The 71,876-nt window shown below is 42.7% G+C and overlaps 1 protein-coding gene and 1 long non-coding RNA gene across 2 annotated transcripts; both read left to right on the forward strand.

The window, feature by feature from the left end:
- The first annotated feature begins 19,200 nt into the window (after positions 1-19,200).
- On the forward strand, positions 19,201-37,238 carry LOC103878625. Its single transcript, XR_004179328.1, has 4 exons — positions 19,201-19,278; positions 22,895-23,048; positions 23,816-23,890; positions 36,999-37,238. It is a non-coding gene; the product is annotated as an uncharacterized LOC103878625 (long non-coding RNA).
- A 1,571-nt stretch (positions 37,239-38,809) lies between these two features.
- Positions 38,810-45,232, forward strand: LOC101012580 (arachidonate 12-lipoxygenase, epidermal-type-like). Its single transcript, XM_031657222.1, has 13 exons — positions 38,810-38,944; positions 39,407-39,525; positions 39,909-40,031; positions 40,121-40,224; positions 40,371-40,531; positions 41,273-41,416; positions 41,511-41,720; positions 43,086-43,172; positions 43,411-43,580; positions 43,690-43,812; positions 44,262-44,361; positions 44,462-44,629; positions 44,737-45,232. The coding sequence occupies exons 1-13, from the start codon at positions 38,810-38,812 to the stop codon at positions 44,914-44,916; spliced, it is 1,824 nt and encodes a 607-aa protein (XP_031513082.1). The 3' UTR covers positions 44,917-45,232.
- The last annotated feature ends 26,644 nt before the right edge of the window (positions 45,233-71,876 follow it).

Consider the following 71,876-nt stretch of genomic DNA (forward strand, 5'->3'; position numbering starts at 1 on the left):
CTGGTGATTATTGGGGCATCCCCAGATGTTGATATTTGGAGATATTTTCTCTAGGACCATTCAGAATTTTTTTTTAATAGATGCTTCTTCCAATTGCCTGAATTCAGAACAACACCTGGCTCCTGATGTTCTAGGGGCAGGCAGTGGGAAAAAGGATGGAGCTTCACTGTTCATTTTGCAGACTTTGACGTTATGCCCATTTTACCTTATCCCCTAATCCAACGGATCTCTGTACCTAACGCTCTAAGTTCAGATCCTCTTCATTTCGTTTCTCCAGAGAATAAAACTCTAGGGTTTTGACAAAGGTGAATCTTCTGTGCAAGGTGGGGTATATGGGTTGGGCATTGTTCCATATAGAGACTTTTAGCCAGTCCTGCCATTTCTCACTTTCATGTATTCTAGGAAACGGGTAACTACAAGGCTTGGATCTTTGAGGGGTTCTCTGAGAGCTCTTTGGCTTGGTACTTACTGGTATTCCCCCTCAATGCATTTTAGGGTATAGCTTCTACTATGTAAAGCTGGAATCCATTTCTCCATCTGTGCTAGTCTGTTTTGCATTACTATTAATATAAAGGAACACCTGAGGCTGGGTAATTTATAAAGAAAAGAGGGGCCGGGCACAGCGGTTCACACCTGTAATTCCAGCACTTTGGGAGGCCGAGGCAGGCAGATCACGAGGTCAAGAGATCAAGACCATCCTGGCCAACATGGTGAAACACATCTCTACTAAAAATACAAAAATTAGCTGGGCGTAGAGGCACGCACCTGTAGCCCCAGCTACTCGGTAGGCTGAGGCAGGAGAATCACCTGAACCCGGGAGGTGGAGATTGCAGTAAGCCAAGATTACACTACCGCACTCCAGCCTGGCTACCGAGCGAGACTCCGTCTCAAAAAAAAGAAAAAAAGAAGAGAGTTTTGAGGTTTGTTTGGCTCATGATTCTGCAGACTGTACAAGAAGCATGTCACTAGCATCTATGTCTGGTAGGGGACTCAGGGAGGTTCCACTCATGTTGAAGGGTGAAGAGGGAGCAGGCGTGTCACACGGTGAGAAAGTGAGCAAGAGAGATGCCAGGCCCTTTTAAGCAACCAGCCCAGCTCTCACGTGAAGTAATAGAACAAGAACTCACTACTTACCAACAGGAAGGCACCAAACCATGGATGAGGGATTTGTCCTCATTACCCAAACACTTCCCACCAGGCCTCACCTTGAACATTGGGGATCAAATTTTAACACGGTATTTGGTGGGGACAAACCATATCACCGGCTGCTTTTAATACTTAAAAAAAATTTTTGACAGAAAGGTAGTGGAGTGAGAAGTTAAAGGCCCCTGTCTTTAGTCTTCACAAAATTTTTCATCATGAGAAAAATACTGACTCAACTCTGGCTAGTCAAATGCAAGTTTACAAAAAAAAAAAAAAAAAAAAATATATATATATATATATATATATATAATATATATATATATATTTTTTTTTTTCAGACCCTCTGAAAGACGCAGACTGCTCCTGCAGGATCCGGGAGACACGCCAATACTGTGAGTGCCCCAACTGCGGAAGTGGGAAAGGGAGACCCTCCTTTCCGGAACACACCCTCCCCTCTGGAGAAGCTGAAGGTCTGTTTCCGGGAGATGCTCCCGACTTCACCTGGAGCTGAGTCAAGTTAGAGAGCTGGACCAAGCGAAATACAGGGGCGGAGGAGGCAGCAGGGAGGCCCTGGGAGCTCGCTGAATCCCCAAGTAGCCTGTTCCTGCCTGGAACCACTGGGATCCATCAGGAGGGAGGCCAGAGGAGCAAGGGGTAAAACCCTACCCAGAAGAAGGACTTCCCTAGCTGAACTTTGTAACAATTTGAGTGGGGCGAGAAGCCTCCTGGCCAGAACCTGGGGAAGGACGCCCATCTGGCTTGCAGACTTCACAGGTGGGGAAAGAACTAAAGCCCTTTTGTTTCACAGGTGGGAGGCAGAAAGCCTCGGACAAGTTTTCAAGCCCGCCCTTTGCCTGGAAACAGACTCGGAGGTGTTGCGGGGACACGGTGGGAGTGAGACCAGCCCTTCGGTTTGTGTGGGATCTGGGTGGGGCCTGTGACTGCTGGCTTTCGCCTGCTTCTCTGACAACCTGCATGACTCAGCAGAGGCAGCCATAGTCCTCCTAGAGGGCCCTGGTTTAAGATCTCCAGGTGAAGTAGATTTTTATTATAAGTAACTCCTGTACTTTTTAAGTTGTGAGACATGCATCCAAGGTCGAATTCTGAAATAATGTCTGAATTAACTTCACTGGAGTCTTCTGTTGCCCATGTAGAGTAGGGAATTCTCCTAGTTCTGCTAGTGATTATTTTTTGCTGGTGTAGTCTAGCAAGGAAAGGCTAGAGAGCAATTAAGACCAAGGGAAAGACCTTGGGCCACGGAAGGTTGAGTTCTCTGAAGGTTTTTAAAATATAAATATGTATTTTTACTGTAGAGATGCGGTCTCACTGTGTTGCCCAGGCTGCTCTCCAGTGATCCTCCTGCCTTAGCCTCCCAAAGTTCTGGGATTACAGGAAAGAGCCACCACACCTGGCCTCGCCTCTGAACGTTTTGAAAATTTTAGTTTCAATTGTCTATTTGCTTGTTCAGTCATTCTGCATGACTGGATATGGTGAGGATCATGTAATTTGGCAGACAGAGGAAGAACTCTTGGATTTTTTTGGATGACTTTACTGGTGCGAAGAGTTCCCTGGTCACTTGACAGGGCAAGTAGAATTCTTCAGGAAGGGAAAATTTGTTCTAACAGAACCAACAGTGGTAGCTGTGGGCTTCTTACATGGGAAAGCTTCTAGTCAATAAGTGAACATAAAAACAATGGCCAGGGCATATTAATAACACAGACTTAGGAAGCTGAATAAAATATCATTGCCAACGGAGAAAGAGTCCTGCTGGAGGTGGCTCTTCTCCTTGCTCTACCTTTATAACTTGTCCAGGATTCTATTTTTGGCAGATATCCCAAGTAAAGAGTGAAGTTTCCCCCACAAATGATGATGAAGGAGTTGAGTCAATATTTTTCTCATGATGAAAAATTTTGTGAAGACTGAACGTCAGGTCAGGGACCAAGGAGAGACCAAGTAGCCTTCTTAGTGTCTTCAAAGCCTATCTTTGGACTTTTTGGTGGGTAAAACATCCACCTTGTTTTCAATTAGCCTTTTCATCTTCAGGGGCCTTTAACTGATATATTTTAATGTCCTCAAATAGAGGATAAATTGGCAAACTGAGTAAGTTTAATATCTGGTCTGATTACAGTGGGACTGGAAAGGTTTATAAACTGCTACTTAGCATATTTATCAGCTGAGCTTCCGCTTGTCTTAGGGGTCTTATTGCCCATATAAGCTTCTGGGTTTTTTTTGTTTTTTTTTTGTTTGAGACGGAGTCTCGCTCTGTCACCCAGGCTGGAGTGCAGTGGCGTGATCTCGCTCACTGCAAGCTCCGCCTCCCAGGTTCACGCCATTCTCCTGCCTCAGCCAGGCGCCCGCCACCTCGCCCGGCTAGTTTTTTGTATTTTTTTAGTAGAGACGGAGTTTCATCATGTTAGCCAGGATGGTCTCGATCTCCTGACCTCGTGATCCGCCCGTCTCTGCCTCCCAAAGTGCTGGGATTACAGGCTTGAGCCACCGCACCCGACCATAAGCTTCTATCTTGAGTATGGCCAGCTCTTGTAATAATAAGGTCTCTAGAAGGTTATCCACATTTCCCATTTTTAACTAGTGTTCCAGCTGTAGTCACAAATTCCCTGACTTTCCACAACATGTCAAAGTCATGTGATACCCTAAAAACATATCTATTATCTGTGTTGATGTTAACTCTTTGATTCTCAGCTAGAGTGTAGGTTCTTGTGAGCGCCACAAATTATTCTGATCTAATTCGCACTGGGTAAAGCCTCATATGTTATGGGACTGTGGATATATGCAATGGCATATCCAGCCTGGAAACCTCTTTCTGAGGTCGGAGGCATGAACTATCAACAAAGAAAATGAGATCTGGATCTATAAGAGGTACTTCAGCAAGATCAGGACAGGGAAAGGTTAGAGCTTAGGTGGCTAAAATACAGTCATGGTGGTTGTACTTCAGTTGGGAGAGAAATGGTAACAAGGTTAAGATTTTGGTAATGGTGAATAGTAATGTGAGAAGGAACAAACAAAAGGATCTCGTAAGAGGTAAGGTTAGAGGTTGAAAAATGTTGGGGATTTGCAGTCAGGACAAAGATGTGAACCACTTGGGCACAGAAGTGTGCGAAGTATGACCTAGCACAAAATCAACTGTGGCTTGAATCAAATTTGCTGTTGCCATGACAACTCAGAAGCAAGGAAGGAAGGCTTGAGCCATAGGGCCTAGCATGAAGGTAGGATATCCAGTGGGCCTCAGGCTCCTTTTGCATTTCTGAGACAGGACATCCAAAGTATGTTCTTCTCTCTCATGAATGAATAGGGAGAAGGGCAAGGAGTAGTTTGGAAGTCCCAAGCTGGTGGAAGAGGAAAGGGGGGTTTTTAAAAGGATCCAATACTGTGATAGTGGCTAATTCTCCTTGTAGGGGTTCAGACAAGGAATCCACATTCTACAACAGCCAACCAGTCTCAGAAAGTCCAGGAGTTGTCTCATTGTTTTAGATAAAGTATAATTAGGGATGCTCTTGATACATCTGGAGACAAAGATTTTCCCTTACAGGCGATGTCATGTTTTAGGAAGTGAAACTAAAAATAGCAAAACTAAGGATAGTGAAATTATATTTTGTCTTTTGAAAATGATGTCCCTTTTAAGTCAGATCTTCCAAAAGGTACTGAGTATCTGCCAATAAATTATCAAATGTCCTGGAGCAAAGAAGGAGGACATCTACATATTGCATGATGATGCAATTACAAGGGAAAACCAAATCCTTTAAATTTGCATTTTTAAAAACCTTAAACATTTATTTTAGGTTCGGGGTACATATGCAGGTTTGTTACATAGGTAAATTTTGTGTCATAGAGGTTCGGTGTACGGATTATTTTGTCACTCAGGTGATAAGCATGTTTCTTCATAGGTGGTTTGTTTTGATCCCCACTCTCCCCCCACCCTCCACCCTCAAGTAGGCCCCAGTGTCTATCATTCCCTTCTTTGTGTCCAGTTATAAGTGAGAACATGTCTTTAGTTTTCTGTTCCTGCATTAATTCGCTTAAGATAATGGCCTCCAGTCCCATCCGTGTTGCTGCAAAGGACATCATCTTTTTTTAATGGCTATGTAGTATTCCATGATGTATATGGACCACATTTTCTTTATCCAGTCTACCATGGATGGGCATTTAGGTTGATTCCATGTCTTTGCTATTGCGAATAGTTCTATGATGAACTTAAGTGTCCACGTGTCTTTAGGGCAGAACAATTTATGTTCCTTTGGGTATATACCCAATAATGGGATTGCTGGACCAAATGGTAGTTCTGTTTTAAGTACTTTGAGAAAATGCCAAACTGTTTTCCATAGTGGCTGAACTAATTTACACTTGCACCAGCAGTATATAAGCATTTCCTTTTCTGTACGACTTCTCCAGTGTCTATTATTTTTGACGTTTTATTAATAGCCATTCTAACTGGTATGAGATGGTATCTCAGTGTGGTTTTGATTTGCATTTGTCTGATGATTAGTGATGTTGCACATTTTTTTCATATGCTTTTTGGCCCTATGTATGTCTTCTTTTGAAAAGTGTCTGCTCATGTCCTTTGTCCAGTTTTTAATGGGGTTGTTTGTTTTTTGCTTGTTAATTTGTTTAAGTTCCTTATAGATTCTGGATATTAGACTTTTGCCAGATGCATAGTTTGCAAATATTTTCTCACATTGTGTCGGCTGTATGTTTACTCTGTTAATAGGTTTTTTTGTTTTGGTTTTTTTGTTTTGTTTTGTTTTGTTTTTTGCCTTATAGAAGCTCTTTGTTTTAATTAGGTCACTTTCTCAATTTTTGTTTTTGTTGCAGCTGCTTTTGTTTTCTTCATCATGGAATCTCTCCCAGGTCGTATGCCCAGAATGGTATTTTTTAGGTTATTTTCCAGGATTTTTATGGTTTTAGGTTTTACATTAAGTCTTTAATCTATCTTGAGTTGATTTTTGTATATGATGAAATGAAGGAGCCCAGTTTCAATCTTTGGCATATGGCTAGCCAGTTATATCAACATCATTTATTGAATACGGGCTCCTTTCCTTATTGCTTGTTTTTGTTGACTTTCTGAAAGATCAGATGGTGCCAGTGTGTGACTTTATTTCTGGGCTCTCTATTCTGTTCCATTGGTCTGTGTATCTGTTTTTTTGCCAGTATCATGTTGTGTTGATTATTGTAGACCCATTGTATAGTTTGAAATTAAGTAGTATGATGTCTTCAGCTTTGTACTTTATTTTTTAAATTATACTTTAAGTTCTAGGGTACATGTGCACAACATGCAGGTTTGTTACATATGTATACATGTTCCATGTTGGTGTGCTGCACCCGTTAACTCATCATTTACATTAGGTATATCTCCTAATGCTATCCCTCCCCCCTCCCCCTACCCCATAACAGGCCCCAGTGTGCGATGTTCCCACCCTGTGTCCAGGTGTTCTCATTGTTCAGTTCCCACCTATGAGTGAGAACATGTGGTGTTTGGTTTTCTGTCCTTGCGATAGTTTCCTCAGAATGATGGTTTCCAGCTTCATCCATGTCCCTACAAAGGACATGAACTTTTTTATGGCTGCATAGTATTCCATAGTGTATATGTGCCACATTTTCTTAATCCAGTATATCATTGATGGACATTTGGGTTGGTTCCAAGTCTTTGCTATTGTGAATAGTGCCACAGTAAACATACGTGCGCGTGTGTCTTTATGGCAGTATGATTTATAATCCTTTGGGTATATGCCCAGTAATGGGATGGCTGGGTCAGATGGTATTTCTAGTTCTAGATCCTTGAGGAATTGCCACACTGTCTTCCACAATGGTTGAACTAGTTTACAGTCCCACCAACAGTGTAAAAACATTCCTATTTCTCCACATCCTCTCCATCACCTGTTGTTTCCCGGCTTTTTAATGATCGCCATTCTAACTGATGTGAGATGGTATTTCATTGTGGTTTTGATTTACATTTCTCTGATGACCAGTGATGATGAGCATTTTTTCATGTGTCTGCATAAATGTCTTCTTTTGAGAAGTGTCTGTTCATATCCTTTGCCCACTTTTTGATGGGGTTGTTTGATTTTTTCTTGTAAATTTCTTTAAGTTCTTTGTAGATTCTGGATATTAGCCCTTTGGCAGATGGGTAGATTGTAAAAATTTTCTCCCATTCTGTAGGTTGCCTCTTCACTCTGATGGTAGTTTCTTTTGCTGGGCGGAAGCTCTTTAGTTTAATTAGATCCCATTTGTCAATGTTGGCTTTTGTTGCCATTGCTTTTGGTATTTTAGTCATGAAGTCCTTGCCCATGCCTATGGCCTGAATGGTATTGCCTAGGTTTTCTTCTAGGGTTTTAATGGTTTTAGGTCTAATGGTTAAGTCTTTAATCCATCTTGAATTAATTTTTGTATAAGGTGTAAGGAAGGGATCCAGTTTCAGCTTTCTACATACGACTAGCCAGTTTTCCTAGCACCATTTATTAAACAGGGAATCCTTTCCCCATTTCTTGTTTCTGTCAGATTTGTCAAAGATCAGATGGTTGTAAATGCATGCTATTATTTCCGAGAGCTCTATTCTGTTCCATTGGTCTATATCTGTTTTGGTACCAGTACTATGCTGTTTTGGTTACTGTAGCCTTGTAGTATAGTTTGAAGTCAGGTAGCATGATGCCTCCAGCTTTGTTCTTTTGACTTAGGATTGTCTTGGCAATGCAGGCTCTTTTTGGTTCCATATGAACCTTAAAGTAGTTTTTTCCAATTATGTGAAAAAAGTCATTGGTGGCTTGATGGGGATGGCATTGAATCTATAAATTACCTTGGGCAGTATGGCCATTTTCACAATATTTATTCTTCTTATCCATGAGCATAGAACGTTCTTCCATTTGTTTGTGTCCTCTTTTATTTCGTTGAGCATGATTTGTAGTTCTCCTTGAAGAGGTCCTTTACATCCCTTGTAAGTTGGATTCCTAGGTATTTTATTCTCTTTGAAGCAATTGTGAATGGGAATTCACTTATGATTTGGCTCTCTGTCTGTTATTGGTGTATAGGAATGCTTGTGATTTTTGCACATTGATTTTGTATCCTGAGATTTTGCTGAAGTTGCTTATCAGCTTAAGCAGATTTTGGACTGAGACGATGGGGTTTTCTAAAGACACAATCATGTCATCTGCAAACAGGGACAATTTGACTTCCTCTTTTCCTAATTGAATACCCTTTATTTCTTTCTCTTGCCTGATTACCCTGGCCAGAACTTCCAACACTATGTTAAATAGGAGTGGTGAGAGAGAGCATCCCTGTCTTGTGCCAGTTTTCAAAGGGTGTGCTTCCAGTTTTTGCCCATTCAGTATGATATTGGCTGTGGGTTTGTCATAAATAGTTCTTATTGAGATGCATCCCATCAATACCTAGTTTATTGGGAGTTTTTTTTTTAGCATGAAAGGCTGTTGAATTTTGTTGAAGGCCTTTTCTGCATCTATTGAGATAATCAGGTGGTTTTTGTCTTTGGTTCTGTTTATATGATGGATTACATTTATTGATTTGCATATGTTGAACCAGCCTTGCATCCCAGGGACGAAGTCAACTTGATTGTGGTGGATAAGCTTTTTGATGTGCTGCTGAATTTGGTTTGCCAGTATTTTACTGAGGATTTTTTGCATCAATGTTCATCAGGGATGTTGGTCTAAAATTCTCTTTTTTTGTTGTGTCTCTGCCAGGCTTTGGTATCAGGATGATGTTGGCCTCATAAAATGAATTAGGGAGGGTTCCCTCTTTTTCTATTGATTGGAATAGTTTCAGAAGGAATGGTACCAGCTCCTCTTTGCACCTCTGGTAGAATTTGGCTGTGAATCTGTCTGGTCCTGGACTTTTTTTGGTTGGTAGGCTATTAATTATTGCCTCAATTTCAGAACGTGTTATTGGTCTATTCAGGGATTCAACTTCTTCCTGGTTTAGTCTTGGGAGGGTATATGTGTCCAGGAATTTATCCATTTCTTCTAGATTTTCTAGTTTATTTGCATAGAGGTGTTTAAAGTATTCGCTGATGGTAGTTTGTATTTCTGTGGGATCGGCAGTGATATCCCCTTTATTATTTTTTATTGCATCTATTTGATTCTTCTCTCTTTTATTCTTTATTACTATGGCTAGCGGTCTATCAATTTTGTTGATGTTTTCAAAAAACCAGCTCCTGGATTCACTGATTTTTTTGAAGGGCTTTTTGTGTCTCTATCTCCTTCAGTTCTGCTCTGATCTTAGTTATTTCTTTCCTTCTGCTAGCTTTTGAATGTGTTTGCTCTTGCTTCTCTAGTTCTTTTACTTGTGATGTTAGGGTGTCAATTTTAGATATTTCCTGCTTTCTCCTGTGGCCATTTAGTGCTATAAATTTCCCTCTACACACTGCTTTAAATGTGTCCCAGAGATTCTGGTATGTTGTGTCTTTGTTCTCATTGGTTTCAAAGAACATCTTTATTTCTGCCTTCATTTTGTTATGTACCCAGCAATCATTCAGGAGCAAGTTGTTCAGTTTCCATGTAGTTGAGTGGTTTTGAGTGAGTGTCTTAATCCTGAGTTCTAGTTTGATTGCACTGTGGTCTGAGAGACAGTTTGTTATAATATCTGTTCTTTTACATTTGCTGAGGAGTGCTTTACTTCCAACTATGTGGTCAGTTTTGGAATAAGGGCGATGTGGTCTTGAGAAGAATGTATATTCTGTTGATTTGGGGTGGAGAGTTCTGTAGATGTCTATTAGGTCTGCTTAGTGCAGAGCTGAGTTCAATTCCTGGATATCCTTGTTAACTTCTGTCTCATTGATCTGTCTAATGTTGACAGTGGGATGTTGTTAAAGTCTCCCAGTATTCTTGTGTGGGAGTCTAAGTCTCTTTGTAGGTCTCTAAGGACTTGCTTTATGAATCTAGGTGCTCCTGTATTGGGTGCATATATATTTAGGATAGTTAGCTCTTCTTGTTGAATTGATCCCTTTACCATTATGTAATGGCCTTCTTTGTCTCTTTGGATCCTAGTTGGTTTAAAGTCTGTTTTATAAGAGACTAGGATTGCAACTCCTGCTTTTTTTTTTGTTTTCCATTAGCTTGGTAGATCTTCCTCCATCCCTTTATTTTGAGTCTATGTGTATCTCTGCTCGTGAAATGGGTCTCCTGAATACAGCACACTGTTGGGTCTTGACTTTTTATCCCAGTCTGTGTCTGTTAATTGGAGCATTTAGCCCATTTACATTTAAGGTTAATATTGTTATATGTGACTTTGATCCTGTCATTATGATGTTAGCTGGTTATTTTGCTCGTTAGTTGATGCAGTTTCTTCCTAGCATTGATGATCTTTACAATTTGGCATGTTTTTGCAGTGGCTGGTATTAGTTGTTCCTTTCCATGTTTAGTATGTTTAGTACTTCCTTCAGGAGCTCTTGTAAGGCAGGCCTGGTGGTGACAAAATTCCTCAGCATTTGTTTGTCTGTAAAGGATTTTATTTCTCCTTCACTTAGGAAGCTTAGTTTGGCTGGACATGAAATTCTGGGTTGAAAATTCTTTTCTTTAAGAATGTTGAATATTGGCCTCCACTCTCTTCTGGCTTGTAGAGTTTCTGCTGAGAGATCCGCTGTTAGTCTGATGGGCTTCCCTTTTTGGGTAACCCGACCTTTCTCTCTGGCTGCCCTTAACACTTTTTCCTTCATTTCACCTTTGGTGAATCTGACAATTATATGCCTTGGAGTTGCTCTTCTTGAAGAGTATCTTTGTGGTGTTCTCTGTATTTCCTGAATTTGAATGTTGGCCTGCCTTGCTAGGTTGGGGAAGTTCTCCTGGATAATATCCTGAAGAGTGTTTTCCAACTTGGTTCCATTCTCCCCATCACTTTCAGGTATACCAATCAGATGTAGATTTGGTCTTTTCACATAGTCCCATATTTCTTGGAGGCTTTGTTCATTTCTTTTTACTCTTTTTTCTCTAAACTTCTTGCTTCATTTCATTCATTTGATCTTCAATCACTGATACCCTTTCTTCCACTTGATCAAATCGGCTACTAAAGCTTGTGCATGCATCACGTAGTTCTTGTACCATGGTTTTCAGCTCCATCAGGTCATTTAAGGACTTCTCTACGCTGTTTATTCTCGTTAGCCATTCGTCTAATCTTTTCTCAAGGTTTTTAGCTTCTTTGGAATGGGTTTGAACATCCTCCTTTAGCTCAGAGAAGTTTGTTATTACCGATCGTCTGAAACCTTCTTCTCTCAACTCGTCAAAGTCATTCTCCATCCAGCTTTGTTCCATTGCTGGTGAGAAGCTGCGTTCCTTTGCAGGAAAAGAGGCACTCTGATTTTTAGAATTTTCAGCTTTTCTGCTCTGGTTTCTCCCCATCTTTTTGACTTTATCTACCTTTGGTCTTTGATGATAGTGACATACAGATGGGGTTTTGGTGTGGATGTCCTTTCTGTTTGTTAGTTTTCCTTCTAACAGTCAGGACCCTCAGCTGCTGGTCTGCTGGCATTTGCTGGAGGTCCACTCCAAACCCTGATTGCCTGGGTATCACCAGTGGAGGCTGCAGAACAGCAAATATTGCAGAATGGCAGATGCTGCTGACTGATCCTTCCTCTGGAAGCTTCATCTCAGAGGGGCACCCAGCTGTATCAGGTGTCAGTCAGCCCCTACTGGGAGGTGTCTCCCAGTTAGGCTACTCAGGGATCAGGCACCCACTTGAGGAGGCAGTCTGTCCGTTCTCAGATCTCAAACTCCATGCTGGGAGAACCACTACTCTCTTCAAAGCTGTCAGACAGGGATGTTATAAGTCTGCAGAAGTTTCTGCTGCCTTTTGTTCAGCTATGCCCTGCCCCCAGAGGTGGAGTCTACAGAGGCAGGCAGGCCTCCTTGAGCTGTGGTGGGCTCCACCCAGTTTGAGCTTCCCAGCCGCTTTACCTACTCAAGCGTCAGCAATGGCAGACGCCCCTCCCCTAGCCTCACTGCCACCTTGCAGTTCGATCTCAGACTGCTGTGCTAGCAGTGAGCGAGACTTCGTGGGCGTGGGACCCTCCGAGCCAGGCGCAGGATATAATCTCCTGGTGTGCCATTTGCTAAGGCCATTGGAAAAACGTAGTATTAGGGTGGGAGTGTCCCAATTTTCCAGGTACCATCTGTCACAGCTTCCCTTTGCTAGGAAAGGGAATTCTCTGACCCCTTGCGCTTTCCAGGTGAGGCGATGCCCCACCCTGCTCCATGGGCTGCTCCCACTGTCTTACAAGCCCCAGTGAGATGAACCCAGTACCTCAGTTGGAAATGCAGAAATCACCCATCTTCTATGTTGCTCATGCTGGGAGCTGCAGACTGGAGCTGTTCCTATTTGGCCATCTTGGAGCCTCCTCCACTTTGTACTTTTTGATTAGGATTACTCTGGCTATTCAGGCTATTTTTTTGTTTCCTATGAATTTTAGAATAGTTTTTTGTAATTCTATGAAAAATGTCATTGGTTGTTTGATAGGAATAGCATTAAACCTGTAAATTGCTTTGGGGAATATGGTCATTTTAGCAATATTGATTTTTCCTATCCATGAGCATGGAATGTTTTTCCATTTGTTTGTGTCATCTTGGATTTCTTTCAGTAGTGTTTGTAATTCTCATTGTAGAGATCTTTCACTGCCCTGGTTAAGTATATTCCTATGAATTTATTTTTGTGTGAGGCTATTGTGAATGGGATTGCATTCTTGATTTGACTCTCAGCTTGGATGTTGTTGATGTATAAAAATGCTTCTGATTTTCATACATTGATTTTTGTATTCTGAAACTTTGCTAAAGTTGTTTATCCGATCTAGGAGCCCTGGGCAGAGACTATGGGGTTTTCTAAGTATAAAATCATATTATCTGCAAACAGGGATAGTTTGATTTCCTGCCTTCTTATTTGAATGTGTTTTATTTTTTTCTATGGCCTGATTGCCCTGACTAGGACTTCCGGAAGCATGTTGAATAGGAGTGATGACAGAGGGCATCCTTGTCTTTTTCTGGTTCTCAAAAGGCATGCTTCCAACTTTTGCCCATTCAGTATGATGTTGGCTGTAGGTTTGCATAGGTGGCTCTTATTATTTTGTGTTATGTTCCTTCAGTGCCTAGTTGGTTGAGGTTTTTTTTTTTTTTTTTTGAGACGGAGTCTCGCTCTGTCACCCAGGCTGGAGTGCAGTGGCCGGATCTCAGCTCACTGCAAGCTCCACCTCCCAGGTTCACGCCATTCTCCTGCCTCAGCCTCCCGAGTAGCTGGGACTACAGGCGCCCTCCACCTCGCCCGGCTAGTTTTTTGTATTTTTTAGTAGAGACGGGGTTTCACCGGGTTAGCCAGGATGGTCTCGATCTCCTGACCTTGTGATCCGCCCGTCTCGGCCTCCCAAAGTGCTGGGATTACAGGCTTGAGCCACCGCGCCCGGCCTGGTTGAGGTTTTTAACATGAAGTGATGTTGAATTTTATTGAAAGCCTTAGATAATCATGTGGTTTTTGTCTTTAGTTCTGTTTATGTGATGAATCACATTTATTGATTTGCATATGTTGTGAATCAACCTTGCATCTCATGAATAAAGCCTACTTGATTGTGATGGGTTAGCTTTTTGATGTGGTGATGAATTCGGATTGCCAGTAATCTGTTGAAAATTTTTGGATCTATGTTCATCAAGGATGTTGGTCTGAAGTTTTCTTTCTTTGTGTGTCTCTGCCAGGTTTTTGTTTGTTTTTGTTTTTGTTTTTCAAAACAGAATCTCGCTCTGTCACTCAGGCTGGACTACAGTGGCGCAATCTCAGCTCTCTGCAAACTCCGCCTCCCAGGTTCACACCATTCTCCTGCCTCAGCCTCCCGAGTAGCTGGGACTACAGGCACCTGCCACCATGCCCGACTAATTTTTTGTATTTTTTTTTTTTTAGTACAGACAGGGTTTCACCATGTTCTTGATCTCCTGACCTCATGATCCACCTGCCTTGGCCTCCCAAAGTGCTGGGATTACAGGCATGAGCCACCACGCCCTGCTGTCTCTGCCAGGTTTTGGTATCAGAATTAGTCTGCCTTCAAACAATAAGTGAGGGAGGAGTCCCTCCCTCTCAGCTTTTTGGAATTGTTTCAGTAGGTACTAGATCTTTACTTTAGACATCTGGTAGAATTTAGTTGTGAATCCATCTGGTCCTGGGCTTTTACTGGTAGGTAGGGAATTTTTTTTTTTTTTTTTTTTTTACTGATTCAATTTTGGGACCAGGATTTCAATTTCTTACTGGTTCAATATTGGGAGGTTGTATGTTTCTAGGAACTTTATCCATTTCTTGTAGGTTTCTTAGTTTGTATGCACTGGTGCTCATAATAGTTTCTGAGGGGTTTTTTTCCCCCTTTTTATTTATTTGGAGTCAGTGGTAAAGTGATTTCTGACATTTCTGATTGTGTGTACTTAGATCTCTCTTCTTTATTACTCTAGCTAGTGGTCTACCAATCTTATTTATTTTTTCAAGGAAACAATTTACGATTTTTTTGATCTTTTGTATGGTTTCCCAAGTCTCAATTCAGTCCATCTCTGATTTTGGTTATTTCTTATCTTCTGCTAGCTTTGGGGTTGGTTTCCTCTTGCTTTTCTAATTCCTCTAGGTGTGATATTAGGTTGTCAATTTGAGATCTTTCTAACTTTCTGATGTGAGGATTCAACTTTCTGCTTAATACTGCTTTGGGTATGTTTCAGAGATTCTGATATGTTCTTTGTTTTTATTAGTTTCAAAGAATTTCTTGATACCTGCCTTAATTTCCTTGTTTACCCAGAAGTCATTCAGGAGCAGGTTGTTTAATTTCCATATAATTGTATGATTTTTGTGCAATCTTCTAGTATTGATTCTATTTTTATTGCCCTGTGGTCTGGGAGTGTGATTGGTCTATTCAGTTTTTCTGAATTTGCTGAAAATCATTTTTATGGCCGATTATGTAGCCAATTTTAGAGTGTGTGCCATGTACAGATAAGAAGCATGAATATTCTGTTGTTTCGGGGTGGAGAGTTCTGGAGATGTTGTTAGGTCCATTTGGTTAAGTGTTGAGTTCAGGTCCCGAATATCATTCTTAGTTTTCCGCCTCAATAATCTGTCTAACACTATCAGCAGAGGGATCAAAGTCTTCCCCTATTATTGTATGGTTTTATAAGTCTCTTTGTAGCTCTCTAAGACTTGTTTTATGAATCTAGGTATTCCTATGTTGGGTGCATACATATTTAGGATAGTTAATTCTTCTCATTAAATTAAATCTTTTATCTTCTTTGTCATTTTTGACTGTTGTTGGTTTAAAGTCTATTTTGTCTGAAATTAGAATAGCAACCTCTGCCTTTTTTGTTTTACATTTGCTTGGTAGATTTTTCTCCATCCCTTGACTTTGAACCTATGGGTGTCATTGCATGTGAGATGGGTCTCTTGAAGACAGCATATAGTTGGGTTTGGTTTTTTAACTCGCTACTCTGTGTCTTTTAAGTGGGGCATTTTGCACTTTTATATTCAAGGTTAATATTGATATGTGCAGGTTTGATACTGTTATTGTGATATTAGCCGGTTATCATGCAGACTTGATTGTGTAGTTGTTTTATGGTGTCAGTGGTCTATGTACTTAATGTGTTTTTTTATGGTGGCTGGCAACAGTTTTTGCTTCCATAGTTAGCACTCCCTTAAGGACCTCTTGTAAGGCAGGTCTGGCGGTAATGAATTCCCTTGGCATTTGCTTGTCTGAAAAGGATCTTATTTCTCCTTTGCTTACAAAGCTTAGTTTGGCTGGATATGAAATTTATTGGTTGGAAGGTCTTTTCCTTAAGCATGCTGTGAATATAGGCCCCCAGTGCCTTCTGGCTTGTAGGGTTTCTGCTGGAAGGACTGCTGTTAAGCTGATGTGGTTCCCTTTGTAGGTGACTTGCTCCTTCTCTCTAGCTGCCTTTAATATTTTTTATTTCATGTCGACCTTGAAAAATTTGATGACTATGTGTCTTGGGGATGGTTGTCCTATACAGTTTCTCACAGGGGTTCTCTGTATTTCCTGAATTTGAATGTCAGTCTCTCTACCATGGTTGGGGAAACTTTCATGGACAATACCCTCAAATAGGTTTACCAAGTCTCTCTCTTTCAGGGACACCAATAAGTCATATATTTTGTCTCTTTACATAACCCTATATTGCTCAGAGGTTTTAAAATTTTTTTTATTTAATAAAATAGAGATGGGGGGGGTTCTCGCTATGTTGCCTAGGCTGGCCTTGAACTCCTGGGCTCAGGTGATCCTCCTGCCTTGGACTCCCAATGTGCTGGGATTACAGGCATGCACCACCATGCCCAGCCTTCTTGGAGATTGTGTTTATCTTTTTTATTTTTATTTTTATTTTTGTCTGACTGAGTTGATTCAGACAACTTGTCTTCAAGCTCTGAGATTCTTTTCTCCACTTGGTTTATTCTGCCGTAAATACTTGAAATTGAATCATGCAATTCTTATACAGAGTTTTCAGCTTTCTCAGCTCATTTTGATTCTTTTTTTAAATGGTTATTTCATCTTTCATCTCTTGTATCATTTTACTGGATTCCTTAAATTCAATTGATTGGGTTTTTTGTTTGGTGGTGGTAGTAGTGGTAGTGGTGGTTGTTTTTGGAGATAGAGTCTTGCTGTGTCACCCAGGCTGGAGTGCAGTGGTACAATCTCGGCTCACTGCAAACTCCGCCTCCCAAGTTCAGGTAATTCTCTGCCTCAGCCTCCCAAGTAGCTAGGATTACAGGCACCTGCCACCATGCCTGGCGCGCGCGCGCGCGCGTGTGTGTGTGTGTGTGTGTTTTAGTAGAGACAGGGTTTCATCATCTTGGCCAGGCTGGTCCTGTGACCTTGTGATCCACCCACCTCGGCCTCCCAAAGTGCTGGGATTACAGGCATGAGCCACCGTGCCAGGCTTGATTGGGTTTTGACTTTCTCATGAATCTCAATGATCTTCATTCCTATCCAGATTCTGAATTCTGTGTCTTTGATTTCAGTCATTTCAGCTGAGTTAAGAACCACTGCCAAAGAACTAGTATGGTCATTTGAAGGTGAGAAGACATTGTGGCTTTTTGAGTTGCCAAAGTTCTTGAGCTAGTTCTTTCTCATTTGTGTGGGCTGATGTTCCTTTGATCTTTGAAGTTGCTTTCCTTTGCATGGGGTTTTTTGATTTTTTATTCTTTGATGCCTTGAGGGTTTGACTGTGGTACACCATGGGTCCAGTCAACTGTCTTTGTTTAAAATATTTCAGGGAGCCAAGGTTCAGTTCATCACTCCTGGTCTGCATGTGCTAACTCTGGGGGGCTAGTACTGGGTCCTAGCTTTGTTCTGTGGCCTCTCGAGGTTAGAAACTTGCTGCAATAAGGGGGGCTGAGGTGTTCCTGGCTCAGTGGCCACAACACTCTGCCAGTAGGGTGCTGGCCAAAGTGCTTTGTTGTGGCAGTGGCAGTGGGATCCGTGCTCGCATGTGTTTGCCAGCAGCCACAGTAGCACAGTAGGGTGCCTGCACATCAGCAGTGGTGGGGCACCAGTGGGGGTGGGATGGCAGCATCCGTGCATGCACTAGCGCTGGTGGTGATGACATGGTGGGATATGCATGCATCAGTGTGAACCGGGCACTAGTGGGGGTGGGGTGGTGGTGTCTGTATGCATGCTTGTGCCGATGGTGATGGGGCAGCAGCATGTCCACACGTGTGCTAGCGGGGGAGGGGAGGGGAGATCTGCCCACACTCATACTGACAAGGCTGTGAGCGTGGGCTGTGGGTGACTGTGTGCTGGCAAAGTGGTGGGAGGAGGCTGCAGTGGGGAGAGGCTGTAAAGTGGTTGATTGCACAACAGTGGAGACTGGCCTGCTGGAGCCAGAGTTAGGCATAGTGAGCTGATGAAGGAGTTATTATGATGGCTCTTGGAAGCACCCTGGTTTGGCATCTGAGGCTGTGCTGCAAGCAGATGCGGCAAGGCTGGAGCCCCAGGAGAGGCTGGTAAACAGGCACACACTCAGATCAAACTGGTCCCATGTCATGGGCAAGACCTCTCTTCTCTGTCCAGGTCTGGCAGCCACCAAAGGCCAAAGCCACCTAGAGGAGCTTTTTTCCAGCTTCAGTTCAGGGTCTGCATCTTTCCTCTGTCCACTCTCAATGCCTTCCCTCTGAAGGTCTGCTTGGAGTAGGGCAGTCTTCCCTGTGGTCTGGTGTCTCAGTGGGAGGTGCTCTTCCTGGCTGCATCTAGTCAGCCATCATGGCTTCTCTCTAAATTTGCAGTTAATGTCTGGGGAAAAAAAGGCTGCTAATCCATGAGGCATAATAGTCCAAGTGTACTGCTAATTTCACCAGGTGTGAAAATAAATTTAAAAGCTGTTGGACCCCCAAAGAATACTTTTAAGCCTTGATAGAGATGTGACTGTGATCTGAGTTATGCATGGTCACAACTTCTGTTCTCATATTATAATAATAGGTTAACTCATTTTCTTATCTTTCTTGATCTGTTCAATGACTAGAGAGAATTAAATGATGGCGGGGACAAAAGTTTCCTGCCTTCTTAATTAATGACGGTTGTTGTAGATTAATTCCCCCTTTATTGTCCTGATTTGCTCAGACAAGATGACAGAAAACCCATGATTATTGCAGCCTTTGCAAAAAAAGTGTTAAATGTATCCTTACTCATAAGAAACAGTGCATGTAAATAATCAAATTGCTGTAACTACGTGCCAACCCTATATGAATAATGCAATCCTGCTAAAAACTCCTCTGTCTCTGCCTATGTAAACGAAATCTTAACTTCCGTACTTCGGATGGCTAACTCTATTCCTTTGGAGTTGGGGTTTCTGGGTGAACCATCCTCACATTCTGTGTGTGAATGAACTCTCTTTAAACTAGGCTCTGACTCTTTTAATTATTTTAGGTTGGCATTTGATAACCTGCAGATGGGACCTGAAGCAAGCCTTCTGCAATCTTCACTGCTTTGCTGACACTTGGCGCTTTGGTATAGCACAAGTGGCTTTCGCTTCTTTGACTTCATTGGAGCCGGCGAGGGCCTCTGGCCTGGCTTCTCTCAGATTTTGAATCTCTCTGGTTTTGGCTGAGATGCAGACTCTGTTGAAGCGTCCTGATTCCACACTCAACAAAAGTGAAACTGAAGCGCTACTTTTAAAAGTAGGAGTTTCATTTATTATTTCCCTAGAGATTCTGTGGCTTTCAGATTTGTAATTTCACATTCCTTTCAGGATAAGATTTTGTTTCATTTGCAAAAATTTTCAGCCTTTTATCTTGTTCAAATTTGGTGAAGGAGAAAGTGTTTCTCTTTGAAAAGAGGAAGCAAATCTTTGTGGCTTAAAATAAATTTGTGGTTTTATATTGTCTAGGTTCTGAAGCATGGTTCAGTTAACATAGCTAAACTCTTCTTGAGTGACCACAATTTCCATTTCCACGGTCTTTGGTCACTTAACAAGAGAACTCAAATTATGGACAATCGTCCCTCCAAAATCAAGTCTTTCTCCTTAAGGAGAGATCCACCTTTAGAAACTCCAGCTGAACTCATGTATAAAACTTAGGGTACCGCTTCTTGTCATTATTTAGAAAATGGTTGCACATAACTTGTGAAAAACTAAAATTGCAATGGCCAAAGTGGGATGCTTCAGCTAATTTACTTGTGTGCTCAGTTAGTAAAAGCTGGTTCTAGGATAAAACAGAATATTTAGGAGAGTTATTTTCAATGGTATTTAAAGCATTCAAAAGAGATTTTAATGGAGTTATTTCTTTACAAAAGGAGAATAAAAAGTTATCTAGAACAACTTCCAAACTTAAAAAGACAGCTGAAATTTCTCCTCCTCCTCCCTCAGCTCCTCCTTCTCTTTATCCTTTATTACCTGGTCTACTTTACCTAGAACTACCTCCTCTTTCTCCTCCCACTGCTTCTACTGCTCTAGCTCCATCTCTGGAACAGCCAGTGTCTGGTAGGGATTAACCTGCCCTAGTTTATCAGTCATAGTCAAAGGCAGAACTTAAAGGTATAATTAAGGAATTTCCTGATCCTCACTAGGACCCTTGGAGTCCTAGTTTTCTGGTTTTGCCAGAAAATCGCAATTAAATATTTGAGCTTATGACCCTGGCCCTATTTTAAGATGAATAAAAGTTATTTTAAATGGAGAACACAAGATCTTATTAACAGACTGGAATCAACTTATCTGTAAATCCCACCTTACTACAAGGTCCCATTCCTTGAAGTAAACAAACAATTCAATCTGTAGGTGGAACAAATACTCCAAGAGACTTAGAATTATTTAATACCTACATTTCTTTCTCCTCACAAGAGGAAATGTATTTAGAATTAGATGATAAAACTGAGTTACTAGACATACTTTTGTCAAAATCTAATCCAATTGCAATCCGTATTGACATAGAAGACACTAAATTATTGAGTAGTAAAAAATTATACAATCTGCTAAAGGTAGTGCCTAATCAATCATGGTTAAAGTCTTCCAGTGATTTTGGAAAATTTATCTCACCTACCCCAATCAAAGTTCAATAGATTCATCAAAACCCCTTCCAAAACTTAAACAATACCCTCTAAGAACTGAAGCCCCAAAGGGTATAAAGCCTATAGTTTCAGATTATTTATTTATTTATTTTATTTTTTTGAAGCGGAGTCTCACTCTGTTGCCCAGGCTGGAGTGCAGTAGCACAATCTCAGCTCACTGCAAGCTCCGCCTCCTGGGTTCACGCCATTCTCCTGCCTCAGCCTCCCGAGTAGCTGGGACTACAGGCTCCCGCCACCACGCCTGGCTAATTTTTTGTACTTTTAGTAGAGACGGGTTTTCACCGTGTTAGCCAGGATGATCTCTATTGATCTCCATCTCCTGACCTCGTGATCCGCCCGCCTGGGCCTCCCAAAGTACTGGGATTACAGGCGTGAGCCACCGCGCCCGGCCTCAGATTATTTAAAAATAGGACTTGATTATTCCCTATAACAGCCAATGTAACACTCCAGTCCTTCCTGAAGGAAAGCAAATGGTAGAGGGTGGAGGTTTGTACGGAATCTGAGAGCAATTAAAAACATAGTCACTCTTTGACACCCAGTAGGTGTCAAACTTCCATCTGTTGTTGACTGACATCCCAACTGAAGCAGAGTTCTTTTCTTTTTACTTTGAGACAGGGTCTTACTCTGTTGCCCAGGCTGGAGTGCAATGTGATTACAGCTCACTGCAGCCTCAATCTCCTGGGATCAAGCAATTCTCCCACCTCAGCCTCCTGTATAGGTGGAACTACAGGTGCACACAACAACACTTGGCTACCTTTTGTATATTTTGTAGAGATGGGGTTTTCCCCCTTGTTACCCAGGCTGGTCTGGAACTCCTGGGCTCAAGCCATCCACCTGCCTCGGCTTCCCAAATTGCTGGGACTATAGGCATGAGCCACTGCACCCGGCTGAAGCTGAGTTCTTTACCGTAATAAACTTATGTAGTACATTCTTTAGGATTCCCACAGATAAAAAAGAATCCATTTCTCTCCACCTTCACTTGGGAAGGCAGACAATACATGTGAACAGTCATGCCTCAGGGATGAACTGAGAGCCCAGCTTACTTTTCACAAATATTAAAAGCAGATCTCCCAGATACTGACTTCTTGAAAATTCCTTTTAATAAAATACACAGGCAATTTACTCCTCTGCTCAGAGGATAAGCAAGTATTTCTTAAAAATGGGATTCACTTGTTACAACAATTAGCCTTAAAGGGACACAAAGCTTCTAAGGAAAAACACCAATCCTGTCAAAAACAAGTGAAGTGCTTAGGCCACCTAATATTTAAGGAAGAACTTTCTATTAGTCCATACAGACTGAAAGGAATTTTAGCTCTTCTGCCACGAAGAACCAAGAAACAGCTGCGAGAGTTTTGGGGGCTGGCAAGACATTTAAAAACTTGGATCCCAAACTTTTCTTTAAAAGCCTGCCCCTTGGCCGGGCGCAGTGGCTCAGGCATGAGGCCTGTAATCCCAGCCCTTTGGGAGGCCAAGGCAGGCGGATCACCTGAGGTCAGGAGTTCAAAACCAGCCTGGCCAACATGGTGAAACCCCGTCTCTACTAAAAATACAAAAAAAATCAGCTGGGTGTGGTGGCAGGCACCTGTAATCCCAGCTACTTGGGAGGCTGGAGCAGGAGAATCGCTTGAACCCGGGAGGCAGAGGTTGCCGTGAGCCAAGGTCGTGCCAGTGTGCTCAAGCCTGGACAAAAAGAGTAAGACTCCATCTAAATAAATAAATAGAGAAAAGCCTGGCCTTTACATGCTTCTTTTAAACAGGACATTCCAGACCCTCTTGATTGGACAGAAGAAAATCAAGTAATGTCAAATTAATGATCAAAAATGACTTTGCTAATGCCCAAGCTTTGGTACATCCAGATTTTAATCTTCTGTTTTCAGTATTTGTACATGAAAGTGATAGAAACCTTTTAAGGATCCTAACTAAAAAACATGGAGCCCAAAAGAGACCTGTGGGGTATTATAGCCAACAGTTAGACTCTGTAATAAGAGGATTTCCATCTTGCATGAGAGCCCCTGCTTTGTTAGTTGAAGCAACTGACGAAATTCTCATGGTGACAGCCCTTAGTGGTTTTGTTCCTCATTCTGTGAAAGCATTTGCTAAATTCGCGTCATACTCAACATTATTCAGTTAGTAGACTAGTTTCATATGAAGTTTTACTTCTTTCAGCTTCTCATATCAACATCTCTAGATGTAATAACCTAAATCCTACAACTCTTCTGTCTCCATTTCCAGAGAAAACACTGCACTATTGCATAACCCTAAGTGATGACTGATCAACTTCTTTCTCCCACGACGGACCTCTAAGAGACCCCCCTTACTACTGCTGATGGTGTTTGGTTTACAGATAGATCTTGCCTAAAGGATAAATCTGGGACTTACTGATCAGGTTATACAATAGTATCGTTAACTGGGAAAGAAAGAAAGAAAGAAAGGGAAGGGAAGAAGGGAAGAAACAAAAGGAAGGAAGGGAGGGAGGGGGAAGGGGGAGGGGAGGGAGGGGGAAGGGGAGGGAGGGGAAGGGGAGGGAGGGGGAAGGGGAGGGGAGGCAGGAGGAGAAGTGGGAGGGACAGACGAGAGGGAGGGAGGGAAGGAGGGAGGAGGAGAGGGGGAGGAGGGGAGGGAGGAGAGGAAGAGGGGAAGAGGAGGAGGAGGAGGAAGAGGGGAGGGAGTTTTAACCTTCTAGGCACCACCTGAGCTCAACAAGCAGAATTAATTACATTAGTCAGGACTTGTCAATTGGCAAGAGGAATAACTGCTAATATTCATATGGAGAGTAGATATGCTTTTAGAGTAGCTCATGATTTTGAAACACTATGGAAACACAGGATTTTTAACTTCTTCTGGTCAGTCCTTAAAAAGTGGACACCTCATTTCATAATTGTTGAAAGCTATATGATTACCATAGTCACTGGCTATGACTAAAATTCCAGGCCATTTCAAATCAGATATCCCAGAAAGCAAAGAAAATTAGCTAGCTGATAAGGTAGCAAAAAGTGTGGCACTAAACAAAAGCATTCTATATTAACTCTTAAAGAAACACCTGAATTTGATATAAAATGAGCTCAAAATCAGAATACAAAGTCACACTTTGTGCTTGAATAAACTCCCTTTAAATTAGATTCTGATTCTTTTGATTATTTTGGGTTGATGCAGGTGAAGGCAAATAGATGTTGCGATTCAGGGCAGAGGAATTTACTGGAGAAGGTGGAAACGTGAGTCAACCATGAGGTAATTGGTGTCAGGGAGTATCGAAATGAGGATGGTTTTAGGGTTAGAAACTAAAGGGAATCCAGGTTTCATTAGTTTATTTATGGCTTGCAGGTATTGGACTAATTAATATTCTTCCCATTAAGCTTTTGAATAGGCTTTATTTATTTATTTATTTATCTATTTGAGATGGAGTTTCGCTCTGTCACCCAGGCTGGAATGCAGTAGCGTGATCTTGGCTCACGCAACCTCCACCTCCTGGGTTCAAGTGATTCTCCTGCCTCAGCCTCCCGAGTAGCTGGGAGTACAGACGTGCACCACCACGCCCAGCTCATTTTTGTATTTTTAGTAAAGATGGGGTTTCACCATGTTGGACAGGCTGGTCTCGATCTCTTGACCTCATGATCTGCCCACCTTGGCCTCCCAAAGTGCTGGAATTACAGGTGTGAGCCACCACGCCCGGCCAATAGGCTTTATTTTTTAGAACAGCATTTGATTTACAGAAAAATTGAGTATATAGTACAGAGAATTCCCACATGTCCCTGTTCCTCTTTACACATAGTTTACCCTATTATTAGCATCTTGCTTTAGTGTTATTACAGCTCACATACTTTACATTGTTAAATATAGTCTATTTAAAGACTATAGTTTATATTAGTTCACTCTCAGTATTGTATGGTTCTAAGGGTTTTGACAAACTTATAATGATTTCTCCATTACACGTTCATGCAAAATAGTTTTACTTCCTAAACACCCTCTGTGTTCTACCTATTCATTCCTCTCCAGCTCTCTCCAACCCTCTGCCAACTGCTGCTCTTTTTACTGTCTCTATAGTTTTGTCTTGTCTAGAATGCCATCTAGTGTGAAGTTCCTCCATGTCTTATTTTCTTAAACTCAGTGGCAGGAAGCTCCATGGCTTTTAATTGTGTGATAGCTCATTTTAAAAATTGCTGATCCATCAAATGGCTGTACCACAGTTTATTCACTCACCTATTGAAGGACATCTTGGTCGCTTCCAGTTGTTGACAATTTTGAATAAAACCGCTATAAACATTTATGTGCAGGTTTTTGTGCTGAAATAAGTAGTTAAATATCTAGGAGTACAACTGCTGGATCAGATGGTAAAGCTGTATATTTAGTGTGTAGGAAACTTCCCAAGTTTTCCAAAGCAGCTCTGCCATTGTACATTCCTACCAGCAATAAATGAAAGTTCCTGTTGCTCTTCATCCTTGTCAGCATTTGGCATTGTCAGTGATATCTCGTTGTAGTTTATTTATTTAATCTTTGGTGTTTGAGACAGGGTCTTGCTCTGTTGCTCAGGCTGGAGTGTAGTGGCACAATCATGGCTCACTGCAGCTTCCACCTCGTGAGCTCAAGCAATCCTCCTGCCTCAACCTCCAGAGTAGCTGGGCCTACAGGCACATGCCAACATACATGGATAATTTTTAAATTTGTTTTGTAGAGATTGGGTCTTGTTGCCCAGGCTTGTCTTGAACTCCTGGTCTCAAGTAATCCTCCCACCTCAGCCTCCCACAGTGTTGTGATTACAGGCATGAGCCACTGCACTTGGCCTCACTGTAGTTTTCGTTTGCAATTTCCTGGTGGCATATGACTTGAGCATCTTTTCCCATACTCATTTGCCATATGTCTACCTTCTTTCATGAGATATCTGTTCAGATCTTTTGCGCATTTTTAAGTTTTTATTCTTAATTGTGACAAAATATACATAAAATGTACCATCCTAATCATTTTTAAGTGTACAGCTCAGTAGTGTTAAGTACATTCACATCGTTGGCAGTCATTCTCCAGAACTCTTCATCTTGCAAAACCAAAACTATACCCATTAAACAGCTCCCTATTCTGCACCTTGCCCTCCTCCCCCTAGTTCCCAGCAACCACTATTTGTTATGGGAAAGAGCCAGAACAGTATAGAAGCAAGTTCCCCCATACTGGGAAGGAGCCAAGACACCAAAGAATGATTTAGAGAAGTTCAGTTTGAGGAGTAGATGAGTTTACTGGGACTTACCTACAGGTACTCCTGGGCAGCAGCAGGGAGCAGGACAACTCTGGAGGTCTGCTCTGCCACCTGTCTGCTTTTCATTTATCTATTTATTTTTACTTTCAAATAATTTTGTATTTTTGTGGGTGCATAGTAGATGTATACCTACTCATATACCTCATAGCAGGTGTACGGAGTATATGAGATGTTTTGATACCAGCATGCAATGCATCATGGAAAATGAGGTATTCATCCCCTCAAGCATTTATTCTTTGTGTTATAAACCATCCAATTATGCTCTTCGTTATTTTAAATTTATTTAAATATACATTAATGTGTAATTATTATTGACTATAGTCACCTTTCTAAGCTGCTTTTAGGCTAATTTTCTGGCTCTTCGCCTACTGTGTGTGTGCGATGGGACTGTTTTCCTTGGTGTGCTCTCAGATACACTCTGGGATGTTTCGATTCTCAGGAACACCTGCTCCTTGAGTGGGCCATTGACTCATTGCCTAGCTTTCAGCGTTCAGGCAGCAGACATAGCCTTAAGTAATCTGGTGGGTGACTCATCACACTACACTCAGCCATTTCATTTTCTTTAGCAGTGTCTAACCTTAGGTGTTGTACAAGGAAAACAAAGGCATTACAGGAACTGCAAATAGGGATGAGGAACCTTTTGTCAAGGAATCCTTGAATAGTAAACAGATCTGAGACTTTCACTTGCTTCAGATTCTGAAGGAAATTGGGGTAGTTCATGGAGGGGGAATGCTGGGGTCTATTTCTACTTTAAGGGCCCTATTTCCCCAATATATCTGTTGATCCTATAACCAAAGAAACTGATGGATGTGAGTGAGCATGTTCTGAGTGAGGGATGCCAAGGGCTTGGTGAATTATGAGGGGAGCAAGGAAACTGGGGTGATCTGTCAGAGCTTTTGGAGGATAAAGGCCAGTGGGAAGGAGTTCCAGGACTTCAGGAATTAGTACTTTGGATAAACAAAAATATTAACATTCCAAATAGAAAGTAAATCCTGCTAATAGGTTAACAGGGATTGTGAAATTTAACAAAAAACTGTGTTGGGCATGATGGAATCCAAGAGACACCAAAAGGGGCTTAGAAAGAGGCAAATCATCCACTCCCACTACTGAGGCATTATGGCAAGGAATTGTGAGGGTTAAAGATAGAGTAGGTGGTTCTAGTATCTATTAGAAAGGTCATAGGGTGCCCATTGACTGGGATTATTATTTCATCCCATGTGTTCAAGGGTATGTGGGGGCACAAAAGAGCAGATTACTCAAAGGGGAGTCATTGGGATGCTGACATTTTTCTTTTTGGACCTTGAGATATAAATCTGCAGGTGCTCCAGGCTACTCTAAGTTGTAGGGACGTCAACGTGACTTCAAGGCCTTGGGGTGATTTCCCATGAGTTGTTTCAGTTGAAGATCCATGAGTTTGCATGGATCAGTTGTTCAGATTACTTAGATGCCTGTACATCTTTTTGGTTTGTGCTAAAACATGGATCTTAGAGGGGCATTTTGGCAGCGGTACCTTTGATCAGTTACTTAAGTGGAATTTCATTCTCTCTTGACTTCTTTCACAAGGATGTATGAAAGCATGAAACTCAAAGAGAGAAAGGGAAAGTGTGTCAAAAGCAGATCACCCCTCTGCTTTACTCTTATCTTCTAGGTCCACAAATAGGTGTAACTTGAATTAGAACAGGTGGAGAGGAGCATATAATTAATACGACGTAATTAGTATGAATAAACTCTCTCAGTTTAGTATAGAGCTCATTAACAAAACTGGTAAAGCAGATGCCATCTAGAGTTAAACCTGGGTAATCCTTCCAGTTATTTTCTAAGTGGTATTTATAGACAGAGACTAATTCATCTCTTTGTTGGTACTCTTAAGTCTTTGATGAGTCGATTTTAGTTGTGAAGGCTGTGGAAATACAATCTGAAAGCTTTTCTCTGATTTCTCCATCTGTGATAGGCCCCAGGTGTTTTGAGATTTAACTGTAGGTCTTCATTAATTTTGGTCTTCTCACACCCTAAGGAGGCATCTCTGGGTCCTATAAAGAAGTTAGAATAATTAGTAAAGATCTTGAAGCTCTAGAGAAGATGCCCCTAAGACTAACTTGTGTAGAAAATTTCTCCCTTCATGGCTGGGCGTGGTGGCTCACGCTTGTAATCCCAGCACTTTGGGAGGCCAAGGTGGGTGGATCACTTGAGGTCAGGAGTTTGAGACTAGCCTGGCCAACCTGGTGAAACCCTGTCTCTATTAAAAATACAAAAATTAGCCTGGCGTGGTGGTGTGCGCCTGAAATCCCAGCTACTTGGGAGTTTGAGGCACGAGAATTGCTTGAACCCGGGAGGCAGAGGTTGCAGTGAGCCAAGATCATGCCACTGCACTCCAGCCTGGGCAACAGAGCAAGACTCCGTCTCCCAAAAAAAAAAAAAAAAAAAAAAGAGTATCCCTTCATTATATGTAGTTTCATTTTCAAAACTACAGTTTCAAGAGGCCACAACATGACAACCATTATAATTGATGATCTCGAGGTGGTCCATTTTGTGCACTGGTCTTCTTCAGCTTTAGTTACAAGCTCAGCTTCCTCTCTAAGTCTTGAGGTATCCTTGTATGTCATGATGATATCTATCATTTGTTGAATGCTTATTAAATTTTATAGACTGTGTTAAGAGCAAGTTTTCACAGTAACCTTTTTAATCGTTGAGTATCTCTATGATGTAGGTATCAGTATTTTGATTTTATCGATGAGAACATAGAGGCTGAGGCTGTATCCTCAGTAATGTGTCATGGGTCACACAGCAAGTTAGGGGCATGGCTAGAATGTGACTGAAGTGTGTTCCCCTCAAAACCCTATGGCCTTAAGTACTACACCAGTCTTCCTCTATTATCCCACGCTCTGAAGTGCTTCCCATGAGGTAGTCTCAAACTCTTAAGTCCAACTCAAAGAAAATGACCTTATCTGAAGATAGTTTAATACTGTTTTGATTTAGAGGATTTTCCTACTGCCTAAAAGGCTTTGCAGTGGTGAGAATGGGATGGGAATTCCCAAAGTCACCTGGACAAGTTTAATATTAATTTTTGTGGGTACATAGTGGATATATATACTTATGAGTTACATGAGCTATTTCAATAAAGCATGCAATGCATAATAATCACATCAGAATGGAGTATCCATCTTTGCTAAAGGATAAAGCATTTATCCTTCGTGTTACAAAAATTCATAGTGGCGGGCGCCTGTAGTCCCAGCTACTCGGGAGGCTGAGGCAGGAGAACGGCATGAACCCAGGAGGCAGAGCTTGCAGTGAGCCGAGATTGTGCCACTGCACTCCAGCCTGGGTGACAGAACGAGACTCTGTCTCAAAAAAATAAAAATAAAAATAAAAAAATCCAGTTATACTCTTGTAGTTATTTTAAAATGTGTAATTAAATTATTTTTTACTATAGTCACCCTGTTGTGCTAGCAAATAAGTCTTACTCATTCTTTCTAATTTTTTGTAACCATTGACCATCTCCATTCCCCACGCCCTACCCACTCCCCCACCGCATTACGCTTCCCAGCCTCTGGTAAGTATCCTTCTACTCTCTGTGTTTATGACTTCAATTGTTTTCATTGTTAGCTCCCACAAATAAGTGAGAGCATTTAAAATTTGTCTTTCTGTGCCTGGCTCATTTCACTTAACATAATGACCTCCAGTTCCATCCATTGCAAATGACAGAATCTTATTTTTTTGTGGCTGAATAGTACTCCATTGTGTATATGTACTATATTTTCTTTATTGATTCAGCTGTTGATGGACATTTAGATTGCTTCGAAGTCTTGACTATTGTGAACAGCGCTGCAAGAAACATGAGAGTGCAGCTATATCTTTGATATTCTGATTTCCTTTCTTTTGGGTATATACGTAGCAGTGGGATTGCTGAATCATATGGCAGCTCTATTGTTAGTGTTCTGATGAACCTCCATGGTGGTTGTATTAATTTACAGTCCCACCAACAGTGTACAAGCGTTCCCTTTTCTCCACATCCTCACCAGCATTTGTTATTGCCTGTCTTTTGGATATAAGCCATTTTTAACTGGGGTAAGATGGTATCTCATTGTAGTTTTGATTTGCATTTCTCTGATGATCAGTGATGTCAAACAGGATGTCTTCTTTTGAGAAATGTCTATTCAGATCTTTTGTCTGTTTTAATCAGATTATTATTTTCCTATAGAGTTGTTTATATATTCCGGTTATGAAACCCTTGTCAAATGGGTAGTTTGCAAATATTTTCACCCATTATGTGGATTGTCTCTTCACTTTGTTGATGGTATCCTTTGCTGTGCAAAAGTTTTTTTGTTTTGGTTTTTTTTTTTTTTGAGATGGAGTCTCGCTCTGTCGCCCAGGCTGGAGTGCAGTGGCCGGATCTCAGCTCACTGCAAGCTCCGCCTCCCGGGTTTACACCATTCTCCTGCCTCAGCCTCCCGAGTAGCTGAAAAGTTTCTTTTTTAACTTGATGTGATCTCATTTGTTGATATTTGCTTTGGTTGCCTGTGCTTGTGGGGTATTAATCAAGAAATTTTTGCCCAGACCAATATCCTGGAGATTTTCCCCAATATCTTCTTATAGTAGTATCATAGTTTGAGAACATAGATTTAAACCTTTAGACTTAAGTCTTTAATCCATTTGATTTGATTTTTGTATGTGGCAAGAGATAGGGGTGTAGTTTCATTCTTTGGCATATGGATATCCAGTTTTCCCCGCACCATTTATTGAAGAGACTGTCCTTTCCCTGATGTATGTTCTCGACATCTTTCTCAAAAATGAGTTCACTGTAGATGTATGGATTTATTTATTTAGTTCTCTATTCTGTTCCACTGTTCTACATGTCTGTTTTTATAACTGTACCATGCTGTTTTGGTTACTATAACTCTGTGGTATAATTTGACGTACAATAATGTGATTCCTCCAGTTTTGTTCTTTTTGCTCAGGATAGCTTTGGCTATTCTGGGTAGGGTGTGTGCGTGTGTGTGTGTGGTCCCATATAAACTTTAGGATTTTTTTTCTATTTCTGTGAAGAATGTCATTGATTTTTTTATAGGGATTGCATTGTATCTGTAGATTGCTTTGGGCAGTATGGATATTTAACAATATTGATTCTTCCAATCTATAAACATGGAATATCTTTCCATTTTTGTGTGTCCTCTTCAATTACTTGCATCAATGTTTTATAGTTTCTATTGTAGAGATATTTCACTTCTTTAGTTAATTCCTAGGTATTTTATTTGTAGCTGTTATAAATAGGATTACTTTCTTGATTTCTTTTTCAGATTGTTCACTGTTGGCATATAGAAATCCTACTGATTTTTGTGTGTTGATTCTGTATCCTACAATTTTACTAAATTTGTTTAGCAGTTTTAATAGTTCTTTGGTGGAGTCTTTAGGTTTTTCCAAATATAAGATTATACCATCTGCAAATAAGGATAGTTTGACTTCTTCCTTTCCAATTTGGATGCCCTTTATTTCTTTTCCTTGTCTGATTGCTCTAGCTAGGACTTCCAGTACTATGCTGAATAACAGTGATGAAAGTGGACATATTTGATCCTTGAGCATTCTTATTGAAAAAGAAAGAAAAAAATAAAAAAGAAAGTGGGCTTCCTTGTCTTGTTCCATATCTTAGAGGAAAGGCTTTCAGATTTTCCCCATTCAGTGTGATACTAGCCATGAGTCTGTTGTATATAGATTTTATTATATTGAGGTTTGTTCCTTCTGTATCTTGTTTATTGAGGGTTTATATCATGAAGAGGTGTTAAATTTTATCAATTGCTTTTTTAGCATCAATTGAAATAATCATATGTCTTTGGTCCTTCATTCTGTTATGATATATCACATTGATTGATTTGCATATGTTAAACCATCCTTGCATCCAGGGATAAATCTCACTTGGTCATGATGAATGATCTTTTTAATGTGTTGTTGAATTTGGTTTGCTAATACTTGTTGAGAATTTTTGCATCAATATTCATCAGTGATATTGGCCTGTAGTTTTCTTTTTTGGTGCGTCTTTTTCTGCTTTTGGTATCAGGGTAAATCTGGCCTCATAGAATGAGTTTGCAAGTATTCCCTCCTCCTATTTTTTTTTTTTTTTTGTAATAGTTTGGGTAGGATTGGTATTAGTTCTCTCTAAATGTTTGGTAGAATTCAGCAGTGAAGCCATTGGGTCCTGGGTTTTTCTTTGCTGGGAAAATTTTTATGTTTTTATTAATAGCTTTTATCTCGTAACTTGTTATTAGTCTGTTCAGGTTTTAGATTTCTTCCTGGTTCAATCTTGGTAGGTTGTACATATGTAGGAATTTATCCATTTCTTCTAGATTTTCCAATTTATTGGCATATAGTTGCTCATAATAGCCACTAATGATCCTTTGAATTTCTGTGGCATTGGTTCTAATGTCTCATTTTTCATATCTTATCTTACTTATTTGGCTCCTCTTTTTTTTCTTAGTCTGTCTAAAGGTTTGTCAATTTTGTTTATCTTTTCAAAGACCAACTTTTTGTTTCATTGATCTTTTGTGCTGTTTTCTTTATTTCAAAATCTTTAATTCTGGTCTGATTTTTATTATTTCTTTTCTTCTAATTTTGGGTTTGGTTTGCGCTTGCTTTTCTAGTTCTTTAAGATGCATTGTTAGGTTATTTGAGGGTTTTTTTTTTTCTTTTTTGATGTAGATGCCTATAGTTATAAACTTCCCTCTTAGTACTTCTTTTGTTATATCCCATAGGTTTTGGCATGTTGTGTTTCCATTATCATTTGTTTCAGAAAACTTTTCAATTTCCCCCTTAACCTCTTTATTGACCCACTGGTCATTCAGGAGCATATTGTTTAATTTCCATGTATTTGTATAGTTTCTAAAATTTCTCCTTTTATTGATTTCTACTTTTATTTCATTGTAGTCAGAGAAGATGCTTGATATTATTTCAGTTTTTTGAATGTTTTCAGACTTGCTTTGTGACCTAACGTATGATCTATCCTTGAGAACAATTCGTGTGCTGAGAAAAATAATGTGTATTCTGCAACTGTTGGATGAAATGCTCTGTAAATATTTATGAGGTCCATTTGGTCTATAGTGCAGATTAAGTGTGATATTTCTTTATTGATTCTCTGTCTGGAAGATCTCTCCAGTGCCAAAAGTGGGGTGTTGGAGTCTCCAACTATTATTGGTCTGTCTCTTTAGCTCTGGTAATATTTCCTTTATATATCTGGGTATTCCAGTGTTGGATGCATATACATTTGTAATTGTTATCCTCTTGCTGAGTTGATCCCCTTATTATATAATGACCTTTGTCTCTTCTTATAGTTTTTGTCTTGAAATATATTTGATATAAGTATAGCTACTTCTGCTCCTTTTTAGTTTCCATTGGTATGGAATATCTTTTTGCATCCTTTTATTTTTAGTCTGTGTGTGTCTTCATAAATGAAGTGTGTTTCTTCTAAGTGATAGATGACTGGATCTTGTTTTATGTCTTTTGATTGGAGAGTTTAGTACATTTACATCCAATGTTATTACTGATAAACAAGTAATATTCCAGCCATTTTATTATTTGATTGTTTTGTGGTCTTCTCTTCATTTTTTCTTCTTCCTTTTAGTAAAGGTGATTTTATCTGGTGGTATGATTTAATTTATTGCCTTTTACTTTTGTGTCTGTTTGTTGTATGTTTGTGATTTGGGGTACAATGAGATTTTCAAACACTATTTTATAAGCCATTATCTTAAGCTGATAACAACTTAACAGTGCTTGCATAAACTAAGAAGCAAAAAGAAAACTAACAATAACTCTATGCCTTAACTTCGTCCCCCACATTTTAACTTTTTGTTGGTTCTATTTATATCTTAATGTACTGTGTATGCCTTGAAAATTTGTTTTAGTTATTATTTTCAATTGGTTCATCTTTTGGTCTATTTAGTATAAGAGTAGTTTACAAGGCTGGGCATGGTGGCTCACGCCTGTAATCCCAGCACTTTGGGAAGCCGAGGTGGGTGGATGATGAGGTCAAGAGATCGAGACTATCCTGGCCAACATGGTGAAACCCTGTCTCTACTAAAAATACAAAAATTAGCTGGGCGTGGTGGTGCACACCTGTAGTCCCAGCTACTCAGGAGGCTGAGGCAGGAGAATCGCTTGAACCCAGGGGGGGAAAAAAAAAGACTAGTTTACAAATCACGGTTACAGTGTTTTAATATTCTGTGTTTTTCTGTGTACTTACTATTACCAATGAGTTTTGGACCTTCAGATAATTTCTTATTGCTCATTAATGTCCTTTTCTTTCAAATTGAAGAACTAGATCTCATTAACATTTCTTGTAGAACAGGTCTTGTGTTGATGAAATCATTCAGCTTTTTAAAATTATTATTATACTTTAAGTTCTAGGGTACATGTGCATAACGTGCAGGTTTGTTACATATGTATACTTGTGCCATGTTGGCATGCTGCACCCATCAACTCGTCATTTACATCAGTTATAACTCCCAATGCAATCCCTTCCCCCTCCCCCCTTCCCATGATAGGCCCTGGTGTGTGACGTTCCCCTTCCCGAGTCCAAGTGATCTCATTGTTCAGTTCCCACCTATGAGTGAGAACATGCGGTGTTTGGTTTTACTATGCAGCCATTAAAAAGGATGAGTTTGTGTCCTTTGTTGGGACATGGATGCAGCTGGAAACCATCATTCTCAGCAAACTATCGCAAGAACAGAAAATCATTCAGCTTTTGTCTGTCTAGGGAAGTCTTTATTTCTTCATCACATTTGAAGGGTATTTTCACGGTATATATTATTCTAGAGTAAATGTTTTCTTTTCCTTCAGCACTTTAAATATGTCACGCCACTCTCTCCTGGCCTGTAAGGTTTCCACTGAAAAGTCTGCTGTGAGACCTATTGGAGCTCCATTGTATGTTGTTTGTTTCTTTTCTCCTGCTGCTGTTGGAATCCTTTCTTTATGCTTGACTCTTGGTAGTTTGATTATTAAAAGCCTTGAGGCAGTTTTCTTTGGGTTAAATCTGCTTAGTGTTCTATAACCTTCTTGTATTAGGATTTTGATATCTTTCTCTAGGTTTGGGAAGTTTACTGTTATTATCCCTTTAAACTTTTTACTCCTATCTCTTTCTCTACCTCCTCTTTAAGGCCAAAAACTCTTAGATTTGCCCCTTTGGGGCTATTTTCTAGATCTCATAGATGTGCTTCATTCTTTTTATTATTTTTTCTTTTGTCTCTTCTGATTGTGTATTTTCATTTTTTATTTATTTAATTTTATTTTTTATTCGACTATTTTCAAATAGTCTGTCTTCAAGCTAATTCTTCTGCTTAGTCTATTCTTCTGTTAAGAGACTCTGATGCATTCTTCAGTATATCAGAGACATTTTTCACCTTCAGAATTTCTGCTTGATTCTTTTGAATTATTTCAATCTCTTTGTTAAATGTATGATAGGATTCTGAATTCCTTCTTTGTGTTATCTTGAATTTGAGTTTCCTCAACACAGCTACTTTGTCTCTTTAAATCTATTTTCTATCTTTATGCACTCTTCTTTCTTCCCTGGAAGGATAATAGTATGGGCTTTCATACCCTCCGGCTCATTACCTCTCTCTGTCCTCTTTCCTTTGGGCCCAGGGATGGCGCCAGCTACACTGCTGCCAGCCGCAGGCTCCTGCACTATCTATCCCTTTTTGGTTCTGTCACACTCTATCCACCATAAGTTGTTCCTTTGTAAATAAACCTTCCTCTAATTATTCTAATTTAATTGTGCCAACTGTTTTATATTGAGTCCTTGACTGATACAGGAAAACTGGTAGAATATGAATCTCCTAGTCCATCACTGAAGAGTAGAGTACTGAAATAAAGTTTTTATGGAAGAGTTCTGAGATCTTAGCAGTATACAGCGTTGCACTTCCAGTCTTCTTCCTCCATTACAGAGAAGAGGGGGCTGTTTGGCATATATTTTCTGAATTTGGGAGCATATTTTAATATAGCAACTCATGTCTGCTACTGTTTGAATGAAGAAATTTCACTGAGCATTTTTTAATGAGACACTGGTCAGGAGTGCCAAGCCTGAAATAATCATAATGTATTGTGCCTTAGAAGAAGATAGAGGCCATTTTCAACTCATTTTACTTCTCTACAGCCCTTAAAGGGTAAACAAGAGGGTGTCAGGGATTCCTGCGGCCCCACATGGAGGGTCGTGGAGACTAGCAGAAGGGCAGAAACCATCAGACTGCAGTTGTTCCAGGCTAAACAAGGGAACATCCAACCTGAAAAATGACGTTGGGATAGTGTCCTGAGGAAACACGGATTCCATTCTAGAAGGAGTTCTTTTGGTAGCAAAGATAGGCATGAAGCTGAACATTGCTCCAAGAAAACCAAACATTGCTTATAAGAACCATCATGTTCACCCAGGTAGCCAGTAGCAGATGGCAGAGATACCTTTGACCACTTACTTAAGTGGTTTCTTCATTCTCTTTGCTTCCTTCATAGGGGATGTATGAGAATACGAAACTCAGAGAGAAAAAAAAGGGAAAGTCCATTAAATAAAGATAATCCCTCTCCTTTACTGTAAGCCTCTAGGTTCAAAAACAGGTTTAGCTTGAGTTAGGACAGGTGGAGAGGAACACAGTTTAGGAAAGGAGGCTGGAGGCAAGGAGATGAGCCTAGAATGGACTTTAAGATGGAAGTTATAAAAGAAGCAATCTTGAATATTGAAACAAGATTATACTATTAAATAAGAATGATTGGAAAAATGTGGACTCGGCCAAGAAACTGTTAGCAAACCACTAAGGAGAAAGGAACAGTTACTAGAAAAGGAACACAGGTGCATGTTTATATTTCAACTCTTGAGACTCATTGCTACTCGGTTTCATAATTTCTTTCTATGCATCTGTAACTTGAATTCACTTCTGACAGGATATTTTTGTCTTATAGGTAGTTAATTGTTCTAGAAACCTACTTCAAGCTAACTTAAGCAACAAAGGGGGATTTATTGGAAAGCCGCTTGGGTATCTCACAGAACCCAAGGAAGATAATTGAACTGGATTTCCACAGGACCTGGAAAATCCTCAGAAACTCAAGTGCTCTTTCTTCTCTTTCCAGTCATGACCTTCAGGAAGGGGAGCACGGCTCATGGGCTGAGTGGATAAACCACAAAATGGGTAATATACTGTCAGTGAGTTTTCAGTGACAAATGAAGTCTAAGCTGTGATTGCACTGGTTGGTGACTGAAACTTAAAATGGGACTTAGAGGTTAAGTGGAGGGAATATGTTGCCAAAATGTTAGAAGGATCTTCTTCAAAGAGAAGTTGAGGCTCTAGAGGATAATGGTAGGGCACAGAGTGGAGGTGAAGCTTGTCAGGGGTGGGGGTCAGTGGGGAGGATAGGAGAGTGTTCCTAATTATGAGGAGGAAGGATAGAGGGTTTTATTGGTGAATGACGTAAGTGTCATGACCAGTCGCGTTCTCAGGATTCTTGAGTATTGGGAGATGTGGCTGCAGTGGACAGGGCAGTGTCAGAGACACTAGATTTTATGATCGAAGCTTTTAAATTACCTACCCATAACCAACTTATCAGGAGACTGACACTGTCCATCTCCTCCAAAAAATAAAACTGACATGTCTACAGCATGCCAAATTCATAGAGCCAGTAGGCTAATTTCTGACATGCCTGGTACTTTGATATCCACCAGTTGAGCTTTCTGTTTGTCAAGAATAGTTGTGTAAACTTCCAAAACTGTTTATGGATGGGCACGGTGGCTCACGCCTGTAATCCCAGCACTTTGGGAGGCCACTGTGGGTGGATCGTTTGAGGGCAGGAGTTTGAGACCAGACTGGCCAACATGGTGAAACCCTGTCTCTACTAAAAAACAAAAAAAAATTAGCCAGGCATGATGGCAGGCACCTGTCATCCCAGCTACTAGGGAGGCTGAGGCAGGAGAATTACTTGAACCCGGGAGGCGGAGGTTGCAGTGAGCCAAGATCATGCCACTGCCCTCCAGCCTGGAAGACAATAAAGGGCCAACGTGTTTTGGTTATTTTATGACTACATAAACGATAATCTTTTAGAAAAAGGTTTTGTGAAAACTGTAAAGATCTAAATAGAGGCTGCATTTAGTATTTTTCCCCACAAGAACCTTTAGGTTCTAGCTCTGTTTTAAATAAATGTCAACTCATCTGGATGTGGCTTATGCAAGAAAGACCTAGAAGAGCTCTTATGGACCCTCATTCAGTGAAAACACCTTGGCCCTTTATTAAAAATTCATGAATGGCTCAACATTTATGATTTCAGTTTAAAACAAAATGTTAAGGTACAGACATCTGTATACTTTTTCACTTTAGCCAACTATTTTGAGTCTTTCAACATGAGGAGATTGAAGGGCTGTTCAAGCCCCCCCCCCTTTTTTTTTTTTTTTTTTTTTTTGCAATAGCACAGGAGGTCCAGGAGAGAGGCGAGCCGTGGGTGAGCAGGAGTGTCTGGGGAGTGTCAACTTTCCACTGAAAAATACCCCTGCACTTCAAGCCATTCCACTTCTGTTATCTCCAAAGCTCTGGCAATCGTATTTATATATTCACCAAAACTGGGTGGGCGCTAGTGTTTAGCTGTCATCGTCTGTAGGCTGGTGTGTTCGGCTCATGGCAGAGTGTGAATCTGGCATCGGGGAGTGTTTGTGGAGTGAATAAGGGTGGGGCTGTACTTTCCAGAGCCGCCGGGAGAAACTGGATACAGAGACCCTAGCCTGGCGGCCAGTCTCAACGTTCCTCCCAGTGGGGGAGGAATCTGTGGGTGGGAGGTGGGGAGCCTGAAACTCAAATATAACAGGCACTCTGGACTGGGCGTGGTTCCCTGGGAGCTGGGTCTCAGATCCTCGTAGAGCTGATTTCTCCCCGGATCCCCCTGGAGGTCCGGGCAAGATGGGCAAGTACACGGTCCGTGTAGCCACCGGGGATTTGTTCCTGGCAGGCTCTCCCAACCAGGTGCAGCTGTGGCTGGTGGGTGAGCACGGGGAGGCAGACCTAGGGAAGCACCTGCGACCCGTGTGGGGAAAGGTGAGAGCTGGGGCCCCGGGACTCTGAGGTGTCACTGGGGGCTGGGGCCAGTCGGAGGGTGCTGGAGAAACCCCGGAAGCCAGGTAGAGGCTGAGGTCGGGTGCACTTGGTGTGCCTGATAGGAAAAGGAAAAGCAAGAGGAACAGGAGAAATGAGAGGCAATTTCCTGCTTGAGCAGAGACCATGAGATGCCCGCTGGGGTGTGCATGGCAGGTCTGGGGGAAGCTGGCGCCCCACAGTACCAGCTGCTCCTCACCTCCACCTCTCCCCGGGTATGCTCCAGTGGGGAAACAGAGCCAGGATTCTCTGAAGGTTCACCGACCCCGCCACCCTCCCTGCAGACCCCAACCCTGCCACTGAGCTGTGTCCTGTTGCACAGGTGGAGGAGTTTGAGATCGACGTCCCCCTGCACCTGGGGCGCCTCCTGATGGTGAAGCTGCGCAAGCACAACGTGCTGTTGAGTGTCGACTGGTTCTGCAAGTGGATCTCAGTGCAGGGCCCGGGAACCCAAGGCGAGGCCTTTTTCCCCTGCTACCGCTGGGTGCAGGGCCACAGGATTATCTGCCTGCCCGAGGGCACTGGTGAGCTCAGTGGAGAAGGGGCGCAGCCCCTGGCAGGCTGGAGGAAGAAGCGGGTTGGGGGAGGCTACTGTAAAAGAGGGAAAGATGAGGGAGATGGGGAAGAAGTGAAGGAGGATGGGGGAGAGGAGGGTGGCTGATGGAGAGACCCAGGCGCGAGTGCAGCGCAGAGGGGTGACCAGGGAGGGTGTGTGCTCTTGTCCCCCTCCCCCAGCCCGGACCCTGAGTGATGACCCCCAGAACCTGTTTAAGAAGTACCGGGAACAGGAGCTCGAGGAAAGAAAGAAGGTGTACCGATGAGCCCCAGAAAGTCTTTGATCCCGCTACCAGATCCCAAGAAACCCGCTGCCCACCCCCTTATGCCTACCTCCGTGTTCTTCCTTCAGGTGGGGCTCCTGGAAAGATGGGTTAATCCTGCCTATAGCAGGGAAAAGGCAACCAGACCTTCCCAGGGACGAGCGATTCCTCGAGGATAAGGATTTAGACTTTAGTGTCTCCCTAGCAAAAGCGTGAGTGACAGCTAGAGGCTGGGGACTTGCTTCCCAGGGCGCAAGGTGGGATCCTTCGTTGATTGTCTTGTACTCCATTCTTTCCACAGGTTGAAGGACATGGCCATTAAGGGGACACTGGATTTCATAAATTGTGTGAAAAGGCTGGAAGATTTCAAAAAAATATTCCCACGTGGAAAGACTGCCCTGGCTGGTCAGTTTCCACAACCTCCCAAAACCAATCTACAGATTTCCAGCCCAGGGAAAAGAAAAAGGAGGGGGATAGAGGATGGAAGAGTAATAGGTCAGCAGGATTAGGAGCTCAGAGCTCACAGGCTGCTCCCCAATTGATGTTCCTAGAGCGGGTTCATGATTCTTGGAAGAATGATGCCTTCTTTGGGTACCAGTTTCTCAATGGTGCAAACCCCATGCTCCTGAGGCGTTCTTCAAGGCTCCCTGCCCGCCTGGTGCTGCCTCCAGGGATGGAAGACTTGAAGACCCAGCTGGAGAAAGAACTCCAGGTGCTGCCGTTATCCCCACCTCCCTTCTCTTTGCCTCCTTCTCCTCCTTCATCTGCACTTAAGGCTTCTCAGCTTTGGCACTATTAACATTCTGCGCCACATAATTCTCTGTTGGGGGCGGGGGGGCTTTCCTGTGGATCGTAGTGTGTTTAGTAGCATCCTTGGCCTCATCCCTCCGGTTGTGACAACCAAAAATGTCTCTAGATATTGCTGAATGTCCTGGGGTTGAGGAGTGGGGAAAGGAGGAGTTGCCCCGATTGAGAACGTTGATCTACAACATCTCCTCCTGTAGCTTTTCTTTCTCTTCCGTCTCTACTTTCCTCTCTTCCTTCTTCATTGAACATATATCAGCCTTAGGGAAGAGCTCAAGCTTCTGGAGAGAAATAGCAAGAAAAACTAAACAAAGCCTTGGAGAGCTAAAAGCTGAATCTATTTTGGGGGGAGGTGGGTAGATAAAGGAAATATTTTTGCTACCTTGGCTAAAGCTGGCAGAAGGGTTATGTGAAGAGTGCAATGGCCTTATGTGGTGGAAAACCAGAAACTTCACTGCAGGGAGCTCCAAGTCTGAAGGAAGACATCCGTCATGAAAACTATGTGTTCAGTTTTTTGGTTCTGGGGAAAGTGATTGGTGTTTAAAGTAAAATAGACTTGGATGGGTAGAGGAAGGATCCACCCTGGAAAATGAGAGAAGGGCTCCAGAAAATGACTCCAACTCTATTTCCTATTCCTGCCTCTGGCCCTGCAGGCTGGATCTCTGAAGTGGATTTCTCCTTGCTGGACGGAGTCAAGCCTAATGTCATCATTTTTAAGCAGCAATATGTGGCCGCCCCTTTGGTCATGCTGAAGCTTCAGCCTGATGGAAGACTCTTGCCCATGGTCATCCAGGTAAGAGGGCCCAGGTGTTTTCCTACCAGACACTGATCTCCTTTAGGGACTTAGATACACAAGTCCTCAGCCCCCATTCTCTCTCCTGCTCTAGCTCCAGCCACCTCGATATGGATGTCCCCCACCTCTGCTCTTTCTGCCCTCGGATCCCCCCATGGCCTGGCTCCTGGCCAAGACCTGGGTCCGGAGCTCTGATTTCCAGCTGCACCAGTTACAGTCACATCTGCTGAGGGGACACTTGATTGCTGAGGTTATCGCTGTGGCTACAATGAGAAGCTTGCCTAGCCTCCATCCTATTTACAAGGTACTTCAGCATCTCTGTCATTCTGTATTTGACTGTCCTTCATATTTCAGCTCCTACAGTCTCACCTTGTACATTTCAGTCTAGCAGCAATCAATTTATATGTGGAGACACATACACACACATACACAGTACTATGGAAACACCCAGGCACACACACACTATGACGTGGGGGGAAAAGTGAGAATAGGTTTTGCAAAGGAGTTGAAATTTGGGCTGAGGACGTTTCCAGGTGGGCAAGTGAGGGGTGGAACATTATAGCCAGAAAGATCAGTAGGCAAGGAAAGAAAGGAACATGGATAATGGGTGAGATTAAAGTATAGGGCATGAGTTGGGGTGAAAAGAAGAGGTGGGAGGAGATGAGAAGAAGCCATGTTACTTAGTGGGGAAAAGAATCAAGTTATTTTCTGACTCTGTGAGGCTTCCAATGCCTATAAAGACCCATTTGCACATGTCAGGAGGGCAACTGGATATGTGAGTCTGGAGTTCCTAGAAGAGGTGTAGGTTGCAGATACAGATTTTAGAGTCATTAGAAAACGAAAGTATCTAAAGTCATTGTACTGGATGAAGTTCTCTAGGGTTTGTAGAGACACTAGAGAATTTGATCCAGATATAACTCTAGGGTGATCCAACATTTACAAATTGAGAGGAGGGAGCAGAGTGAGAAAAGAGAACGAACCTCATTGACGTAGGAGGAAAACCAAAAAGTGGAATGCATGGCATCCAGGAGAAGAAAGTGTTTCAAGAGGGACGCGTGATTATCTGTCTCAAATGCTGGTGAGAGATCAAGAAAGTTACAGAGAAGTGACATTTGGGTTTCTCAATATGGAAGTCGTTGGTTAATAAATGGACATGCGCTATCTCAGGAAAGTGGAGGAAGCCTGATTCATGGGGGAGAGCAGCAAATGTGAGGTGAGTAAGCAAAGACAACACTGGGTGAAGATTTGCTGTGAAAGAGAAAGCAAGAAACAAGGTGATGGCAAGACAAGGATGTGGGGGTCAAGTACAGGTTTTCTTTAGGGTATCCAATATTGCACATGTTTGTATGACAGAGAGAAGGAATATCATTATAGGAGGGTGAAGGTGTGGGTGAAGGCAAAAAGGGATGGGCTTATCTGTGGGTACCTGCCAGGATATGAGACTGTGGAAATAAGCAAGCTAAAACTTTCACCATGGGAAGCTCTCAGAAGACACTTTCCCATCTCTATATTCCCAAATGTTACCCTGACCCCATCCAATTTAATGAGAAGGCTGTTTCATAAAGACCCATCCTCTCCCTTCTTTTATGTCACTTCAACATCCTCTTCCCTCATGGATGCTGGGACCTCTCTTATTTGACCGTGTCCCATTTCTTTCTTCCATAATCAGCTCCTGATCCCCCACTTCCGCTACACCATGGCGATCAACACCCTGGCCCGTAGTTGTCTTGTCTCTGAAGGGGGAATTTTTGACCTGGTACGGAAATGGATGGGTGAAGGGGAGGTGGGTTCAATATTGGAAGAATTCTAGGGGTTGTTTCCCTTTCCCACTCCTCCCCCAAGCTCTCCTTCCTCCATGGAAGGCCTCTCCCAAACCTGCCTCATGCCTGAATAGCTTCCTGCTTAAAAGGGCTAGAGTAGGACCACAGGCCTGGAGTCTCCTGATGCTCGTCTTCCTCCCTCCGCAACTTGGCATGGCTGTGGGTTATCCTCAGGTGGTGAGCACCGGTAGTGGGGGCCACGTGGACATTCTTCAGAGAGCCACAGGTTGTTTGACCTATCGTTCCCTCTGTCCTCCTGATGACCTGGCTGACCGTGGACTCCTGGGTGTGAAATCTTCTCTTTATGGCCAAGATGCCATCAGGCTGTGGGGAATCATCAGCCGGCAGGTGAAGGTGGCACAGAGAGGCAGTGAATGGAGGGGCAGGGGACTGTAGGTCCAGAAGGTCCTGCATCGGCCCCTGAGACTGAGTATCTTCTTCCCTGGGGAGCAGGTACGTGGAGGGGATGGTTGGGCTTTTCTACAAGAGCGACCAAGCCATGAAGGATGATCTAGAGCTGCAGGCCTGGTGCAGAGAGATGACTGAGACTGGACTGCAGATGGCCCAAGACCGGGGGTGAGACAGGGATCCCTCCCCACTGACCCCTGTCAACACCCACTCCTCTGCAAACAATCTGCTTCTTCTCACATCATCATGAGATACCCCGCCTGCCCGAGGAACCTGAGAATTCTCCGGGGTGTGTCCAGAAATGCTAACGAGCACTCCTGATCTCCCCAGCCCTCTTCCCACACAGTGTTCTCTCTCCTCATGCACTGAGAGCTTCCTTTGGAACCAGTTACAAAACTTCTCTTAGGCATTTTCCCTCACTCTTCCCTCCCCTCTCCCCATAGCTCAGGGTTCATCCCAAGCACATTAACCTTGGAGCACACACGAGGTGGGAGTCCTAGGGTGTGCAGGCCAGGACCACAGAAAAATAACTTTTCTGTATCTCCACATAGCTCTCCCTGCTTGAGACCTGTTTTGTGTTCTGGTTTCAAGGTCTCCGATTCTCCTCATTTCACCAGGTTCCCCATCTCCTTAGAGTCCCGGGCTCAGCTCTGCCACTTTGTCACCATGTGCATCTTCACATGCACGGGTCAGCATGCTTCTAACCACCTGGGTCAGGTAACCTATGTGATCATCCCCCAAGGGCTCCTGGGATGGAGAAGTGGGGGATCAAATGCCCAAGTCATCAGCCTAGGTTTCTGTGGGCTCCTCCCTGCAGCTGGACTGGTACTCCTGGATCCCTAATGGCCCATGCACCATGCGGAAGCCCCCACCCATCTCCAAGGATGTGACAGAGAAGGACATAGTGGACTCACTGCCCAATCTCCACCAGGCACATATGCAAAAGACCGTCACAGACTTCCTTGGCAGACGTCAGCCTGTCATGGTGAGAAGCAAATGCCCGGGTCCTGGGAAGGAGGCAGCTCAAAGGAGGGGAAGTATTCTGGGTTGAGAGCCCCAAGGGGCTGAGCCACCTTGTTTTCCACCTCTCAGGTGGCCCTGGGGCAGCATGAGGAGAAGTATTTCTCTGGCCCTGAGCCCCAAGCTGTGCTGAGACAATTCCGGGAGGAGCTGGCTGCCATGGACAAGGAGATTGACGTCCGGAATGCAGTCCTAGACCTGCCCTATGAGTACCTTCGACCCAGCATGGTAGAGAACAGCGTGACCATCTGAGAGGGCTTGCCCGCCTCCGCTCCAAAGCTCCACCATCCCTGAGTGCCTTTTAGTATTCCGTCCTCCTCACATCCTCTGGTGAACAAATTGTCCCCAAAGCTTTGTGGTCAGGGTACCCAGAGCTGCCCACCACACAACTATGGGGAATACACGGTGATGGTCCCCACTGCATTTGGAAGTGGCATCCCCCAAAGCTGCCCTACCTTAAATGTCCATCCAGTCCTGCACTTCCTCACCCCTGATCCCTGGCACACCTCCTCATTGCCAAAGGACCTGGCTTAGATACAAGTAAAAATATATGATTAAATAACAAAACCGATTATGGTGGTGGAAGGTGGGAGGAGAGACCTTGCTGTTTCCTGCCCCTTTACTCAGATTCCAAAGGAAGAAAGAAAGTTTTTTCCAGCAATCAATGCTTTTTCCAAGGGTATCTTGGAACCTCTCTGTCAGGCCTCTGAGCCCAAGCCAAGCCATCGCATCCCCTGTGACTTGCATGTATATATTTGCCCAGATGGCCTGAAGTAACTAAAGAATCACAAAAGAAGTGAAAATGCCCTGCCCCTGCCTTAACTGATGACTTTACCTTGTGAAATTCCTTTTTCTGGCTCATCCTGGCTCAAAAACTCCCCAACTGAGCACCGTGTGACCCCCACTCCTGCCCACCAGAGAACCCCTGCTTTGACTGTAATTTTCCTTTACCTACCCAAATCCTATAAAACAGCCCCACCCTTATCTCCATTCGTTGACTCTCTCTTCAGACTCAGCCCGCCTGCACCCAGGTGATTAAAAAGCTTTATTGCTCACACAAAGCCTGTTTGGTAGTCACTTCACACAGACACGCCTGACACTCTCTAAGTTAAATGACAAATGTTCTGGATGACCGAGCCCACTGGGGCTCAGAAACCTGGCTCTTGACAAGGGTTTTTGGCTTGAGGCCTCTGCGAATCCCCAACAAGCCATCCCTTAGGCTACCCGCAGCAACGCCTCCAGTGTGACTCCCGGCACAGCCCTCCTGGCACGGTCCTCCCCGGCTGCATCCCAGTCTTCCTCTCAGTCCTGCCCCAGGACTCTTAATAAACCCTCTTCTCATCAAGCTCTATCCTTCCATCCTTAAAACATACCATCTATCCTAGAGTCCTAGATATTGGAGATAAACGGATAAAGAAGGAACTAGTAGGCCAGGCTCTATGTTAGAAATTTTAAATATATCAATTTATCGCACCAGGCGCAGTGGCTCATGCCTGTAATCCCAGCACTTTGGGAGACCCAGGCAGGCAGATCATCTGAGGTTGGGAGTTCGAGACCAGCCTGACCGACATGGCGAAACCCCTTCTCTACTAAAAATACAAAATTAGCCGGGCGTGGTGGCGGGCGCCTATAATCCCAAATCCCAGCTACTCGGGAGGCTGAGGCAGGAGAATCACTTGAACCCAGGAGGCGGAGGTTACAGTGAGCCGAGATCGCACCACTGCACTCCAGCCTAGACAATAAAGAGGGAAACTCGGTCTCAAAAAAAAAATTTTTTTTATCCTCACAACTTCTCTGTGAGGTTGGTATCACTGTCACCATCTTATCACAGGAAAATGAAGGTTGGAGAGATAAGGACAGAAATGACCTGGCACCAAAATGCAGCAGAGTCAGATTCCATTTGCTAGAAGGAAGCAAAGCCCAGGATTGTGGTCATAGCAGTAACAGTTAAAAGACTGATTATAAAATCTAGAGGCCAATGAAAGCTTTGGATGGATCTGATGTAATGGGGGGAAAAAAAGGAGAGATAAAGATTCTTTGAGTCTTTTAAAGAATCTTACACATTCAAATTACTTATGTGCCATATATTTTAAAAAGGAACATAGACAATATGGTTAATATGGTACAAATAGACATGTGTGAGCCATCCAAATTCACCTCCTGATGCCCTCAACCTTCTAATGTCCCGTTCTGTTCTGTGTATTGCTTCCATCCATCATATGGCTCTTTTCAGTAGATGACAAAAGAATTTTAAGATAGCCACAGACCATAGACTCATAGAATCTTTGACTTGGTTGCTAGAAGTTTTTGTGGTTGCATGGAATGGTAGCAAGGAGACTCAGAAGAGAGGGAGGGGATGAGGAAGAGGCAGAGGTCACGCTGAGATTTTCAGTTTCGGCATGACTGGCAAGAAATACAAAGATTCAGAAGGAAGGTTGTTTTAAGTTTGATGTAATAGCGGGGTCCTTCTGGGAAGAAATTAAACAAGTAATTGGAGAGGCTGAACTGAAAAAAGAAAGGTGAGTTCTACAGTTTGGATGATATACAAGCTGAACTTATGAACAAGGGAAGAAGAAGAGTCAGGGGCCAAGGACACCTTGGGATATACTCAAGAGTTAGGGATATAAAAGAGAACATGAGGCCAGCCGTGGTGGCTCATGCCTGTAATCCCAGCACTCTGGGAAGCCGAGGTAGGTGGATCACCTGAAGTCAGGAGTTCAAGACGAGCCTGACCAACAAGGTGAAACCCATCTCTACCAAAAATTAGCTGGGCAGGGTGGCATGAGCCTCTAGTCCCACCTACTCAGGAGGCTGAGCCGGGAGAATTTTTTTGAACCTAGGAGTCAGAGGTTGCAGTGAGCTGAGATCGCACCACTGCACTCCAGCCTGGGTGATGGAGCAAAACTTGTCTCAAAAAACAAACATGAAGTGAGAATGATCCCAGTTTGAAAGGTAAGAGGAGCTGGATGATGCAGGTCACAGAAGCCAAGAAAAAAGAGAAGTTCAAGGCTAGAGGGGGCAGGAAATTAGGTCTTCCCACACCCCCTGTCATCACTCCCTATGACCAAGTTGTCTCCCTGAGCGCTCTCATTTTTTAAGATGGAGTTTCACTCTTGTTGTCCAGGCTGGAGTGCAATGGTGCGATCTCAGCTTACCGCAACCTCTGCCTCCCAGGTTCAAGCGATTCTCCTGCCTTAGCCTCCCGAGTAGCCAGGATTACAGACATATGCCACCACCCCCAGCTAATTTTTGTGTTTTTAGTAGGGATGAGGTTTCATCATATTGGTCAGGCTGTTCTCAAACTCCTGACCTCAGGCGATCCACCTGTCTCAAAGCCTCCCACAGTGCTGGGATTACGAGTATGAGCCACCGCGCCCAGCAGCTCTCCCATTTTCTAGGTGTGTCACCTCACTCCCATTTTCCTCCCCAGTCTGCTCCCCATCCTCCCATGTTTCCTCAGCAAGTGTCCTCATCTCTTCTGCACAGCACAGTCATATCCTCAGTCCAGCTTTCAGATTCTCCCACCTCATCTCTCAAGAGGGTCTGATATAACTACTCTTTTACCGAGGTAATCTGTTCAGGCACCTGTGCCTATGAGAGGCTTACTGTGATCTCTGAATCTTTGTTTGTGGTAATCCTACATGGACTGCTCACCTCTAGATTTCTTATGAAATCACCTCTCATTTCTACAACAGGCGCAAATTGCCTTAAAGCTCAGTGTCCTGGCTTTGATCGATCCTTCGCTCCCTAGTCTGCCTGCACTCATGAAGGGTAACGCTATTGAAAAACTCCACGTGGTGCCATGTATGTTGTATTCCATGTGGAAGGTGCCCTCTGGAGTCTGCCAGAAACAATGAATAAACATTAGCTGCCAGAGACAATGAATAATCTTGGAAGTGTTGAAAGAAAATACCGGCCAGACTAAAGACTTTCTACAAATCAATGAGAAGAAACAGGCAGCTCAATTAAAAAATGGACAAAAGGCCGGGCACGGTGGCTCATGCCTATAATCCCAGCACTTTGGGAGGCCGAGGCAGGCAGATCATGAGGTCAGAAGATCAAGACCATCGTGGCCAACATGGTGAAACCCCATCTCTACTAAAAATAATAATACAAAAATTAGCCAGGGGTGGTGGCACACGCCTGTAGTCCCAGCTGTTCAGGAGGCTGAGGCAGGAGAATCACTTGAACCCGGGAGGTAGAGGTTGCAGTGAGCTGAGATCGCGCCACTGCACTCCCGCCTGGTGACACAGCGAGACTCCATCTCAAAAAAGAAAAGGAAAAATGGACTAAAGACTTGGACATACTTTTCTCAGGGGGACATCCAAATGTCAGTAAATACATGGAAAGGATTATATTTGATGATTCTATTTTGTCAGTTTAATATCACATCAACTTTTAAGGTATCTGGAGGAGTTGCTCCCATTTTGGTTAAGTCCGATGGCTGCATGGCTCAATTCATTGGTTGAATCTCTAGCTTTGGTTACTGCTCTGGAGAATTGCCTGATTGCATACTGCATGAAGTTTTAAGAGATTTGAATAGCCAGAGAAATCTCCAAACCTAGCAAAAGGGTCCTGTATTACATAAATCTTGCAGAAATCCCCAAGGCCTCTAATCACATCTCCAGATCTTCATCTGTGTCTCTGTTATACGTGGCCAAAGAGGCTGTCCTTGACTAACTCTGGGTCACTAGGATGCCCATTTTCCCCCTCCCACCTTATTATTTGGATACTTTACCAGAATGGGTAGGAAGTCTGCTGGTCAGATATAGATCATAGTCATCACAGTCAACAGCAGTCTATGTGGATTCTTGGTAGCATTTGACACAGCCACTTTCACTTTGCTTAAATACTTTTATCTCTTACTTTCTATGACACCATAGTCTCCTGGTTGTCCACTTTCCTCAATGGCTCTCTGCCATGCTGGTACCCATTCCAGGGAGTCCCTGGTTCCCAGTTGTCCTGATTTTCACTCACAAGCTACCATTCAAATTTAAACAAATAGGCCGGAAACGCCATCTCTATGCTTTTGGGAAGGGCCCATAGGAGAATGACTGGGTTTCTCATTAATTGATTAGAAGGTACATTGTTAAGGTAACAGCTGCTGTAACAAATCAGCCCAAATGAATAATGGTTCAAAGATAATAGACATTCTCTTTCTTCTCACTCCTGACAAATTTAAAACAATGGTTCCTGATTGGCGCATAGTTCTCCTTCACTAAGTTAGGGACTCAAGTTCCCTTCATCATGTGGCTCTGCATATTTAACATGTGGCCACCATGCTTGAGAACATCAAGGGAGCAAAATAAGAGAGAACATAACAGATGACATGTATGATGTTTTTACAGGACACACACATAGCAATCAGAATCCCTGGCAGGAAACAGTTGGCATAATCAAAGTCAGTGTTTGTAAATCTCTTATATTTTCTCTACCATACAAATTGCTATTGTTATTTGATGCATTGATATTGATTCTTGTTATATTTTTATTGTGAATTATTCCCTCTAGTCTTCAAAAGGCTTGGCGTGGTGGCTCATGCCTGTGCTCCCAGCACTATGGAGGCTGAGGCGGGCAGATCACAAAGTCAAGAGATTGAGACCATCCTGGCCAACATGGTGAAACCCTGGCTCTACTAAAAATATAAAAATTAGCTGGGCATGGTGGCACGCACCTGTAGTCCCAGTTACTCAGGAGGCTGAGGCAGGAGAATCACTTCAAACCCGAGAGGCAGAGGTTGCAGTGAGCCAAGATTGCACCACTGCACTCCAGTCTGGGCGACAGAGCGAGATTCCATCTAAAAAAGAAAAAAAGAAAAAAGAAAAAAAAAGTACCCTTGCTTTCTGCTCTGAATTCTATAATGCCTTTTTTTTTTTTTTTTGAGATGGAGTCTCGCTCTGTCACCAGACTGGAGTGCAGTGGCATGATCTCAGCTCACTGCAACCTCCGCCTCCCAGGTTCAAGCAATTCTCCTGCCTCAGCCTCCCAAGTAGCTGGGTCTATAGGCACACATGACCACGCCCAGCTAATTTTTGTATTTTTAGTAGAGACAGGTGTAAAAAATCATTTACATTATTTACATCTATTGATATGCTATATTTTTTAGTTTTTCATGTGATTTTTTTAGATTTATAATGTTTTACTCTGTGGTTTCTTATTGCAGTTAGACTGCTCAAGCAGGTTTATAATTTTGATCTAGCAATAATCTTTATAATTTCTCTTTGATATAAAGATCTTAATCGCATTTAAAATACCTATTTCTTAGTATGAGCAATGATATTGGCTTGTAGATATTTCCCCCCTCTCATCACCAAATTTTTGTTGATATCTTTTTAAAATTTATTCTTAAATGTGTGTATACTTCCACAACTTGAATTGTCATCATTAAACAGGCAATAGTTGTGTATTAGAGTTCTCCAGAGAGACAGACCCAATAGGATAGAGAGATATACATATACACATACACATATACAAAGGGGTTTATTATGGGAATTGGCTCATGTGATTATGGAGGCTGAGAAGTCCCACAACAGGCCATTGGTGAACTAGAGACCCTAGGATGCTGGTAGTATGGCTCAATCCAAGTCTGAAGGCCTCAGGACCAGGGAAGCTGATTGTGTAATTCTTGGTCTGAGGCCACGGTCCTGAGAACCTGCGAAGCTGCTGGTGTAAGTCCTGGAATCCAGGCTGGGAAACCTGGAGTTCTGGTGTCTAAGGGAGGAGATGAGTGTATCCCAGCTCTAGGACACATGTTTGCCCTTGTCTTGGTTTATCATAAGTATTTTAAACTCATATGGAACTGTTTGGATACACGTTTTATTTGCTCCCTAGGAATATATTTCTGGTGAGTTTTGTTGTTGTTTTTTGTTTTGTTTTTGAGACACAGTTTCACTCTGTTGCCCAGGCTGCAGTACAGTGGTGCGATCTGGGCTCACTGCAACCTCCACCTCCTGGGTTCAGGCAATTCTTGTGCCTCAGCCTCCCAAGTAGCTGGGATTACAGGCACACGCTACCATACCCAGCTAATTTTTGTATTTTTAGTAGAGACGGGGTCTCTCCTTGTTGACCAGGATGGCCTCGATCTCCTGACCTCGTGATCCGCCCGTCTTGGCCTCCCAAAGTGCTAGGATTACAGGCGTGAGCCACCGTGCCCGGCAGAGATTTTATGTAGGTGATTTTTGTGTTCTTTCTCACATGTGTCTCTGAATGGAGGCAGGTAGAGAGAAACAAGAACCACTAACTAGTTAAGAATTTAACTTGCTGACACATAATTGATACAGCCTTAACTACTATAAAACAACTGTTGACTATATGGTCAGGTCATAACTTTCTAGGGTAGGCACAGACCAATCATTTATGAAATAATAAACATAATAATGTATTTCTTAAAAGGTCTTTTACATTTATTTTTCATTTCAACTGTTTCTAAAGATTTTTATTTCTTTGTGGAGATCTAAGTTTTTGTCTGGTGTCATGTTTTTCCCTGAGGAACTTATTTTAGCAGTAGTTGTAGTACAACTTTGTTGGTAATGAAGTTTCTTAGTTATTGTTTGTTGGAAAAAGTTTTAATTTACTCTGAATTTTTTTTTTCTTTTTTTTTTTGAAATAGGGTCTTGCTTTGTCATCCAGGCTGGAGTGCAGTGGTGCAATCGTGGCTCACTGTCCCAGATGAGAAGTTTGAAATGGATCTCATGGGGCTAAAATCAAGGTGTCAGTAGACCTTTACTACTGCTGAAGTCTCTGGGGGAGAATTTGTTCCTTGCCTTTTCTCCCTTCTAGAGTCCACCTGCATTTCTTGGCCCATGGCCACATCTCCCTGACTTCTGCTTCTGTCTTCACATCTCCTTTTCTGACTCTCCTGCTTCCTTCTTTTCCTTAAAATGATCCTTATATTATTGGATTCACTTGGATAACATAGCCTCATCTCCCCATGGCAAGGTTGTTAATCACACGTGCAAAGTCCCTTTAACATGTAAGAAAACATATTCATAAATGCTGGAAACATATTCATAAATGTTGGGGATTAGGGCATGGACATTTTCTACCTACCGCAGTATCCATCAACTCTGAAAGTGTCCCTGTGCCCTTTTAGAACCCCTTCCTATAGTTCCTTCCTCCCTACATTCTACACCCATGTCCCTGGGCAACCACTATCTACTTTTTGTCACTATAAATGAGTTTGCATTTCCTCATATTTTATATAAATTGAATTATAAAATATGCAGGGTTTTTATTTGGTTTTCACTCAGCAAAATGATTTTGAGATTTATCTTTGTTGTGGCCTGTGTCCACAGTTCGCTATTCTTTTCTGTTGAGTAGTGTTCCACTACATGTATATACTGCAACTTAAGAAAAATCTGCCACTTGCTGATGGACATTTGAGTTCTTTACAGTTTTTGACTCTTGTAATAGTCAAATATTGACATATATAAAGTATAATACAGCTGCTATGGACATTTGTGAACAAGTCTTTGTATTGGCATATGATTTTCTTTCTCTTGGGTAAATATCTGTAAGGGAAATATTTCGCTTGGGGATGACTGGTTCACACAGTATATGTATGCTTAACTTCCGTAGAAACTGCCAAACTGTTTCCCAAAGTGTCTGTATCTGTTTACGTTCCTACTAGAGTTCCAGTTACTCCACATCCTCACCAACAGTTGGTTTTATGGTTAGTATTTTTAATTTTTAGCCTTTTAATAGTTATACAGGCCGGGCACAGTGGCTCATGCCTGTAATCCCAGCACTTTGGGAGGCCGAGGTGGGCGGATCACAAGGTCAGGGGTTTGAGACCAGCCTGTCCAAATGGTGAAACCCCATCTCTACTAAAAATACAAAAATTAGCCAGGCATTATAGCACACACCTATAACGCCTATAACCCCAGCTACTCACTGATTGCTCCTGTATCTGGTGCATATATATTTAAGGTAGGCATTCTTGTTGAATTAAATCCTTTGACATTATGTAATGCCCTTCTTTGTCTTTTTTAATCTTTGTTGGTTTAAAGTCTGTTCTGTCTGAAATTGGCATTGCCTATAACCCCAGCTACTCAGGAGGCTGAGGCAGGAGAATCACTCGAACCTGGGAGGCAGAGGTTGCAGTTAGCAAAGATCACACCACTGCACTCCAGTCTGGGCAACAGAGTGAGACTCCCATCTCAAAAAAAAAAAAAAAAAAATGGTATACAATGATATTGCATTATGGTTTTAATTTGCATTTGCTTAATGTCTGATGATGAATATCTTTTCATATGCTTATTAGTCATCCAGATATCTCCTTTCATGAAATGTTTGTTCAAATATTTTCCCGTTTTTTTGTTTGTTTTGTTTTGTCTTTTTAGTCAGGGTCTTGCTCTGTCACCAGGGCTGCAGTCCAGTGGAGTGATTTTCTATCTAATTGCAGACTCTTAACTCCTAGTCTCAGGTGATCCTCTCACCTCAGCCTCCTGAGTAGGTGAGATTAGAGGTGTGCACCACCATATCTGGCTAATTAAAACATTTTTTTTTGGAGATTCAGGGTCTCGCTACATTGCCCAGGCTGGACTCAAACTCCTGGGTGCAAGTGATCCTTCCACCTCATCTGCCTCCCAAAATGCTGGGATTACAGACATAAGCCACTACACCTGGCCTAATTTTGCCTAGTTTTAATTACATCATTTGTGTTCTTATTGAGCTTTGAAAATTCTTTATATATTCTGGATACAATTAATTTATCAGATATGATTGCAAATATTTTCTTCCAGTCTGTAGCTTGTCTTTTCATTAACAGTGTGTTTCAAAAAGCAGCAGCTTTAATTTTGTGAAGTCCAATGCTTCAATGTTTTTTCTTTTTATGAGTCATGCTTTGGTGTCATACCTAACAACTCTTTGCCTAACTGATTGCTCCTGTATCTGGTGCATATATATTTAAGGTAGGCATTCTTGTTGAATTAAATCCTTTACCATTATGTAATGCCCTTCTTTGTCTTTTTTAATCTTTGTTGGTTTAAAGTCTGTTTTGTCTGAAATTAGGATTGCAACCCCTGCTTTTTTCTGTTTTCCATTTGCTTGGTAGATTTTTTCTTCCTCTGTTTATTTTGAGCCTGTGGGTGTCATTTCATGTGGGCTGGGTCCCTTGAAGACAGCATACCATTGGTTCTTGCTCCTTTATCCAGCTCGCCACCCTGTGCCTTTTAATTGGGGCATTTAACCCGTTTATATTCAAGGTTAGTATTGATATGTGTGGATGTGATTCTGTCCTTACATTGTTAGCTGGTTATTATGCAGGCTTATTTGTGTGATTGCTTTATAGTGTCACTGGTCTGTGTACTTACGTGTGTTTTTGCAGTTGTTAGTAATGATTCATTTTTAGTGCTTCCGTCAGGAACTCTTGTAAGTCAGTTCTGGCGGTAATGAATTCCCTCAGCATTTGCTTATTTGAAAATGATCTTATTTCTACTTTGCTTATGTAGCTTAGATTGGCCAGATAAGAAATTCTGGATTGGAATTTCTTTTCTTTAACTATGTCGAACATAGGTCCCCAATCTCTTCTGGATTGCAGGGTTTCTGCTGAGAGGCCAGCTGTTAGTCCAATGGGCTTCCCTTTGTAGATGACCTGTCCTTTTTCTTTTTTTTTTTTTTTTTTTGCAAGTAAAGGCCTGAAAATTTATTTTAATTGATGAAAACAAAAAACCCACAGATCCAAGAAGGTCAGTGGATCCTAAACAGAAAAAAATATTTTAAAAAAAAGCACAAGAGGGCATATCATAATCAAATTTTCTGAACACATATGATAAGGAGACATTTTTAAATGTGGTCAGAGAGAAAAGACATTTTGTACAGAGAAACAAAAAAAGAATGAACAAAGCCTGCAAGAAGTATGGGATTATGTAAAAAGACCAAATCTACGTCTGATTGGGGTGCCTGAAAGTGAGGGGGAAAATGGAACCAAGTTGGAAAACACTCTTCAGGATATCATCCGGGAGAACTTCCCCAACCTAGTAGGGCAGGCCAACATTCAAATTCAGGAAATACAGAGAATGCCACAAAGATACTCCTCAAGAAGAGCAACTCCAAGACACATAATTGCCAGATTCACCAAAGTTGAAATGAAGGAAAAAATCTTAAGGGCAGCCAGAGAGAAAGGTCGGATTACCCACAAAGGGATGCCCATCAGCTGACAGCAGATCTCTCGGCAGAAACTCTACAAGCCAGAAGAGAGTGGGGGCCAATATTCAACATTCTTAAAGAAAAGAATTTTAAACCCAGAATTTCATATCCGACCTGTCCTTTTTCTGTAGCTACCTTTAACATCTTTTCTTTCATTTTAACCTTGGAGAAGCTGATGATTATGTGTCTTGGGTGATGATATTCTTGTGAAGTATTTTGTGGGGGTTCTCTGCATTTTCTGAATTTAAAAGTTGGCCTCTTTAGCTAGGTTGGGGAAGTTCTCATGGATGATACCCTGAAATATATTTTCCAAGTTGCTTCCATTCTCTCCATCTCTTTCAGGGACACCAATAACTCATATTTGGTCTCTTTACATAACCCCATATTTCCTGAAGATTTTGTTTATTCCTTTACACTCTTTTTTCTTTATTCTTGCCTGCCTTATTTCAGAAAGCCAGTCTTCAAGCTCTGAGATTCTTTCCTGAACTTGGTCTTGCATTGTGATTGCATTATGAAATTCTTATAGTGTGCTTTTCAGCTCTATCAGGTTATTTATGTTCTTTTCTATACTGGCTATTTAGTCTGTCCACTCTATCATTTTATGATGATTCATGGCTTCCTTAGACTGAGTTTCAATCTTCTTCTGAATCTCAATGATCTTCATTCCTATTTATATTCTGAATTCTATTTCCATCATTTCAGCCATCTCCTCCAACAAAGGTTCTTAACTGAGATAAGTAGTGCAGTTGTTTGGAGGAAAGAAAGCACTCTCGCTTTTTAAGCTGTCAGAGTTTTTGTGCTTGTTCTATCTCATCTTTGTGGGCTGATGTTTCTTCAGTCTTTGAAGTTGCTGTCCTTTGGATGAGGTTTTTTAAAATTTAGTCCTTTTTGATGACCTTGGGGGTTTGATTGTGGCATAAGGTGGTTTCAGTCAACTGGCTTCATTTCTGGAAGATTTTAGGGAGCTGTCTCATCTCAGCATTCCTGGACTGAGTGCTCTAACCCTGAGGGATTGGTATCAGGCCCAAGCTTTGTTCTCTGGCTCAAAGTTAGGAACCTACTGTGCTGGAGGGACCAAGGTGCTCCTGGACCACTGGTCACATTACTCCAATGGGTGGTACCAGCCAAAGCACTTCATAGGGCAGTGGCCACTGGATTAGTTTTCATTTGCACATACCAGCAGCAACAGCAGTGGCACCATGGTAAGGTGAATGCTCATGGGCTGCAGCAGGATGCTAGTGGTGCTGGGGTACCAGCCTCCATGCTGGCATTCACAGCAGCAAAAGAGGTAGCATGACTTGGGTAGTGCAAGGGTCTTCCGCCAGTGACCATGTGTATGTTTGTGGTGGTGGTGGTGTTAGCAAGGATACAGGGTGGTGTTGGGAGCAGGACGGTGTGTGCAGCTCTGTGTGTGCTCACATGAGAGGTGGTGGCTGCTCAGGGAAGGGTGGGATTCACTGTTCTCTATGCCTAGTTTTGTGCCAGTTGCAGTTTTGGCACAGGGCCAGGGCACTGTTGGTAGCAGAGCTGGTGTGTTCCATGCCCACCACCACTGACAAGTATGGCGAGGGACAGGAGAATGGGGTGTACTCGTGCCAGCAATAGTGGCGTGGCAGGGTGTGCACACATGTGCACTGGTGGGGAACGGAAGGCAAAGTTTGCTTGCAAACACATGCAGTGGCAAAGCAATATGGGTGGCCACAGGTGAGTGTATACAGAGAAAGCTGCATGGGGGAGGCTATAGTTAAGGCAGGGCAAGGGAAGCCTGGTGCACATCTGTGAAGGTTGCTCTCTGGATCCATATAGTGGTCAGACATGGTCCACCAGCACAGGAGCTATGATGTGGGCCCCCCCGGAGGTATCTGGGAGCTGCACTGCAGGCAGGTGCAGCCAGGCTGGGGCTCTGTGAGACGCCAGCAGACCAAGGGATGCTCAGGTCAAACTGGTCCTGTCTCATGGGCAAGACAACCCTGCAGAGTTCAGGTCTGACTGTGCCGCTAGGGCTAAAGTGTCCTATGGGAGCAAGTCAAGCCTAGGGACATGGGTGTTCCTGGCTGTACTCCACTACAGACACTGTTGCACCAAACTCTCTGGGCTCTGCACCAGCTGGATTTCTGCCCCTACCCCTTCTCTAGACATCTCTTCCTGCCAACTCAAGTATCTCTGGTGGTTGAGAGCTCTCTTCTTGTTGGGATTCTAGAGGCCCATGGTGAGAGTGGGCTGCTCCTTGCCTGTTACACTCACCCCTTCCACAGGAATCAGTGGGGGCCAGAATGAGTCCTGGTGTGCAGTATCCCTGTTCAGGGTTCCCAGCTTCCTCCCCTTCAGCCTAGCCTCTGTGTCTTCCCTCTGTCCACTCTCAATGCCTTCCCTGAGAGGATGTGCTAGGAGTGCACCAGTCCTCCTGATGTCTTGGTCCCTCATTGGGAGATGTTTCTACTGGCTGCATCTAGTAGGCCATCTTGGAGCAGCAATTTGCATGTTAAAGCTCAGACAGTTTGTTTGAATGCACACAGAAAATAAAAAAGAATGAAAAGGAATTAAAAACACCTACTGAATCTAGGGAAAAGCCTCAAAAGAGCATATATAAGAGTCACTGGAATTTGAGAGGGAGTTGGGAGATAGCAAGGTGTAGAAAGTTATTCAAAGAAATAATAGCAGAAAACTTTCTAAACCTAGAGAAAGATATAAATATACAGGTACAGGAAGGTCAGATATCACCAAATAGATTCAAATCCAAATAAGACCGCCCCAAAGCATACAATAATCACACTCTCAAGGGTCAAGAACAAAGAAAGGGCCAGGCACAGTGGCTCACACCTGTAATCCTAGCATTTTGGGAGGCCAAAGCAGGTGGATCACAAGGTCAGGAGTTTGGGACCAACCTGACCAACATGGTGAAACCCCATCTTTACTAAAAATACAAAAAAAGTTAGCTGGGCATGGTGACACATGCCTGTAATCTCAACTACTCAGGAGGCTGAGGCAGAAGAATTGCTTGAACCCAGGAGGTGGAAGTTGCAGTGAGCCGAGATAGCGCCATTGCACTCCAGCCTGGGCAACAGAGTAAGACTCTATCTCAAATCAAAACAAAACAAAACAAACAAACAAACAAACAAAAAGGATCCTAAAAGCAACAAGAGAAAAGAAAATAACATGTAAAGGAGCTCTGATTTGTCTGGCAACAGACTTTTCAGCAGAAGCCATACAGGCCAAGGGGAAGTGGGAAACATACTCAAAATGCAAAGAAAAAACCTTTTTTCTTTTTTTTGAGACAGAGTCTCACTTTGTCACCCAGGCTGGAGTGCAGTGGCACAATCATGGGTCACTGCAGCCTCGATTTTCCTGAAGCCCAAGTGCTCCTCCCACTTCAGCCTCTCGAGTAGGTGGGACTACAGGTATGAGCTACCAAGCCTGGTTTATTTTCAAAATTTGTAGAGACAAGGTCTCCCAATATTGCCCAAGCTAGTCTTGAACTCCTGAGCTTAAGTTTTCCTCCTGCCTTGGCCTTCCAAAGTGCTGGGATTACAGGCATGAGCCATCACAACTGGCTGGAAAAAAAACTTTCAGTCATGAATACTATATCCAAGAAACTATCCATGAAACATGAAGGAGATAGACTTTGCCAAATGAAAACTGACAAGGTGTGATCATCACCAGCTCTATCCTATAAGAAACGCTAGAGGGAGCTCTTCACTCTGAAAGAAAACGATCCTAATATGTAACAAGAAAACATCTAAATGTTTAAAACTCACTGGTAAAAGTAAGTACATAGACAAATAGATAAATACTCTAATACTGTAATAGTGATGTGCAAGCTACTCATGTCTCTAGTTTGAAAATTAAAAGGAAAATCTATCAAAAATTGTAATAACCACAGTAATTTGTTAAGAGATAGGCATTATAAAAAATGTGAGTTGAGACAATGAAAAGTCAAAATGTAAGGAGATGGAGTTAAAGTGTAAAGTTTTCTTCAGTTTTTCTCCTTTTCTTTGTGATTAAAGTTAATTTTCATCTTAAATGACAACTGGTTAAGTTTAAAATAATTTGTTATATCTACAAGATGTTTTCTGTAAGCCTCACAATAGCCACAAAGCAAACACCTATAATAGATACACTAAAAATAAAAAGCAAGGAAATTAAAACATACTACCAGAGAAAATCACTTACGCACAAAGGTAGATAGTAAAAAAGAAAGTAAGGGAGAGAGGAGTTGCAAAATGACCAGAAAACAACTAATATAATGTCAATAGTAAGTTCTTACCTATCAATAATAACATTAAAGTAAATTGACTAAATTCTCCAAATTAAAGACAGAGTGGCTGAATGGATTAAAATAAAACAAGATGCAACTATATTTTGCCTACAAGAAAGTCACTTCCTAAAGATTCACACAGGCTGAAACTAAAGGAAAAACATATTCTATGCAAATGGAAACCAAAAAGGAGTAAGAGAAGTTATACTTAGATAAAAATAAACTTCAAGTCAAAAACTGTAAAAAAGACACAAAGAAGGTGGATTAGGCCGTTTTTGCATTGCTACAGAGAAATACTTGAGGCTGGATAATTTATAAAGAAAAGAGGATTAACTGATACACAATTCTGCAGGCTTCACATCAAAACCCCACAGACTGGTATATCTCAAGCAGAAAAAAATGAACATAAATCCATAACTAGACACATCAGAGTGAAACTTCAGAACACCATAGATAAAAAGACAATCTGGAATATAGGCAAAAAGGAAGGAAGGATCACCTACAAAGGAACCAGAATTAGTACAACAACAAAAGTCTCAACAACAATGGAAGCCAGAAAATAACAGAATCAGGTCTTTGGTATATTGAGAAAAATTACTGGTCAACCAAGAAATGTACAGTCAGGAGAACTCTAAGAAAAAAATGGTTTCCATCTTTTTTTAATGAGAAAATTTACTTCTAAAGACCTGCCTTACAAAAACTTTTGGTAATGTGCTCAGAAAGAAAAGGAAAAATAATACTATAAAAGTTATCTGAGATGCCAAGAACGTGGTAATATGTAAAGAAACCAAAAGCAACAGTGTCGGGTTAAAATAAGCATGCTTTATAATTTGTAGTATTTTTTTTAAAGGCAGATGTGCTGGTTCCTCTCTGCCGCTGAATGCAACAATGAAGACCTGGGCAAAATGCATGAAGCAGCAGTATCAGGTGGGTTGGAGTAAAAGAGCAGAAAGAAAACTAGTTGTCACCTTACTATATTTTCCCTGCAGTAACTCCTAGACTGACTTCAAGGCAGCCTAAAACCCAGAGGTGCAAGTCAGCATGGACAGATAAAGCTTTAGGGAAAGCCCTCAGTTCTGGCCTAAGGAGTGATAAAGGGGTCTCCTGGAAATGACAACAGCAGCGGGGCGATAAGCACGTGCAATCTGAAGAAGGGGAATCTTCCTCTCCAATCAGAAGAACTGTGGTCCCAAGAGCGTGGGGAAAACCTCCGTGGCTTTTTTTCCTCTCTCTTTTCTCTTACCACTTGACCCCGGATGAGGGCACAGATGCAAGAAGTGTACAGCAAGGTAGGGTACATTAAGCCCTAAATTTCTGGCTGAACGACCAAAAAGGAAAATGCCAGGAAACTGAAAAGCACTGAGGAGATGATAGAAAGAGAGGAGCTAAGGAAGGAAACCCCAAAATATTGTTTATAAGCTCAGGGGCTGATTCCTAAACTGCACAGAGAGAGATCAGATCACAGACCGGACTACCAAAGACTGAGAGCTGAACTCAGAGGTCGGGTCCCATCGAGGTTCCTAACTGGGTGGCACATGCATGGGCTAGATCCAAATAGCATTGTAAGGGCCTGGAAAACAGAGCTCGAATAGCAAACACCTCAGAAGACTGATTCAAACTTGTGGGCTGAACTCAACCAGGTCAAAGCTTGAGAAAAATACCAGCATTCTCCACAGGACATAAACAAGATTGTCTCATAACATAGTATTCAAAATATTAGGATACAATCCAAAATTGCTCATCATAAGAAGACAGGAAAATCTCAGTTCACATGGGAAGAGACATAGATGACTATGAAGAGAAGTTATAAAATATTCCAAATCGGGGCAAACACTGTTGAAAAGGTAGAAAATCTCAGGAACTAAATAGAAAATATAAAGAAGAACCAAATGAACATTTTAGAACTGAAAAATGCAATAAGGTTTTTTAACTCTTTTTGTCAAGGTGGCGGATTAGAGGCATTGCTAACACGCCTCTCCCACGTGGAAGGCCAAAATAGGGTAGAGAGATTCACGTTGTCAACTTTTGAGACGGAGTCTCGCGCTGTCGCCCAGGCTGGAGTGCAGTGGCCAGATCTGAGCTCACTGCAAGCTCCGCCTCCCGGGTTCACGCCATTCTCCGCCCTCAGCCTCCCAAGTAGCTGGGACTACAGGCGCTGCCACCTCGCCCGGCTATTTTTTGTATTTCTTAGTAGAGACGGGGTTTCACCGTGTTAGCCAGGATGGTCTCGATCTCCTGACCTCGTGATCCGCTCATCTCGGCCTCCCAAAGTGCTGGGATTACAGGCTTGAGCCACCGCGCCCGGCCGAACTTTTTTCAAGAAGCGACGCAGTCATTGAACAGGAACACCCGAGGAACCTTTGAAGGACGCAGGAGGCTGCAGTCTACACTGGAATCAGGTGAAGGACTGTGAGGCCCAGAGTGTGAGAGGGGAAGAGTTTGCCTCTGGGGTGCACACCCCCACCAGGGACCTTGAAAATACAGGACACGGAGAAAGGGCCCTAACCCCACCCAGCAAAGGAACCAACTTGGGGAGGGTGGTGGAATCTGAATATAAAAATAGGAGCGGTGGCAGAAGACACTTGTGTACATTCCCAGATCCCAGCACAGGAGGGCAGCCGTCCCTTACTGTTCTCACAGGGGACCCCGTGGAGGACAGGCAAAAAGTTTAGACGGCGGTCGCGGGTTGAAAGCAGCTCCCAATGGGGTTTCACGATATATATAACCTTGGGTGGGGATCAACTCCCTTGGACAGTGGCGGAGAGTGACGAGTGGGCTGCGAGAGTGACGAGTGGGCCGTGAGTGCACAAGCAGCGGGTGCAGGAGCCTCAGATGCCGGCTTTGCAGGACAGGGAAGGGTGTGGCGTGAAAGCCACAATGGCAATTTCCCGTGGGGAAAGCTTATAACTGTGGCAAGTTCCAATTACAGACTGATTGGAATTCAGCTCGCCGCTGCCAGTGGAAGCTGTGGTAATACATCTGCCTCACCAAGTGCATGGGAAATGTGGGGCTTACCGCTCCCTGCTGTTCCCCACTCTGCACAAACTCTTCTGCGCAGCAGAGGCAGAAGAGCATCAACCCAGTGGCCTGAGACCTACTCCATCCCCCAACATTCACAGGAACTGCTGCCTGCCCCGCACACCGAGAATCAGAGCACAGACCTGACCCACCCGGCCCCCAGCTGGCTTTGTCCTGCCGCCTGCTCTGGTAGCTTAACACAAAGCACAGAATCTCTTGAGAGCTACGTGGCCTCACCCATTGCCTGTGAAATCAGAGTATTCCTCCACGCCGCCGCTGCCACCACCACCACCTCCCGCCGCCGCCACCCCACCCACACACACACACACACACCCTCCTGGCAACATAAGGCAAGCAAAAATCCCACTGTTACTACCGCAGCTGGTGTTCATTTGCAAGCACCACCTCCCAGTTGGAGGTCAACCAGCACAGTCCATCACAGCATCTGCTGGTAGAATAACACCGCACCCAGGAAAGAAGAGACTATATGATCTCAGCTCTCACCACTGCCTGCATCACTCCAGCTAACCAGGAGGTCCTGAGTCCACATGACCAGCTCATTTCTACTCTAACTAGCATTCAAGAAAGCTAACATACTACGGCTACCAATAACCAAGGAATTTCAGAGTCTGCATCACCCCTGCTACCCCCATTAGAGCTGGTGTTGCTACCCACTTCTGGGAAATTTGAAAATGCGTCACATCACCAGATCCCTTGCAGGCATTCCCCAACACCAGCCTAGAGGGTGGCAACGTCACGGGGCAGCTAGACCCAGAGAAGCAACAACATTCACAGTAGCGTGGCTCACAGGGACTCCCACTCATAGGGAAAGGGGGAGTGCACCCCATCAAGAGAACACGTGTGGGACCAAAGAATCTGGATGGCAGGCCTTGAGCGTCAGAGCCTTACGCTGATGGAAAGCTTCCTTGAGCAGAGGCACAGTTGAAGTGCTGGGCTCAGCAGGGAAAGTCTTCAGCTCTATCGCAACAGTCAGACATCTTTGGTGCACGGGAAGGATCCTGGAGAAGAGGAAGTCTTTCCCCCCTTGTTCGCCACCATATGCACAGCTGGGACTTCTCCCACAGGAGCGCGACATGGGTGCAACTATAGACGGCCATTCTGGAACACATCAAGGTGACTACATCCCCACGACAGGAGCACCCTCCAGGTTCAGGCTGGCACAAGAAACAGTCACAATGCCTCTCTATTGGGAACACCAACAATCCTACAGATGAAAAGAGGTGTATGTCTGATCTGAACAGCCAGAACACAGGGACAGGAGCATATCTAAGAGGTGGAAAATGTTCCTGCTGACCTTGCAGGGGAGCTAAGGTGGCTCCAACCCTTCTGCCTGATAAGACCTCCCTGTGACTGACTCACTGAGGGCTCCTCCAGCCACCTCTGTCAAGCCTGGGACTTCATTTATCCACTTACTTTAGCCACAACCGATCCCTACTCAGGGACACCTCCCCTACTGGCCTGAAACCTGAACCATCAAGCCAGTAAATAAAATACTGGAGGGAAAAAAATAAATAAATAAATAAAAGTAAATTAAAAATAAATAAATAAATACTGGAGGAAAAATAAATAAATAAATAAATACTGGAGGAAACCTGAACCATCAAGCCAGTAAATAAAATACTGGAGGGAAAAAAATAAATAAAAGTAAATTAAAAATAAATAAATAAATGCTGGAGGAAAAATAAATAAATAAACAAATACTGGAGGAAACCTGAACCATCAAGTCAGTAAATAAAATACTGGAGGAAAATTTAAAAATGAGATGAGAGAAGGAGACAAGCTTTAAGAAACCTCTACCATTCCAACCCCCTAGGAGATAATGGAACGGAAAACCAAAAACTGTATGTTCTCACTTATAAGTGAGAATACGCAAAGGTGTACAGAGTGATATCATGGACTTTAGAGATTCAGAAGGGAAAGGGTGGGAAGGGGACCAAGGGAACAAAATCTATGCATTAGGTACAATGTATACTATTCAGGTGATGAGTGCACCAAAATCTCAGAATTCACCACTATATAATTCATCCATGTAACCAAAAACCACTTGTACCCCATTAATAAATAAAATAAATTTTAAAAATAAAAAATAAAGTTTTAACTCACTGAGCTTGCAGCAGAATGGAGACGGCAAAGGAAATAGTGAATTTGAAGATAGCTCAATAGAAACTATGCAATTTGAATGTCATCAAGAAAAAACTGTTTATAAGTAAATAGAGTCTCAAGGACATGAAGGACAATACCAAAAGGTTTAACATTCATGTCATCGGAGTCAAAGAAAGATAAGACAGTGTGGTGCAGAAAAAATAAAACAATGGCTTCCAATTTTTCAAATTTAATAAAAGACATAACTTACAGCTTCAAAAATCTCAACAAATCACCAACAGGATAAAATGAACAAATCCTCATCCAGATAATCTCAAGCAAACTAATGAAAAACTAAAGTCAAGGAAAAAAATCTTGAAAGCAAGCAGAGAAAAGCAACGTATTTCTTATAGAGAAACAATAATTCAAATGAGTGCAGGGTTCTCATCAAAAACAATGGAGGCCAGAAGATACATCTGACAAAGGACTAATATCCAGAATCTACAACTCAAACAAATTAGCAAGAAAAAAACAATCTCACCAAAAAGTGGGCTGAGGACATGAATAGACAATAATTCTCAAGACACACAAAATGCCAACATATGAAAAATGCTCAACATCACTAATCAGGAAAACACAAATCAAAACCACAATGCGATACCACCTTACTCCTGCAAGAATGGCCATAATCAAAAAAATCAAATAATAGATGTTGGCATGGATGTGGTGAACACTGTTGGTGGGAATGTAAACTAGTACAACCACTGTGGAAAACAGTGTGGAGATTCATAAAGAACTAAAAGTAGAACTACCATTCGATCCAGCAATCCCATTACTGGGCATCTATGCAGAGGAAAAGAAGTCATTATACAAAAAAGGTACTTGCACACGCATGTTTATAGAAACAAAACTCATGATTGCAAAAATGTGCAACCAACCAAAATGCCCATCAATTGACAAGTGGATAAAGAAACTGTGATATACACATACACATACATACAATGGAATACTACTCAGCCATAAAAGGAATGAATGGCAGCAACCTGGATGTAATTGGAGACTATTATTTTAAGTGAAGTAACTCGGGAACGGAAAACCAAACATCCTATGTTCTCATAAGTGGGAGCTAAGCTATGAAAATGCAGAGGCATACGAATGATACAATGGAATTTAGGGACTCAGGGGGAAAGGGTGGGAAGAGGGTGAGGGATAAAATAATACAAATTGGGTGCAGTGTTTACTGCTTGGGTGATGGGTACACCAAAATCTCATAAATCACCACTAAAGAACTTATTCATGTAACCAAACACCACCTGTTCCCCAATAACCTATGGAAATAAAATTTTTTTAAAAAAGAAAGTAGAATATTTTTAAAGTGCTGAAAGAAAAGACCTATCAACTCAGAATTCTACATCCAGAAAAAAATATCTTTGAGAAATGAAGGTGAAATGACATTCTCAGATGAAAAAAAAAAAAAAAAAACTAAGATAATCAATTTCCAGCATATATAATCTAAAAGAATTGCTTCAAGTTTTTCAGATAGAAGGGAAGTGATGTGAGAAGGAAACCTGGGACACCGAGAATCAAGCGAGAACAACAGAAACGTTAAATATCTGGGTAAATATAACAGACTATCCCTCTTCTAATGAGTTCTTTAAAATATATTTGATGGTTGGAAGCAAATATTTGAACATGACTAATAGGTTTTTAATATACATAGATGTGATTAATGGGCTGACCGTCTGAGTTCATCTGCTCTCAGCCAAAAAACCACGGCTTCTCCCTCTGCTCAGCATGTCTTCTCTCTACCATGAGGTTCTATGTAACTTCTGTTCCCCATGGCTATCTTGGCCCCTCTGGCTTCTCTCCATCTTTGTTCCTATTGCTAACTGCCTGATTCTCTCTGTATTTTCCAAATCAACACACACACCCCCCATAGTGAAAAACTGACTCTGCCTTTTTGTTTGGGGAGTGGTCCCATCCAAGTACACCTCTGACTGCGGATGAGGCAGATTTCCTTCTAAGGGGATGGCAGGCATTATGATCGCCACGTGGAATTCAGATGCGTTAAACATTTTGTTATTCTGAGAACCATGCCATACATTTGTACCCCCTCTAAGCCTTGATATGGCCTATTCCTTCTTCCTAGAATTTCTTTTCCTCTTTGCCTAGAAAACTTGTACATATCCTTAAAAATCCAACACAAGGGCTAAGTCACTCCTTCTTTCTCTTCAGTCCCCATCGCCCTTACACCCAACCTCTATTCAAGTATTTAATATGCTCTTTGGACACTGGTTGTCTATACATTTGTCTCCCCTACCAGACAGCTTGCTCACAAAAGGAGGGATCAGGAGATTCTCATTACTATATTCCCATTACCCATTAACCGTTATATTCATTCATGTCTTGTCATCCATTCAACAAATATTAATTGAATGGCCACTGTGTGTCAACTTCTGCATGAGGCACTGGAATGCAAACGTGAACAAGTCAGTCCCTGCCCCCTCAGAGATTAGCGTGGACCACACTGTGTCTGGCACATAGCACATAGTGAATATCCAGTAAGTTATTTTAAGTTGGATTGTACTTGCTTATAGTTCTCTACCAAGGATCCCTTTGACCTTTCTTAGACATGAGAGCTTTCACAGATACAAAGGAGTGGAAAGCTAAGTGGGCCCTGATTCCCAAAAGCACCTCAGCCTTGGTTGTTAAAAACTAAGCAACTCTTCTAGTCCTTATGTGTCCCACATCTCAGCAAATACACACACAAACACACATCATATACCTAGTTGCCCCAGCCAAGAACCAGGGAGTAACAATGACCAATCTTTCCTTCTCTTCTGCTCTCTCACACAGTCTACTCTTTCTCTCCCTTCCTGTCGTCACCAATTACACAATGGAGTCCTGACCATTCCACTTCCTTAGCAAGTCTTCCACCCTGCTCATCTCCATTCCTGCTTCCTCTACTTGCTGCAGGCCTTTATTATCTCTCTCCAGCACACCAAAGACGTCTCCTCATGGGTCTCCTGTTTTCTGTGCAACCACATCACTTATCTCTTCCTGACCCCACATTCATGAATTTCCCTGAAATTTCATCAGCTCCCTGCAACTCTTGCTGTTTGCCCAGAATGCCCACCCCCTCCCCAACTGTCCTTTATTCCCATCAACCTGGTAGATATCTACTCAGATTTATACTCAGCTCAAGTTGCCACCCTGAGAAGCCTTTTTTATGTCCTCCAGGTGAACCTATCCCTCCCTGCTTTGTGCCCCCATAATACCCCACACACAGGATTCTTTCTCCATTGTAACACTGTTGCATTTCTTTTATGTCTTTGTTTCCCCCCCAACTAGACTAGGAACTCCTTGAGGGAAAACAAAATCTCTATGTTCTCAACGCCTGGTGCATAATATATGCTCAATAAATACTTTTCTGAATGAATCCAGTAAACAAAATACTTCCCTGTCTTTGGCCTTTTGTGAAACAAGCAGCTAGGCCTTCCAGGAGGGGCTTCTTTGAGCCTCTATAAGAGTCAAATTAAGTAAGTAATTCACTGGGTTGTCTGCCTTGGTAGATCTGAGGAGGCCAACTGTACCTAATTTTCCCTAGCCTGAGGCCCAACTGGTTCTCACCCAACAACCTCATGACCACATCCAGATGGTCCCTCTAACCCGAGCACTGCCAATGACATGTAGGACAGTCTCACACAATCTCATACTCCTCTCTCTTCTGCAATCTTAATCCCCAAACCCAATTTTGCCTCTCCTTTAACCCTTTGTCCCCACCACAGTTTTATCCTTCATCCATTCCTATAACATCTTCCTTGTTTATTTCCAAAACTTTCTCTTCTTGCCTTCAAACCTTCAACCTATGCATAAGCATAATCGTTGCGCATAAAAGCTACTGAGGCTAGGCATAGTGGCTCATGCCTGTCATCCTAGCATTTTGAGAGGACAAGGCAGGAGGAGTGCTTGAGGCCAGGAGTTCAAGACCAGCTTGGGCAACATAGTCAAACCCCCATCTCTACGAAAAGTAAAAAAAAAAAAGTTAGCCAGGTGTGGTGGCCTGCACCTGTAGTCCTAGCTACATGGGAGACCGAGGCCGGAGGATCGCTTGAGCCAAGGAACATAAACATAAAGCTGTGGTGAGCTACGATCGTGCCACTGCACTCCAGCCTAGGTGATGGAGAGATACCCTGTCTCTAAATATATAAATAATTTTTTCAAAAAGTTATGGAACATCTATGGTGTCCAGATCCTGTGCCGGGCACTGAAGGTAAATAGAGAAATAGGTATAGTCTGTGCACAGGGAAACTCAGGGAGGCAAAGAGATAATATGTAAATACCAATTCAGTCTATCAATAAGCATTGGCCTCAGGTTTTGAAAGGGTCAATTTCATGGACTGTGGAGGTGGTCAAAAAATGCTGCTTCTTTTTCATTTGTGTGTGTGTGTGTGTGTGTGGAGATGGGGTCCCACTATGTTGCCTAGGCTGGTCTCAACTCCAGGGCTCAAGCAATCCTCCCACCTCAGACTCCCAAAGTGCTGGGATTACAAGTATGAGCCACCATGCCCAGCTAAAAAAAAAAAATGCTTCTTGAAAGAGGCAGGGCTTGACTGGGATTTGAGCTGGGAAAAAAGTTCTTGAACAAGTTCAAAAAAAAAGAGATCAAAATTTCAGATTGAAGTTAGTGGCTCAAGACCCAGGAGTCAGCAAATGTGAAGTGTTTTAAGAGACCAGTAACTAAATGATTTGGGCTGGAGTGGAACACGGGTGTGGGAAAAGCATGGAGGTGAGTCTGGGAAGACAGTTTGGTGCTAGACGGTGGGAGGTATAATTACCAGGATTAGAAACTGGGACAGTGGCAGGTAAGCAAGAACGTGAGGAATTCTGTGTTCAGGAGGAAGACAGGATTAACTTGTAAATAGCATTTTATAAAGGTTCACGTGGCAGCTGTAAGGAGACAGGCTGGAGTGGGGACAGACTCACGGCAGGAAGTCTGTCATGATCTAGGTGGTAAAAATAGAATGAAACAATTGGACGGAGGAGAAAGATATTACAGGAGAAGAACCAGTTAGAGCTGGATGTTAATGAGAAAAGTCAAGGATAAGGGCAATGTTTTGAGCCCATGACTTTGGGCACACATAAATGCCAGCGATAAAAAAATGGAAAGCTTAAAGCAGGAAACTAAGACAAATGACTGACTTTGGTTATCGACAAATCTTTATGAGCAGTGGTGGGTATGAGATAAAGGAAGAGATGTCCAGCAAGTCATGGCAAATCCAGACTTGCAACTTTTGAGAGAATTCAGATATTGAAGAGGAGATCAGGGAGCCATCTGCACGGAAGAGGAGACCTGCAAGAGCAAAGGATGTGCAGGGAAGAGCAGGACTGAGCCTTGAGATCCACCTTCTTTTCAGGAGGAGGAAGGGGGCCGGGCGTGGTGGCTCATGCCTGTAATCCCAGCACTTTGGGAGGCCGAGGCGGATGGATCATCTGAGGTCGGGAGTTTGAGACCAGCCTGGCCAACATGGTAAAATCCCATCTCTACTAAAAATACAAAATTAAGGCCAGGTGGTGGCAGCGCACCTGTGGTCCCAGCTACTCGGGAGGCTGAGCACAAGCATTGAACCTGGAGGCGGAGGTTGCAGTGAGCCGAGATCCACCACTGCACTCCAGCCTGGGCGACAGAGTGAGGCTTAGACTCCATTAAAAAAAAAAAAAAAAAAAAAAAGCCAGGGCGCAGTGGCTCAAGCCTGTAATCTCAGCACTTCTTTGGGAGGCCGACGGGCATCTACAAGGTCAGAGATCAAGACCATCCTGCATAACACGGTGAAACCCTGTCTCTACTAAAAATACAAAAACTAGCCGGGCGAGGTGGCGGGCGCCTGTGGTCCCAGCTACTCGGGAGGCTGAGGCAGGAGAATGGCGTGAACCCAGGAGGCGGAGCTTGCAGTGAGCGGAGATTGCACCACTGCACTCCAGCCCCGGGTGACAGACAGAAAAAAAGCAAAACAAACAAAAAACAGTGGTGAAAAGGAGGTGAGCATATTCCCTTCTATTATCCATGAATTTTTACAATTAGTAGGCATTATTTTAATAATTAGCCCCACTGCCACTCCAGCCAAAAAGCAGTGGTGACAAGTCACTTTGCTCTCCCACATCTCTGTATCTCTCTCTCCAGCCATCCCTCTTAGCTCCTTCTCAGCCAGCGCCCCATCTCTCCTCCAGCACACCCCTAATCTTCCCACTCCAGGCTTTAAACTCTCTGCCATAGTTTCCTCCAAGTGTTGGTCAGCTACTCTTTGTAGGGGAGAAGAGTAAACTGTCCCAGGGGCCAACATAAAAAGAGAGCTTGGTTCTGCCTCTAATGTTTTGTTTATGGTGGTTCTCATAATACCTGTTACTTTCCCTCCAGCTGTTGTTTCCAGTTTTTTGTTTGTTTGTTTTGAGACAGAGTCTTGCTCTGTCACCAGGCTGGAGTGCAGTAGTGTGATCTCAGCTCACTGCAACCTCCGCCTCCCGGGTTCAAGCGATTCTTCTGCCTCAGCCTCCCAAGTAGCTGGGACTACAGGCGCATGCTACCGCGTCCATTTAATTTTTGTATTTTTAGTAGAGACAGGGTTTCACCACGTTGGCCAGGCTGGTCTCAAACTCCTGACCTCATGATCCGCCCACCTTGGTCTCCCAA

This window comes from Papio anubis, chromosome 17, assembly GCF_008728515.1.
Source record: "Papio anubis isolate 15944 chromosome 17, Panubis1.0, whole genome shotgun sequence".
Classification (NCBI taxonomy): Eukaryota; Metazoa; Chordata; class Mammalia; order Primates; family Cercopithecidae; genus Papio; species Papio anubis.

What these genes read in the sequence shown, in the direction of transcription:
- LOC101012580 (XM_031657222.1), top strand. Translation starts at nt 38,810, where the DNA reads ATGGGCAAGTACACGGTCCGTGTAGCCACCGGGGATTTGTTCCTGGCA. An exon ending in AAGGGGGAATTTTTGACCTG is followed by an intron (nt 43,173 to 43,410) that starts GTACGGAAATGG and finishes GGTTATCCTCAG; the next exon opens with GTGGTGAGCACCGGTAGTGG. An exon ending in CTGTGGGGAATCATCAGCCG is followed by an intron (nt 43,581 to 43,689) that starts GCAGGTGAAGGT and finishes CCTGGGGAGCAG; the next exon opens with GTACGTGGAGGGGATGGTTG.